This window comes from Nycticebus coucang, chromosome 8, assembly GCF_027406575.1.
Source record: "Nycticebus coucang isolate mNycCou1 chromosome 8, mNycCou1.pri, whole genome shotgun sequence".
NCBI classification, from domain to species: domain Eukaryota; kingdom Metazoa; phylum Chordata; class Mammalia; order Primates; family Lorisidae; genus Nycticebus; species Nycticebus coucang.
Window position 1 is genome coordinate 122,600,834 of NC_069787.1, and position 72,089 is coordinate 122,672,922.

At 41.0% G+C, this 72,089-nt stretch overlaps 1 protein-coding gene across 1 annotated transcript; it reads left to right on the forward strand.

The window, feature by feature from the left end:
- Nucleotides 1-14,198: 14,198 nt before the first annotated feature.
- On the forward strand, nucleotides 14,199-40,452 carry LOC128592068 (vomeronasal type-2 receptor 1-like). The gene is made up of 6 exons (XM_053599907.1): nucleotides 14,199-14,437; nucleotides 22,955-23,246; nucleotides 26,332-27,204; nucleotides 32,176-32,403; nucleotides 37,847-37,970; nucleotides 39,470-40,452. The coding sequence occupies exons 1-6, from the start codon at nucleotides 14,199-14,201 to the stop codon at nucleotides 40,450-40,452; spliced, it is 2,739 nt and encodes a 912-aa protein (XP_053455882.1).
- The last annotated feature ends 31,637 nt before the right edge of the window (nucleotides 40,453-72,089 follow it).

Consider the following 72,089-nt stretch of genomic DNA (forward strand, 5'->3'; position numbering starts at 1 on the left):
CAGCAGAAGATTGTTTAGTTTCCATGCCTGTGGGTGGGGTCGAGCATTTTTGTTAGAGTTGAGTTCCACCTTTAGTGCCTTATGGTCTGAGAAGATACAAGGTAAAATTTCAATTCTTTTGATTCTGTTGATATTTGTTTTGTGTCCCAGGATATGATCAATTTTGGAGAATGTTCCATGGGGTGATGAGAAGAATGTATACTCTTTATCTTCGGGATGGAGTGTTCTATATGTGTCTATCAAGCACAGTTGTTCTAGGGTCTCATTTAAATCTCTTATAGCCTTGTTTAATTTCTGTTTAGAGGATCTGTCCAGCTCTGTAAGAGGAGTGTTAAGGTCCCCTGTTATTATGGTATTATCAGATATCATATTGCTCAGACTGAGTAAGGTCTGTTTCAAGAATCTGGGAGCATTTAAATTGGGTGCATAAATATTTAGAATTGAAATGTCTTCTTGTTGTAGTTTTCCCTTGACCAATATAAAGTGACCATCTTTGTCTTTTTTTACTTTAGTTGCTTTAAATCCACATGTATCTGAAAACAAGATTGCAACTCCTCTTTTCTTCTGAATTCCATTTGCCTGAAAAATTGTCTTCCAACCCTTGACTCGGAGCTTTAATTTGTCTTTTGAAGCCAGGTGTGTTTCTTGCAGACAGCAAATGGATGGCTTGTGTTTTTTAATCCAGTAAACCAATCTATGTCTCTTCAGTGGGGAATTCAAGCCATTAACATTTATTGAGATAACTGATAAGTGTGGTAGTATTCTGTTCGTCTTATTTTGTGAGAGTCCATTGCTTAGTTTTATTTTTTGCATCAGTGTGGAGGTTTGGTTCTGTCCTTTAATTTCTGAGTTCTTACTTTGCTGCTGATCCATTGTGGTGGTCAGTGTGCAGAACACGTTGAAGTATTTCCTGTAGAGCTGGTCTTGTTGTGGCGAATTTGAATGATTTGATTTCTCCATCAATTTTGAAGCTTAGCTTAGCAGGGTACAGAATTCTGGGCTGGAAATTGTTCTGTTTAAGTAGATTAAAGGTAGATGACCATTGTCTTCTTGCTTGGAAAGTTTCATTAGAGAAGTCTGCGGTCACTCTGATGGATTTGCCCCTGTAGGTCAACTGGCGCTTACTCCTGGCAGCTTGCAGAATCTTTTCTTTTGTCTTGACTTTGGACAGGTTCATCACAATGTGTCTTGGAGAAGCTCAGATAGAGTTGAGGCGACCTGGGGTCCGATAGCCCTCTGAAAGCAGTGTGTGAGAATTTTTGGTGATATTTGGGAAATTTTCTTTTATAATATTCTCTAGTATGGCTTCCATTCCTCTGGGGCATTCTTCTTCCCCTTCTGGAATTCCTATAACTCGTATGTTGGAACGCTTCATAAAGTCCCATAATTCTGACAGGGAACGTTCTGCTTTCTCTCTCTTCTTTTCTGCCTCTTTTACTATCTGAGTTATCTCAAAAACTTTGTCTTCTACCTCTGAAATTCTTTCTTCTGCATGGTCTAACCTGTTGCTGATACTTTCCATTGCATCTTTAAGTTCCCTAATTGACTGTTTCAGTTCCTTCAGCTCTGCTATATCCTTTTTATATTCTTCATATCGTTCCTTTTTCTGAATTATTAAACATAGTTTATGGGCCAGGCACAGAGGCTCACACCTGTAATCCTAGCACTCTGAGAAGCCAAGGCTGTAGGATCACCTGAGCTGAGAAGTTTGAGAACAACCTGAACATGAGCAAGAACTCATCTCTATTTAAAAAAATAAATAAATAAATTATCTGGGTGTCATGGCAGGTACCCAGCTACTTGGGAGGCTAAGGCAGGAGGATTGCCAGAACCCAGGAGTTTGAGGTTGCTGTGAGCTAGGCTGATGCTACGGCATTCTAGCTTGGGCAACAGAGTGAGACTGTGTCTCATAATAATAGTTTATGGCTGGGTGCAGTAGTTCATGACTATAGTCCCAGCAATATAGGAGGTCAAGCCAGGAGAATTGGTTGAGATCAGGTTTTGAGACCAGCCTGGGCAACACAGCGAGACCCCATCTCTGCAAAAAATGTTTTTAAATTATCCAAGCATGGTAGCGCACACCTGTAAACCTAGCTATGTGGGAGGCTGAGGCTGGAGGATCGCTTGTGTCCAGGAGGTTGAGACTGCAACAAGCTAGGATCACACCTCTGTACTTCAGACTGGGCAACAGAGCAAGACCCTTTACTGGGGGTCCTAACTTTTAGGTCCTGTCATGGGTTCGACACAGAGTCCCATTGAATCCGACCTCTGAAAGGTTCTTCCTTACTTTTCTCTTTTCCATGTTTGTATCTTACTTCTGCACAGTGAGAACACACACCGTGCACATTACTCCTTTGATGCTTTGCCCCACTGAGTACGCCTGCCTCAGCCACTTCAAACTGTCTTCTCGCCACCTCCAAGACTTGCAATCCAACAGGGGCCCATGCCTGGCACCAACTTCTGTGATGGAGCTAACTGCCAAAATGGATATTTTATTTTTTATTTTAAATTTCAGATTAATATGAGAGTACAAATGATTATATTACCATGTTTGCATTTGTTAGGTAAGGTCCCTGTTGTAGTTGTGTCCCAGAAGGTGTGCCTATACCCTTACTTTGTGTCCATTAGTTGGGAACACACCAAGAAACTGATTTTATTTTATTTGATTTTTTTGAGACAGAGGGCCCAAGTGATTCTCTTGCCTCAGCCTCCCAAGTAGCTAGGACTACAGGGGCCTGCCACAATGCCCGGCTATTTATTTATTTATTTATTTTGTTGTTGTTGTTGTTATTGTTGTCATTGTTGTTTAGCAAGCCTGGGCCAGGTTCGAACCCACCAGCCTGGGTGCATTTGGCTGGTGCCCTAATCACTGAGCTACGGGTGCTGAGCCAGAAATTGATATTTAAAAAATAGTTATTAATGTACTTGCCTCTTAGTAATTAAAAAAAAGAACCCCAAATTCTGTGGTCCTTCTACCATTAGGGCCAGATTGTGAGGCTTTTTGTGCTATGGAAGGGAAGAAATATCTACCTGGAGAAAAGACGGTCAGAGAGTTGGTAAGAAGTAGACTATGACACAGGAGAGCATGTCCAGAAGGGAAGGGGAAAGTAAAGGGAAGTGCCGGTGCCGAGGGAGGGGGAATTGATAAAGACAGGAGGGCTGGATGAGAGTTTCCTGGCTCCCCATGTCCTTAGAGCTGAGCACGGGCTGGGTGCGGTTAAACACCCAAACAGGTATGGGGCTGTCAGAGAGTGTCCAGGTTAGAGAAACTGCAAGCAGTGGAGGGAAGCCCTGGGTTTGCTATGACACCTTACTCAACATGGGGCCGTTGCATGGGCTCAGTGATGTTGGAGAGAGGTGTTTCCATGGACGGGCCTAAAACAGTGCCTGTATTCTCCACAGCCTAGGCGATGGGGTACAGGAGAATCATAAGTAATTGCAGGCTGTATGATGGGGCAAAGGAGCACGGAAGCTGAGAGGACCGACAAACCAGAAGGAGACTGGAGTCATGGAAAGGAGGCCACAGAGTGCAGGCAGGTGGAGGAAGACGTGACTCTAGGTCTACAGTCTTGGTGGTGAGCATCAGCCTGGTAGCCACGACAATGGCCAAATAGGGGGAGGCCAGCAAGGACCAGCGGCCTTCCCCACCTTTTCATGAACTTCTCTAAAATTCAGAGGAACGGAGAAGTGGTTGGAGAGATTCCTTCAGGGAGAGAAATCGCCATGATGAAGAATCTAAATTTAAAATACATTAAATCTTTACCTTAAGAGAGCATTTAAAATAAAAATAGATGCTGTTACCTTTCTATGGCAGAATAAAGTGTTTTCCTCAACACCAGTTCACTCTACCTCAATGGCCATTGGCAGCCCTGGAGTCAGAGAGAGAGAAAAATTGTAGAAAATACAGTTGCATTAAGCGCGCATTGGAATAATAAATTATTTGCTACGTCATATGGGTATGTGACACAAATATTGGAAATCACTTCTGGCAAGTTGAGCAGTAACCTGCTTTCCCTAAAGCCAAATGAACTAATATCATGTTGTACACCTTAAAAAAATGTATAATTAAATAAAAAACACAAAAAGCCCTGACCTTTATGATTCCAAGGCCCTAGAGCCTCCCTTGAGCCTTGAGCAGATGTCAGTCAGAAATTTCTTGCATGTTTTCTTCTTAACTGGAAATCCCCCAGGAGTAGGGGACTCCTGGTAACAGGCCTTACCTTTTGTTCTTAGCGACAGATGAGCATATGGGATATTTGCACCCTGCGCAGGCAGGTCTCTAAATAGGAAAGTCATTCAAGCCACTAAGGAGTTTGTGACCTTGAGGATACTAAACTTCTCTGAGCTCCAGGCTCTCCATGTGTAAAGTATGTATATTAATAACATACATGTGCATACATGTCTATGTGTGCATGTACATAACATATGTGTATAGTAACAATAGTAAAGTAGTAAGTACCACATCTAGCTTTTGGAAGGGTTAATGAATGACAAGGTAAAACACTGTGGCATATAAGACATTTTTCTCATGGTTAATGCTGTTGTCGTTGCTCTCACTGTTGTTAATTGGTATATTTAGAGCTTGGAGTTGGGGATTGTAGAGGAATGGACACCATGCTTGCAAGGACAGTTAACTGATTTTTATCACAGTAAAAGGAAACGCTGAGAATAGGACAGTCTCCTGGCAAGCCTAGAGATGTTTTGGGACTTAGGGGCAGTCTCCCAAGTAGCTCAGTGTTCTGGAATGAGATACGATCAGTCACTTGTTAGTAAGCATGTTTTTTTTTTTTTTTGGTTGCAGCCGTCATTGTATGGCGGCCAGGCTGGATGCGAACCCACCAGCTCAGGTGTATGTGGCTGGCTCTTTAGCTGCTTGAGCCACGGGTGCCGAGCCAGTAAGCATGTGTAAAAACATTGATGCTTGGTACTTCTTCATGGGGGCTGTGGGGAAAGAACACGTGAGGAAAGAGCAGGTAGCAATCCGTAGGCATGCAGCCCTCGTGTGTCATTACCTTAACTCCCCACACCTGTTGTGTATAACCTTAATAAATAGCTGTTGTGGATGGGGCTCAGGGCTACCCTTCCCTTAAGGTTAGCTAGCCTCCTGCAAGCTTGTACTTCTAATCCGTGTCACGTCTGGTTCCTTTGTGCAGTGACCCAGACCAGGGCCATAGGGGTCGCGACAGGGCTACTGACATAGATAAATAATCTAAGCACATGCAAAGCTATGTGTCTAGTTTTATGAATGACTACCTCTCAATCTCTTAAAAATCTGAAATGTGTTACTCAACATTTTATTGCAAATGGCATTGTTTTCTAACTATTTTATTTAGTTTTGTTGATTCTTGCATGGCAGCAACTGTGTCTTGTGGCATATAAATCTAGTAGTAGAGGTTCTAACAGGACATATACAGTACATTCAAAAGCTATGAAATGCGAACTAGAGATTAGAAATACTGATTGTCATCCAATTTACAAGATGGAAATGTTCTTGAAAACATTACTGAGCAAATAGTATAGGAAAAGATGGGTGCATATAAATTAGAAATTAAGAAATCAAATAATCCACTCAAGCTCTTAAAAACTCCAAATCTTTTCCTTGTATTTGCTTATTGTTGCTTTCATTGTTTAAGTGTCTTTCTTTTTTTTTTTTTTTTTTTTTGCAGTTTTTGGCCAGGGCTGGGTTTGAACCTGCCACCTCCAGCATATGGGGCCGGCACCCTACTCCTTTGAGCCACAGGTGCCACTCTGTTTAAGTTTCTTTTATTGTCTTCTTTACTGTTACAAAAACAATAAACGTTTTGCTCACTGAAAATAAAATAATAAAAGGAATAACATAAAAAATTATCCACTCTCCTATCCACTTTAATCTCCTGGTAGATAGCTTTTCAGATAATTTTTAAATGTATTTAAGAAAAATCACAACATACCTACTCTTTTTAAACTGATCAGAATTTATTTATTTATTGCACTTTTTGGCCGGGGCTAGGTTTGAACCCACCACCTCTGGCATATGGGGCCTGCGCTCCACTCCTTTGAGCCACAGGCGCCACCCCATTAAACTGATCAGAATTTAAATAACCAGTTCCATTCTGTAGACGTTTGTTTCCAAATAGTGCCTTTTGTTGGCTAATAGGTTATTTCCAACTAATTGCTATTATAGTGCCTTTTGCTGTTGAAACAGATTACTACAAATTTAGTGACCCAAAACAGAACTCTTACAGTTCTGGGGCTCAGACGTCTGGAGCCTGCTTCACTGGGATAAAGTCAGAGAGGCAACAAAACTAGTTCCTTCTGGAGGCTTTGAGGGGAGAATCCAGTTACTCGTCTTTTCCAGTTTGGAGGGAGTGCTGGCGTCCCAGTCTCTGCTTTCATCACCGTGTCAGTTCTATTTCTTCTCCCTCTCTTTCCTTCTTACAAGGGTACTTGTGATTGTATCACTGGACCCACCTGGATAACCTATGATAATCTCCTCATAAAGTCTTTAAGTTAATCATATTTGCAAATTCCCATTTGCCATTTAATGTAACACAGTCCCAGGTTCCAGAGATTAAGACGTGGATATCTGGAGGGACCATTATTCAGCCTGCCACAACCATTATAAACAGGTATGAGCAACAACTGTTAGGTGGAAAATACTAGGAAAATAAAAAGAAGGGGAAGTTTTCCAATTCCTGAAAAATTTATAAAGAGTAATGGAAATGATTAAAGACATAACAGTAGTTGGTAAACCTGCCCAGGTTTCTAATACTGCTGGACATGGGGACCAGTGGTGCTCACAGTCAGAAATCTTTTTTTTTTTTTTTTTAGACAGAGTCTCAAGCTGTCACCCTGGGTAGAGTGATGTGGTATCATAGCTCACAGCAACCTCCAACTCCTGGGCTTAAGTGATTCTCTTGCCTCAGCCTCCCAAGTAGCTGGGACTACAGGTGCCTGCCACAATGTCCAGCTAATTTTTGGTTGTAGTTGTCATTGTTTGGCAGGCCCTGGCTGGATTCAAACCTGCCAGCTCTGGTGTATGTGGCTGGCGCCTTAGCCGCTTGAGCTACAGGCACCGAGCCACCAGTCGGAAATCTTGACTGATCTGGCTTCCATCAAATAACCTGGATTCCATCAGGGAAGTACAAAGAGAGGCGAGTCAGGTGAACTGGGGGGGTTGTGCATCTCAGGATGTGAGTCTCAGCAGAAGTGGAGAGTGAGCTGAGATCTGAAGGGAACAGTAAATCAGGGCTGGGGCACAGGGAGAAAGCCCCTGACACAGGAAGTGTGCTAAGTGTGTGAGTGGGAGGTCTGGGGATAAAAAGAACATTGTGTGTTTGAGGAGCTAACGGTGGGTTTGTGTGGCTCCTAGGGTATTTTGAGGTGGCAGTGGGAGGAGCGCTGAAAAAGAGAGGGAGCTACTTCCTTAATAGGGGCTGGATCTAGATGGACCTTATAAGACCTGTGGTGGATGGATGCAGAGCTCTTGAAAATGACCTGGGTCTTCTAATGCATGAACTTAGTCTTATTAACATGGCAGCACTCTCCAAACTGATCTAGAGATTCAACACAATCCATGTCAAAATCCCAGCTGGCTTACCTCTGCCAAAAACTGATGAGCTGGTTCTAAATTTCACACAGGCATGGGAGAGGGCTCAGAATCATTTAAATAATTTGGGAAAAGAAGAATAAAATTGGAAGACTTTTAATTTCCTGATGTTGAAACTCACAAACAAACCCAAATAATGAAGGCAGCACAACACTGGGATAAGGATAGACCTGGGGTGGGGGGTGGAGGTGAGATAATTCCTTACATCTGCAGTCCATTGATTGTCGTCAAGGGCACCACAATAATTCAATTGGGGAAAAAATAGCTTTTCCGACCAATGGTGCTGGGACAGTTGATTATTTATGAGAAAAAGAAAAGAACTTAGATGTTACCTTATATAGTACACAAAAATAAACTCAGAATAAACCATAAACCTAAATGTAACAGTTAAAATTTGAAAACATCTAGCTTTTTTGAGTCATGAGCCATTAGGGAGATGCAAATCAAAATCCCAATGAGATATCACTTTATAAACACCAGAATGGCTATAATTAAAAAGATAGTAACATGTGGCAGCAAGGATGTAGAGAAATTGGGACTTCCATACACTGCTATTGGGAGTGTATAAAGGTGCAGCCACTTCAGGAAATAGTTGGGCAGTTTCTCAAGATGTTAAACAGAGTGAGTTACTACGTAACCCAGCAATTCTACTCCTGTTTGTCTACCCAAGAGAAATGAGGATGTCCTTCCACACAGAGATTTATCCAAGAATAGCCAAAGAGTGGAGAAAACCCAAATGGCCATCACCTGATGAATGGAGAAATAAGATACGGTATATCCAGGTAGTGAAATATCGTTTGGCAATAAAAAGGAAGAGAGCATTGGCACATCCTTCAACATGAACAGACTTTGGAGACATTGCAGCCAGTAAAGATGACCACGTTTGAATAATTCTGTTTACATAAATGTCCAGAATAAGAAATCTTTAGCAACAGAAAAACAGATGAGTGGCTATCTAGGGCTAGGGGTAAGGGGCACAGAAGGGATCACTAATGGGTGTGAGTTTCTTTTTGGGGTGATGACAACATTCTAACATTAGTCCATGGTGATGGTTACAACTCTTTAACTATAAAACCCATTAAACTGTACATTTTAAATGGGTAAATTTTACAATGTACAGATTATCTTTTATTTTTGAGACAGAGTCTCAAGCTGTCACCCTGGGTAGAGTGCCGTAGCGTCATAGCTCACAGCAATCTCCAACTCTGGCTCAAGCGATCCTCTTTCTTCATTTTTTCTATTTTTAATAGAGACAGGGTCTTGCTTTTGCTCAGGCTGGTCTTGAACTCATGAACTCAAGCAATCCACCCGCTTTGGCCTCTCAGAGTGCTCGAATTACAGGCGTGAGCCATTGCACTCAACCCAGATTATATCTGAATAGAGATACTATAAAAATGAAGTACTAGTATACACTACAATATGGATAAGCCTCAAAATATTATGTTATGTGAAAAGAAAAAAAAAACAGACACAAAAACCACATACCGTATGGTTCCATTTAGATGGCATTGGTGCCTGTGGCTCAGCAGCTAGGGTGCCAGGCACATACATCAGCGCTGGCGGGTTCGAATCCAGCCCGGGCCTTCCAAACAACAACGACAACTACAACCAAAAAAAAAGCTGGGCGTTGTTGTGGGCGCCTGTAGTCCCAGCTACTCGGGGGCCTGAGGCAAGAGAATTGCTTGGGCCCAAGAGTTTGAGGTTGCTGTGAGCTGTGAGCTGTGATGCCACAGCACTCTGCCGAGGGCAACAAAGTGAGACTCTGTCTCCAAAAAGGGGCATGTCCAGAATGGGTAAATTTACGCAGACAGAAAGTAGATGAAGTGGTTGCCTAGGGCTTGGAGTGAGGAAGCCTTTTTGAGATGGTTGAAATGTCCTAAAATTAGATGGTGGTAATGGTTGCACAACTCTGTAAATATGCTACTATACAACAATATTGAGTTGTACCCTTCAAATGGGTCTGTATTGTGGTATGTAAATTGTATCTCCATAAAGCTATAAAAAATGTAAGAAGTAGTCTGAGGACATGGTCAACTTTGGAATGGATTAAAAGGGGGGCAATCTTGGAGGTAGGCAGGCATATTAAAACTCCCTCAGGTAAGAGTTAAAACTGGTTCGTTTTCTTTATTTCAAATCTTATTAAAAATAACGATGCTATTCTTTATAAGCCAGTGGTTGTGATAGTTTGCCAGCTTTAGTCAATTGCTTACCATCTTTACAATTTATGTTATGGCCACAGCACATCGCAGCCACAGAATGCGTGTTGCATCCAAGGAGAAAGAGGATGCTTTAGGTCCCTATGATAAGAGTTTCTGCTTACTGAGTCAGCTGATTTTGAGGCAGAGGATTAATGAGACTATCAAATCACTTTCCTGAAAACAGATGAAGCAGAAGAGGCAGTAACCTGGGGTTTTCTCCATTCAGCAAGGCACCCATTTGAAAAATTTTTGTCTTTCTCCTCTGCTGTAATCGAGGGCTTTCTCTATTTAGACACATAGGGGGCTCTTCTGTAACATGCGATTAGTACTGACCTGTTAAAAAAATCCCAAAGCTGACTTCTTAGACACCTCAAGACCCTTTCATCAATAACTTGAGTTTCATAATAACAAGAGTCTTATGAAAACTGATTTCTTGTTAGTTTTCCTGTCTTCTTATTATAAAGATACAGGCAAGCCCATGATGTCCTAACGCCCTCAAATTCAAACTACAGGTAGTAATCTTTAAACTATTGGAGACATACATTAAAAAAAACTACAGCTGACTCTTGAACAACAAGGGGGTTGGGGCACTGACTCTGCCCCAGGTGAAAATCCATGTATAGCTTTAACTCCTCCAAAACTTGCTGAGTGGCTGAGGAAGAGGAGGAAGAGCAAGGGGGCGGGGTCTTGTGGTGGCCGGGGTGGCAGAGATACAGGCAAACCTGTGTAAAGTCAAGTCATGCTGTTCAAACTCCATGTTGTTCAAAGGTTGACTGTAATATATGTCATGAAAGTAAAAACAACGATTTAAATATATATAACTAGGTGTCGTTTTCATTTCTTGCCTATTTAGGAAACCTTCCTGTAGGAGATAAGAAAACAAAGTTGATTGGTATATTTATTTATCTGCTGGTATGGTATGGCTATTACCTAGGATTCCATATTATTACAAAGGTAAAGGAATGACATAGGGAGATTTAAAAGCTGAATAGCATCTGACAAGTTGTGTCTGATGAATGACTGAGATCCAGCGTTGAGTTCACTGTGGTGGCTACAAGGCTCAGGCTTCTCAGAAGTACCCAGCAGTGTCCCTCCACAGTAGACCCAGGGTTTGAGCTTTTCCTGGAAACTATATAACAGCGTTTAAATACGCTCAGCCTTTGTTAATAAGATGGTTCTCAGAACCTGCAGGAGCTCAGGTGTTTTCCTTTGCTTAAAGGCAAAGACAAGTCTGGACGGGATATGTTATTGTTCTAGGAGGAGCCTGACTTTTGCTGGGGCCCTTAGAGAACGGCAAGGATCACCGCTAGGGGAGCCCACAGTCTCAGATCTAGGAATCTCTGTGGGCACTTGGGATTCAATACCCATGGCACATGCACCAACATTCATCTGGTGTCTTTTGCCTTGATGAGGGTTTTCGAAGTCAGAGTCCCGTGGAAATGGCAATTAGGTTAAAGTGTTATTGAAGAAATGGTCTCACCTTGATGCTTAGCAAAACAACTTGCTACTGCTTGCTCTGGGAGTGTATTATTAGCTATCATTGAACTTGAGCCTTGAAAAGGCTCACCCAGAACCAGAACATTGCTGATTCATTAGGACCCCTAGACTCAGAAAAAAAGCTGTTTAGTCTAAAGCCCCCTGTTTGTTGCTGAGGGGTCTGAGGTCCAAAGAGATGAAGAGAGAGCCAGATTTGGAGAATCTGGACCTTTAGTCTTGGCCTGTGTCCTTTCCCTACTAGAAGGCCCCCAGAAGGCTCTGGGCTTAGGTGTCTGTGTCTTAGCTAGCTGTGTGAGCTCACCCTTCTTCCTGGAAAGGCAAGGAAATCAAACCAGTCATGTAGGGCGTTATGAGGGCAAAATGAGGTGATATGTATCCACCATCGTGCACGGAATAAAAACCCTCTGATTCAGAGCATGGCTGTTGTTTTTCATTATTTCTGCCTCATCTCTGATGAATTCTGCTACATGTGGAGGATGTAACTGCTGTGGCTCTGGTAAAATAGGCTATCGTCCTGGGAATTTCAGAAACACTGGATACCAGATGCTTATGCACAAATCACAAGTCTCATCAACGTTGAAACTAGTTCCTGACCTAGAGGAAGAACAAGATACGGAAAAGCAATGTGTAAAATGTAAAATATCATAAATTTTCTGGCTTTTAAAAATTATTAATATAACATAAAATAATCTATTTTAATGATTTTTGATGGTACCTTGCACAGCTTTTTACCAACAGGCAAAGACATATCAGCTTTGGTGACAAACAGCCTTTTGTGCAGGGGTAGCCCTTGGCAACCAGAGGGATAATTGCTCAGAAACAGCTGCCTTCTGGTGAAAGAGGGAGATTGCAAACTAGGGAGGAATCGTTCCCAGTAGGTCTGCGAAAAGCCAGTAAGTGAACTCAAAAGCTCCAGAGGAGGATTCTCGGGCCACCAGTGAGGTGTGGGCTGTCTTGCAGAGTGTCATTCTGTTTGGACAAAGCTAAACTCTAAAGCACATCTGGGGATAGAGTCCTCTGGGAATCAGTCTTTTCTTGGACTTGTCAGCATCATTTTGAAAGCATCAGGGTGGAGCCTGTGAACCACTCTTTAGAAAACAGAGACTCATGAGGGCAGATGTCACGGAGTCAGGGCCCAGGGGTATGTCATCTGTTAGTTCACTTGTGAAGGCGGAAGTTGGCTATGGGAAGACTGAGGCATGGGCTGGCGACTTCACAAGTGAGGTAGTCATGGAGCCTCTCTTGGTCATACTCCAGGATCAGAAGGAGATGACACTTAGCCAATAAGTGGGAAATCCTTCAGGGGGGATGAGGCCCTTCATGTGGAAGGGGAGGGTGGGACCAGATGACTGGTGATGCTGTCATGTGGTAAATATGTGGGAGGTGTAACTGGGTTGTAGAGCACATGAGAAAATGTAGCAAAGAATAGATTTGAAAATTAAAATCACACGTAATCTAATATCAAAAATACTGCATGGTGTCAATTTAAACTGAAAATGACTATGGAAACATGAAAATGATTGCTTTGTTCAGGTAGTGGGAAAGGTGATTATTTTTCTTCTTTTTTCTTTGTTTTGACTTCTGATTTGCAGTGTTCCATTTAATGGAAATATGTAGGTGAGAGAGAGCTAATAGTATCGGTGCATTTTAGAAATTTAGAAAGCCATCTTACTTGCTGCTTTGTTCCCTTCACTTTCAGCATATTGTGCACTTTCCGTTGTGAGAAAGCAATTTTATAAATCATGATTTAAGTGGCTTCTTTATATTCCAAGTGAATAAATCATAAATGACTGAAAAATTCCCTAGTGTGTCTATTTAGTTTGTTCCATTTTTCGATAATATAAGTAAAACCGTACTCCGTCTCTTCGTGCGTATATCATGTTTTTGTAGATCTCTGTTGCTTCTTGGAGATAAGTACTTTGAAGTCAAAGCACGTGATAGAACAGCATACAGATTGTTCGTGCTCCTGATCTATATTGCTGGACTGTGTTCTACAAATATGAATCTGTACTCTGCAGGGGATGTTTATGAAGGGGTCGAGAGAAAGATTGGGGACTGGGGATCTGTGATGAGTTGTCCTGGAGAAATAGACTGGGGACAACTCTGAGAGGGGCTGAGCAAGAAAAGGGGGAGAGGGCATTCTCGGGAGGGAACATGCGTGTGGGGCCAGTGATAAAGGCCGCAGGGAGCTGAGGGCAACCCTGCATCTTAAAGTGCAGATGGAAGAAAATGAGGCCTATGAAAAATGTTCATTCAACTCTTATGGGGCTTTTCCTAAGGTAGCTCATTACCATCCTGGTCACTGATGAGGACATCGTAACACAGAAATTAAGTGGCTCTTCCGCCAATACACTTACACAAGTGGCAGTGTGCAGATTAAAAATGATGTCATCTATTCCAGATCCCAGCCATGGTGCTCTACTCAACTTTTTCTGTAGCCTGAAGGACAGAGGTTGGCCTGATGCCACCTTTTCAATACACAAAGCAGGGTGCCCTTCCTCATCTTCAGGGTAAGAGAAGCTCCCACAGGATGGCTGAAGAATGAATGAGACTGGCATATTAACAACAGGAACAGGACAGTTTCTATAAAATGAAATTACTTCTTATAACTCAAAACCCACTGTTATGCGTTAAATATTATTGCTAAACATAAAAGGGATTTTTATGAGTCTCTTTTCAAAAGCATTACTCAGCTCCTAGTCCAGATCCACAAATTGCAAGTGAGCGTGAGGCTCTGTGATTGACAGAGACATGACAATTACACAGCAAGTAGCAGCAAGCTGAGTCCCCAGTGACTAGGCACGCGCGCGCGCACACACACACACATACTCCCACCCTAACGCTCCATCTAGGTGCCTTGTTAAAACTAGTCTAATTTCAACACTCGTCATTTTCCCCAAACTCACCTTATTAAAATGGCCAGCCGAAATAAGTGCTTGGCTGTAGGATTTCTTACACTTTTATGGACTGTATTGGGTACTGAAGGCAAAGAAGAGGAAGAACAGGCCTGTCGGTTGCTGGGCAAGTTTGATTTGAATGGGTATGTAGATGCCAGCAACCATTCACTTGTTATTGGAGGAATGTTTCCTATTCACTCCAGGACCATCCCCACGAATGAGTCTATTTTGGAACCAGTATCAGCAAAATGCGAAGGGTAAGCCATTCTTCTTGTCTTCTTTTTACATGGATTGCAGGTGCTGGAGATGTGGCGGATGTCGGGGTCAGAGTCTGGACCTGGAGCCATGACCCTAGTCCTGATTCTGACACTACCTTTTTCACCCAGGATAGGTACTTCCTGTCAATAGGCCTCAGTTTCTCCAAGGTGGGCATTGCTTAGAAATAGGGAAAGCTTGGTCTCAAGTGGGTCCTTTCCCACTTCTGTATCTCAGACAGAAAAAAGGTGGGTTTTATGTGCTACAGAGCAGTGTTCTGCAGATGGTGGTTTGTGGGCCAGCAGCATCAGAAGCACCTAAGGACTTGGAAGGAATACAGAGACTTGGGCCGCATTGCACACCTGCTGAATCAGAATCACATTTTCACAAGATGTCCTGATGATTTATGTATACACTATGAAACTATGGTGTAGAATTAAGCAGTGTTGGCCGGGCACAGTGACTCACACCTATAATTCCAATATTGTGAGCAGCTGAGGTGGGTGGATTGCCTGAGCTCAAGAGTTCAAGACCAGCCTGAGCAGAAGTGAGACCCCATCTCTAAAAATAGAGATGTGTTGGGGGGGCAGCTGTAGTCTCAGCTACTTGGGAGGCTGAGATAGGAGTATGGCTTGAACCCAAGAGTTTGAGGTTGCTGTAAGCTGTGATGTTACAGCACTCTACTGAGGGTGACAAAGTGAGACTGTCTCAAAAAAAAAAAAAGATAAAATAAGAATTATGCCTTGTTACAGCTTTGCTGTTAATTGTAATAGACTAAATTCTCCTCGAGTGAAAATACGCAGCGTGGGAAGGGTAATTTATCTCTCATTTTCATGGAGCGATTCCTTTGGCTGCTAGAAAGCTCCTGCCTCTACTCTCCTACACCCAACTTATCAGGAAACCTGATCTGAATTTTCTAGTGATCCATTACAAGAAAGGCAAACGTGGGTTAGCTATCTCACACACGTGCATGCCTGCACACACAAACACACATACTCTTCAGATATGGAGAGAATGCCAGCAAGGAAGAGAAAGGAAAACCATTATCCACTATCCTATTACATAACAAAACAGCTCTTTTCACTTTCCTATATGCTTTCTCAGCCCTTTCTTCAAATGCACCCATAAATTTTGCATACTTGTGACCAAAGCACAAGCATCATTTTGTCTCGGGCATTTTGTGTTATGTAGTGAGCGTCTCCCTGATGCTGCAGAGTAATTATAATTGTAAATTCATGATGTAAAAAATTTAGCAACTTCTTTTTTTTTTTTTTTTTTGTAGAGACAGAGTCTCACTTTATGGCCCTCGGCAGAGTGCCGTGGCATCACACAGCTCACAGCAACCTCCAACTCCTGGGCTTAAGCGATTCTCTTGCCTCAGCCTCCCGAGTAGCTGGGACTACAGGCGCCCGCCACAATGCCCGGCTATTTTTTTGCTGCAGTTCCGCCGGGGCCGGTTTGAACCCGCCACCCTCCGTACATGGGGCCAGCGCCCTACCGACTGAGCCACAGGCGCCACCCAAATTTAGCAACTTCTTACGCCAGCAAATGGTTACTGATCATAGCTCTCGTCCTTTAATCATATTTTATGCTCCACGTTTGAGATCTCATTAAAGGGAGGGGTCATCTGTAATGCTGTTGGCAAAAGGAAAAGGTTGCAATCAGTCAGTAGTTATCTCTTTCCTGGACCTTCTGATTGTTTTCTATTCTTACAGTGAAGCCAAGGGGAGAAGAACCAGAAAGGCTTTTGCTTACAGCTGCTTTGTTACAGATTCACTTCATTACTTTTAACAGAAGTTTCCACTTCTTTAATCCTTAATAACATTAAAGGAATGCTTAGAGTTTGTCATAATATGGTGCACTAACGCATGGATTTCATGAACAGAATCACTTAATTTGTTCTCCACTATTAACTGGAACCTCTTTTAATTCCCTTCATAATCTTGTTTTTTTATTTTTAAATTTCAGATGAATACAAGGGTACAAATGATTAGGTTACATTGTTTGAGTTTGTTAGGTAGAGTCCAAGTTGTAGTTGAGCCCTTCACCCAGGAGGTGAGCCAAATACCCCCACACTGTCAGGTGAGAGCTTGCCTGCCTCCCTCCCTGCTCCTCTCTCTCCCTCCGTCCTTCCCCTCCCCCCACTTGATTTCGATTGTTTTTATCTTGTGTGGGTGTATAGTTGTTCATCTACCGGTTTTATATTAGTATGAACACACTGGATACTTACTTTTCCATTCTTGTGGTACTTTACTAAGGAGAAGATAAAATTTCTGAAGATTATTTTCCTAGCAAGGTTAAATGGAAAAGCCAACATACATATGGATATGCCCAGAATTATTTTCCCCTAAAATAATTTTGGCATATCCATTGTGGTTTGAACAATGGCGAGAAGTTTCATGTTGAAGATAATTCACTTACCTTGGGTTTGCCTAATCAATGCAATTAGGATTTGAATGGCGATAGCTTGGCTTTCCATTATGCATTTGGCATATATGCAGGTAAAAGAAAAGACAATGTGCTTTAAAAAAGAGGTTCATAGCAGATGCAAGACAGACTTAACCAACACGAATATGGAAAACTGATAATGGTCACAGTAGTGTGTCTTCTTGCGTGTGCCGGGGAGGGGTGGGGGAGCAGGGGAGAGCACTGGGGATCAGCGCCACTGCAAGTCCTCCAGTTCACGTGAGAGGAGCAGAGGTGGCTGCTCGTCATCCACCTCTGGGGATGGGAGAAGGAACAGAGGCATTCGGAATGACAGAGAAGTGTGGTGAATGCTAAGATTTGAGAAAGAGAAAGAGAAAAAAGCATTGGATGGGAGCAACAACAAAGTTTATCTTCTTCAGAGATGTGTAAGGAGTTGGCTCTGCTTTCTCTTGTATTTTGTGACTCCAAAAATGCAAGGGGAAAGGAAATGCAAGACTATCAGTTTGTCTCACAGGATGGGGACCAGGAACGGTTGTGGCTTCAGTACCCACCCAGAAGGGGGTGCCTGGGAGCAGGAAACAGGGAAAGAGTCAGCAGGGAGGCCAGAGAGCCAGCAGAGGGCCCGTGCACCAGAGCCCGCCTCGCACAGGTGCTGATGTTCAGCCTCTTCATGAGAGTACTTGGAAATAAGCAATAGCATGCTTCTATTTATCCAAACCAATTTGTCATTTGGTTTTCTTTGGGTTCAGATCATTAAGAAAAAAATAAATTGGATCTGCCTCTGCTTTTCTGGGGGTGAAACCCTTGGAAAGAGAATGAATGTTTCTTCAATGCTAAAATACAGACATCTAACTCTTAAAAACGATTGGTTGAAGATGTTATGCTCACATTTCGGGTGGGGGAAACTAAGGCTCAGAGAAGTTAAGTGGCTTGCACAAGGTCACACAGAATGTAGAAGACAGAGCTGGGGTTTTATTTTAGGCCCGGTGAATCAGCCAACATTTCTTTTTTTTGTTTGTCCGTTTGTTTTCCATTTTAAGAATATTTGCCAAACTAATAAATGCTTGTTGAAGAAAGGACTTTGGGATCCAATATATACAGGTAGCCACCAAATCATTATAGAACCTATAATATACTACATGCATTGTGAAGGTTCCCCTCAGAAAGGGCTAAGTGTGCAGTATTTCTTTTCTTTTATTTTGTTTTTTAGAGACAGAGTCTCATTTCGTTGCCCTCAGTAGAGTGCTGTGGTATCACAGCTCACAGCAACCTCCACCTCTTGGACTTAGGCAATTCTCATGCCTCAGCCTCCGGAGTAGCTGAGACTACAGGCGCCCCCCACAACGCCCAGCTATTTTTTTTTTGTTGTTGTTGCAGTTTGTCCGGGGCCGGGTTTGAACCCTCGGTGTATGGGGCTGGCACCCTACTCACTGAGCCACAGGTGCTGCCAAGTGTGCAGTATTTCCAAAATGTATTTGATTACAGAATTCTGTATTTGGGGAACTCTGCACAGCCCCACACCACTCAGGTATGGACGCTGGTTTGGTTGATGCATCTGCATGTGCAATGAGCTGTACCAAGGAGGTTGGCAGGAGAAGGAATAAGCAAGTGACCATGACACTTGAAGGGAGTGGGGCCAGGCACCATCAGGAAGCCGACAGGACTGAAGAGAAGCAGACAGGTGAGCAGATGAGGCGGGGGTTAGGCTGGGCCGAACGTCTCGGCAGGGCAGGTTCTACGGGGGATAGACTGAGATGAGGGGCTTTTCAGTTCTAAAATTTCCACTAAAAAAAACCTTCTATTTATTTTCTGAGACTTCTGTTTTCATATTTCAAGAGGGTTTGCCCTCGCTTCATGGAGCAGGGTTGCAATAGCTACTTTAAAGTCTGTGTTTGATCATTTCAATAGCCAAGTCATCTCCGGGTTGATGACTGTCTGAGGAAAGTCTGTTAATTGCCTTGTCTTTGAGAGTTGTTTCATGTAGTTTGAGGAATCAGAAAAGCCAGTTTCTTGTCCTGAATATGGATCAGTTATGCAAGGCATTCTGCTGGACTCCCAGCCTGACTTGATTGAAATCCAAATTACTCGTGTTTACTCTACACAAGGCTGAAACTCTTTCCCTGACATTTTGACCCATCCTAAATATACTTATGTGTTTTGGATTGGTAACATTCCCTATTTTTAAAGTGTTTGATATATATATCTTCAAAACTAGAACTGAATGATTCATTTTCACTGATAATGGTTAACAGTTCCCTCCTATCTCTACCCAACCTCAGTGTTCCAGACTTCTTAATACTCTTCCATTCATTGTAACTTTTTCTTTAGGTGGCAGAGTCCTCACAGAAGGCCTGGCCTGTGTGGTATCCAGAAGCCGAGCTGGGCCTAATCTGATGATAATTTCATTTGGGCACAATTAGCTTTTGTCTATAACTGATCTAGAAATTCAGCTTGCGGTTGGAGAAATCTCATTCTGAAACCCACAATTTTATTTATTTATTTATTTTTAATTTCAGCTTCCTTGTTCATTCTTCTTCGTTTGAAGTACTTTTTTTTTGTTTGTTCATTTTCTTCTTTTTTTTTTTGTTTAAATGTTCCTCCCCTGGCGATGCTCTTTCCCGTTGCCTCCCCAGAAGCTGGGATTACAGACGCCCACCACAACATCTGGCTGTTTTCTATGTTAGTAGAGACGGGGTCTTGCTCTGGCTCACTGCTGCTCATACTGGTCTCGAACCTCTGAGCTCAGGCAATCCACCTGCCTTGGCCTCCCACAGTGCTGGGACTACAGGCGTGAGCCACCACGCCCGGCCTGAAATCCACAATTTTAATAAGATACTAATTTTGGTTGGCTCTCAGCTAAAGTATATGGATGAAGAAAACTATCATTTTAAAAATATTTCTCAGCAGAGGAAGATAGTAAAATGCAATGAGGAAAGGAATACTTTAATTCCTGTTTCCATTGATCTAAATAAAGGTAGGATTTACAGAAATATTCTGAGAGAAAAAGGTATACATTATATAACAATATTGTGACTATAATAATGGAAAACAATGAATAAAAGAAAAATATCCCAAATCCCACCCTTCCTGTAATTATCCTGTGCTTATTTAAAAAATCCCCCTGTTAGTCATTTTATACTTTGTGTTAGGGTGGCGCAGTGATGATTTGAGGTAGTTGCTGAAATAATTGAAGAGAACAAGAACACATGAAGTTTTAGCAAGAAAGGAATTTGAGACAGAGTCTCAAGATGTTGCTCTGGGTAGAGTGCTGTGACATCACCACTCACAGCAACCTCAAACTTTTGGTCTCAAGCGATTCTCTTGCCTTAGCCTCCCAAGTAGCTGGGACCACAATGCCTGGCTGTTTTTCTTGTTGCAGTTGTTGTTGTTTTAGCTAGCCCAGGCTGGATTTGAACCTCCCAGCCTCGGTGTATGTGACCAGTGCCTTAACCACTGTGCTATGGGCGTTGCCATATAATTATAGTTTTATAATGATGAAAAAATGTTCCAGCAAGTCAATGTACCATAATTTATTACCACTGAGCATGTAAGTTCTTGCCAGCTTTTCAATACTGTAAATAATTCTGTAATGAACAGTTTGGGGCTTTAGCTTTTTCCTTTGGAAGGAACAGTGTACGTGTGGAGACATTTTCAGGGTCGAATTAGTGGTTTAGCATAGGTGAATATTTTTCTAGTTCTTGAAATGTATTGCTCTATTACTTTAAAAAGATATTGCTATATTTATTTCAAATATTTATACTGTCACTGGTATAAACTCGGAAACCAATTACCTTAGGATAGTAAAGGCCTTCTGTTCTGGCACCTCTGGTCCTCCAGTTTCTGGTCCTCCAGTTTCTGCTTTCATGGTGCCGCGGGCACTCCTGTGCTGTCTCCTCTAAACATGCTGAGCTTTCCTCTCCTTGAATGCTCCGTGTTTTCTTGGTCGCACATGCTCTGCCCTCTGCCTGCAGAATCCTTCCTCCATTCTTACGTCACCCCTCAAGTTTCAGCGTGGCTGTCCATTCCTCCAGGAAGGTCCCCTCCTTTGTACTTCATAGCTCCTATGTCTACCCAATCACTTTTTCTTTTTCTTTCTTTTTTTTTTTATCATTTTGTGCCATTGCTCTAGTCTACTTTTTCAGTTTCCTTGCCAGACATTGCTCTATCTTGCTCACGGCTGTATTCATAGCATCTAGCACCAGAGGAATCAATAACTACATATTCAGCGAAGAACAAAAACAAACAAAAAAACCCTATTAAAGAGACATGGAGGAAAATTCTAATCTCTCAACAGGGTTATTTGCTATTAGATATGATAGTCAAAAAAAAATTTATCCAGTAGTAGAAGACATAGTATTAGAGACTATAGCTATAAAAGATATTCAGAGAGAAAAGTCTCTGGCCACTTTTTTTTTTTTGTTAAAAAAATTTTTTTTAAACAGTATATTTATATTTATTTTTTTGTTGTTGCAGTTTAGCCAGGGCCAGGGCTTGAACCCACCACCCTTGGCATATGGGGCCGGTGCCCTACTCCCTGAGGCACAGACACTGCCCGCCACTTTCTTTTAATTAGGTTGAAGTTTGGATAAAACTGGGAAGAAAGAGTTTGGGAAAATAGTTTTTAATGGTGAAAAAATTGAAAAAAAAAAGTGGTGATAGACTGTAAGAGAAATAGTCCTCCTTTTTAATCATTAGGAAATGGAAAGGAGGGGCTTCTTGTTTATAATTATAGGTAAGAATAGTAGGGAAAAAGACATTTTCAATTAAAAATCTCTCAGTGTTGCTGGTGGGAATGCCCACTAATATGTCCCTTCTGGAAGGATGTTTGGAGAATACTTAGAGACCTAAAAATAGACCTGCCATTCGATCCTATAATTCCTTTACTAGGTTTATACCCAGAAGACCAAAAGTCATAATATAACAAAGACATCTGTACTAGAATGTTTATTGCAGCCCAATTCACAATTGCTAAGTCATGGAAGAAGCCCAAGTGCCCATCGACCCATGAATGGACTAGCAAATTGTGGTACGTGTATACCATGGAATACTATGCAGCCTTAAAGAAAGATGGAGACTTTACCTCTTTCATGTTTACATGGATGGAGCTGGAACATATTCTTCTTAGCAAAGTATCTCAGGAATGGAAGAAAAAGTATCCAATGTACTCAGCCCTACTATGAAACTAAATTATAGCTTTCATATGAAGATATACCCAACTATAGCACAAGACTATGGGGAAAGGACCAACGAAGGGGAAGGGAGGGGGGAGGTTTTGGTGGAGGGAGGGTAAGATGTGGTGGTGGGGCCACATCTATGGTGCATCTTAGAATGGGTACAGGCGATTGCACTAATGTACACAGCTATGATTTAACAATAAAAAAAGAAAAAATAAAATAAAATTAAAGGTTGCTGTGAGCCGTGTGACGCCACGGCACTCTACCCGAGGGCGGTACAGTGAGACTCTGTCTCTACAAAAAAAAAAAAAATAAAATAAAATAAAATTAAAAAATAAATAAAAATAAAAATTAAAAATCTCTCAGTGTTAATAGCCAAGCCATGTCAGAAAAATGTAATAGGAGTAAGTCATAGTACATATAAATTTTATGTACTGATATTATATATATTTTCACATATTTGCATAATTTTTATAATTACGCAATAGTTAATGTACAGAAGAAAGTAAGAGAAGGGCAGGAAGAGAGAGAGGAGCCTCGCAGGGCACTAGGGACTTCCAATGAAGAGGGGGAAATGTGTTGAGGGGTTATTGGGTGTGGTGGGGAGAATTGTGAACGTAAGAATATTTTTCTGAAAACATCAGCAGTTTGAGAAGACTATAACGTGTGAAAAGACATATAGATAGAAGAAGAAAACACTTAAAAAGAGTGTTTTCTCAGTCCAAGCCAATCAGCAATGACTATGATTCATACTTGAACTCTTCAAGTTTGTAACATCATTCATTAAAAATTAACATCCTCAGACAACTGAGGTGACCACTGATGTTTTGGCAAAATGCTGTAATCAACACTGATGAAAAACTGCTTTTCCCCCTCAAGGACCTACCTGTTAATTTACAAAAGCTATTTCTTCATCAGGTTTAACTTTCGAGGATTCCGCTGGATGAAAACCATGATCCACACAATCCAGGAGATCAATGAGAGGGAGGATATTTTGCCCAATGTCACTTTGGGCTATCAGATCTTCGACACCTGTTCTACGATCTCCAAATCGGTGGAAGCAGCTCTGGTATTCCTTACAGGGCAGGAAGAAAATAAGCCCAATTTTAGAAACAGCACTGGAGCAATCCTGGCAGGAGTTGTTGGAGCAGGCGGATCATCCTTATCCATTGCTGCTTCAAGGATTCTAGGATTGTACTATTTAGCTCAGGTATCTCAGCATACTGCACTGGGGTATTAAATTTTTTTTTATTACAATTTTTTTTTTTTTTTGCTTTCAATTTCAGCTGGCTTTCACTCTTCTTAGTTTGAAGGTTTTTTTAGTTTTCTCCCCCCCCCCATTCTTCCTTTAGCCATTTTCCTTTGCCTCCCAAATAGCTGGGATTACAGGTGCCTGCCACAACGCCCGGCCTTTTTTTTGGGTAGAGACGGGGTTTCACTCTGGCTCACTCCTGTTCATACTGGTCTTGAACCTCCAAGCTCAGGAAATCCACCTGCCTTGGCCTCGCACAGTGCTGGGACTACAGACGTGAGCCACCACGCTCGGCCTGGGTTCTAAATTATTAAAAAACACAAACTGGGGCTGCGCCTGTGGGTCAGTGAGCAGGGCGCCGGCCCCATATACCGAGGGTGGCAGGTTCAAACCCAGCCCCCGCCAAACTGCAACAAAAAAATAGCCGGGCGTTGTGGCGGGCGCCTGTAGTCCCAGCTACTAGGGAGGCTGAGGCAGGAGAATTGCCTAAGTCCAGGAGTTGGAGGTTGCTGTGAGCTGTGTGACGCCACAGCACTCTACTGAGGGCAATAAAGTGAAACTCTGTCTCTCCAAAAAAAAAAAAAAAAAACTGGGTCAGAGGGGGCTGAGGGATAAAAACCCAGCTACTGGGTACAGTGCACACTATTGGTGGGTACGCTGAAAGTTCTGACTTCAGCATGATACAATACATCCATGGAACAAAAAAAAAGTGTGTCCTCTAAATCTATTGAGATAAAAAATAAAATACTTTAAGTGCCCCCCACTACCACCCAAACTCTGTGGAAATTATAGCAAATAGTAGGGTGCCCAAGTGAGGCTGGTTAAGAGCAAAGACCAATGGGCTGGGTGAGGCTGCTGCCCCTACTTACTGTGTCCAGATGGGCCTTCGCTACTGTGAACCAATGCTCCTTAGAGGCAACGGAAGAGTCTTCCGTGTTCCTTGGCACCCTGCTTTACTTTTTGGCTTGAGGTTGTGACCCAGTGGCTTGCAGGCTGGCACCTTACTAGGCGCACTACTTTGAAGCGCTGTGTGAAGCACAGTGCAGGCAACTGGTAAACACTTGTTTGTTGATCCATAGACGGTAGAAGGAACTCATTTGTTTCTTGCCGATATTAATGCTTATTATTCATGAGCTTTTTTGTTCATAGGCTAGCGTACTGAAACGAGCCGGGGAATTTTGCAAGATGGCTTGAGTTTTGAAGATGCTAACTTTACAGATTATTTTAAATTGAGAGGCAGTGACACCTTTCAACATAAGAAGAGCTGGGTGGAGCCTGTGGCTCAAGGAGTAGGGCGCCAGCCCCATATGCCAGAGGTGGCCGGTTCAGACCCAGCCCTGGCCAGAACTGCTTAAAAAAAAAAAAAAAAAAAAAGAAGAGCTAATGTTAGAAAAAAAGGGATTATTAAGAAAATATAACTAGAGCTCTATGATTATCTCTAAGGATGGATTGTTAAAGTATCAATAGTCAGGACTTACTATGAATGATGATTAAGCTTATTTGTGTTACTGAAGCAATGGGTGAATTTGCAATAATTAAAAAATTATTTAAAGCTGCAGAGACAAAATATAGGGGAACAGGAAACTACAGATAACAGAATAAAGAGGAGGGGTTGGCTGACACAGCTGTCATCTTAGGTGTGGGCTTCCTGCAGCTCACATTGTTGCTTCTGTGAGCTCTCTCCTCCATCAAATATCACCTGTGGTCCCAGCACTGGTTTAAGACATCTAGATAGATTTTCTCATTTAAATCCTGTAGTAAATCTGCAAAGAAGATAAAAGAAATCTATGTGACAGATATTTCACATGTGTTAACTTACTTAATATATTGAGCAACCTTAAAATGTAGCTATAATTATCCTGATTTCATTCAGGGGGAAACTGAGGTTCAGAAGGTGTAAGAAACTTGTGTAAGATCTTCCACTGACTGATAAATTATGCAGCCAGAGTTAGAAATCAGATGTCTGCTTCTTAAACAAAATTCTTTCCTACAGATGGCTTCCATGATATTGCCGGCTGCATGCTTTCAAAGAAGAATTTTAACTTTATCCAATGGAATAAGGATAGGACATAGGGTAGAGGAAAGAGAAACTAGAAGTATTGTGGCACTGATGAAGAAATTGACAGCCGTGGAGCTATGAAATTATAATATAGGAGATGATGCATTAATACGATGAGAGGGTAATGGGATGGATAAGGGAGAAAGTTCTTAAGTATAGAGTGGTGAGGTAGAGGGTAAGCTTTGGCAGGATTGCACATAAGACAGGGAGGAATTTGTGGTCACCTGACCTCCATTCTTGGGTTCCTACTAATGGAAAATACATCAAAGATCACTGGCCAAATGGGAAAAAAGCACCTCTTCATTTATCTGGTCAAGGACCTATAAAATGAGGGCTTCTAGTAACTTTGTTGACGAACATGGCTTAGACCTGAAGTTGGAGTGGTGCTTTCTACCACCTTTCTCAATATGAGTTTTGGAACTTTCATACTCAGAACTCCTGGCAGTGCAAAACAAGGGAAGAAGAGAGGAGAGAAGGGCAGAAGGTAGTGGTGGGAGGGGGGAAAGGAGGGAGGGGGGCAGAGAGAGAGAGGGAAGAAAGAACTGGGCTTGCCAAATGGACTGTGACTGAGTCCATTCACTCCATCCTCTGTATAGATAAGAAGGTAAATTGAGTGAATGGCTGACTCACTCCCTTCGTCTCTGGGGCGCATAGAGTAAAGGGCAGATGGGTTTCTTTTCATGGCAGTCATCCCACCTGTGAAACGTACTGCACTGAACGTCATCGTGTTAATTATGAGCTTCTCCAAATCCCTTGGGATGGGGTGGGAAAGGGGGGATAGAGAAGCTCAAAGCATTCCCTCCAAAAGTCCCCACCTGCTGAGTAGGGGACAGGAGTAGAAATCACTTTGTCTATGGAAGGATGTGAGAATAAAGGGAGAAGAATGGTTAAGTTCCCTCCCTGTCCAATAAAAATATCCTGAAATTATGTAATGTGAAATTAGCTCTTTCTTTTTATTAACGGCATGAACATTTTCAATTGTAGGTGGGCTATGCCTCAACCTGTTCATTTCTTAGTGACAAATACCAGTTTCCTAGTTTTCTTCGTGTAATAGCCAGTGATACGATCCAGTCGGAAGCCATGGTAAAACTCATCCAACACTTCGGATGGGTCTGGATAGGTGTCATAGCAGCTGATGATGAGTATGGAAAATATGGAGTAAAAACTTTTAAGGAAAAAATAGAGAATGCTAACCTCTGCCTCGCATTCTCGGAAATCATCCCCAAAGTCTATTCCTATGAGAAAATGCAAAACGCTGTGGATGCTGTGAAGACCTCCACTGCCAGGGTCATTGTGCTTTATGCATCTGACATTGACCTCAGTCCTTTTGTGCTGGAAATGGTTTACCATAACATAACCAACAGGACGTGGATAGCAAGCGAAGCATGGGTCACCTCCACTCTTATTGCAAAGCCTGAATATTTCCCATATTTTGGTGGAAGTATTGGATTTGCAATACCAAGAACTGATATACCAGGATTACAAGAATTTCTTTACGATGTACATCCTAGCAAGGATCCAAGTGATATCCTGACCATCGAATTCTGGCAAACTGCTTTCAACTGTACTTGGCCCAACAGCAGCGTTCCATACAATAGTGACCACAGAGTGAATATGACTGGTAAAGAAGACAGATTATATGCCATGTCTGATAAATTCTGTACTGGAGAAGAGAAGTTGGAAGATCTTAAAAACACCTATCTGGATGTTTCTCAGCTAAGAATTACAAACAACGTTAAACAAGCTATATATTCGATCGCTTATGCTCTACATGATCTAAGTAGATGTGAAGAAGGTCGTGGGCCCTTTAAGCCAGGAAACACCTGTGCATATTTACCTGATTTTGATATTTGGCAGGTAAGGTGTTGTTTATTTTACTTCACTATATATTTTAGAATTCTAAGAATTCATGCTATTAAGACTGTTGATTTACCTTTATATGTAATGGACATCATTTCTTCACATGCCCATCTAAAATAAAGACTTACTTGCGTGGCCTACATGGGCATTTTAAAGTTCCCATCTGTTAACAAAGTAAGTATAAAATTTGTTGTGAATGATAGAAAATCTGTAAAATGGTGTCTTAAACAAGGTAAGTTTTTTCTTTCTTTTCATAAATGAAGTTTACAGATGAGCATTCTAGGACTGAAAGAATGTGTTAGGGATCATCATCTCCCTATGGTGTTTCACCATCTGCAGTGAGGGGTTCACCTCATAATCCTAGATGGCTACCAGGGCTTCAAACATCACATCCACATTCTAACCACCAGGAAGAAGAAAGAACAAGACATGTACACCCCTCCATTTAAGGATAATTTCTGGAAATTATGTGCAATTCTCCTTAGATCCCATTAGCCAAGATTTAGTCATGTGGTTACATCTGGCTGAAGAGGAGACTAGAAGATATAGTCTTCATGCAATATGGGAGGGGCCCCTCAGGGCATGTATGCAGGGAGGGGAAGATCATGGGGCCATCTTGGAGACTGGCTCCCACATCTCCTGTCTCAGGTCTGATCCCAGCAACTCATATTGGGACATAGTAGCCTGAATGGTCTCCCCAAGATGCACGCCTACAGAATATTCCTTTACTTATGTCCTTTAGGCCCTTCCCTCTTATGTATAAAGAATGGAGCACAAGTATCCCCAGTCTGGTACATCAGCCCTTCATGATTTAGGCTTGGTCAGCATCTCTGATTTTATCATGAGCCTCATCACTTTACTCTCCTGCAACTAGATTGCTTGTCATGCCTATCATAGTCCATGGTGCCTGGAGCCATCGCCATTTTTACTTTTATAATCATACAAATCACACATTGCATTTAATTTTGTGTCTTCTTAGTCTCCTCCAATCTGTGACAGCTCTTCTTTTTTTCCTTGCCTTTTGTGACCATTATACTTTTGTAAGAACTGGTCAGCTGTTTTTAGAATATTTTTCAATTTGGGTTTGTCTGATTTTTTTCCTCATGATTAAAGTAAGGCTATGAATTTTGGCAAGAATATTGTAGAATTGATGTTATGTTCTTTCCTATGCCTAATATCATGATATAATTATGTCTCATTATTGATGATAATAACTTTGGCCACTTAAATAGGGTCACTATGTTTTTCTCACTGTAAAGTTACTATGTTTTCCTTTGTAATTGATAAATATCTCCTGGAGAAATAATTTTAGGCTCTGGACATGTTCTATTTCTCATCATACTTTTTTTTTTAAGAGACAGAGTCTCACTTTGTTGCCCTCGGTACAGTCCTGTGGCATCTCAGCTCACAGCAACCTCCAGCTCTTGGGCTTCGGTGATTCTCTTGCCTCAGTCTCCCGAGTAGCTGGGACTACAGCTTATCCCGTTGTAGACTTGGTTTGAAAATATATATTTGGAAAACCTTTTTGATGTCGGGGTTTACACAGACATTTTAAAATTCCGCATGCTACCTGAACAGTAGGGACCTGTGTCCTACCGTTGAATAATGATGCACAGGTAGAATTAAGGGAAGGTTGTCATAGTGGTTCTCAACCTGTGGGTCACTACCCCTTTGCTCCATTTGTAACAACGTGGCAATTAGGAAGGTTGAGAACCACTGTGAGGATGGTCAGGGAGCGGATACCTTTGAAAATTTCCTTTCTTGGCTTTTCTGAAGATGAGAAAAAACTGCCCCTCCCCTCCATGGACTTGGCAATAAAAGTCATTCTGTTATGAGCTGTGATGTAGATTTCACTTTAATTGAGAAGAACAGACAGTAAAAGAGGGAGAGAATAAAAGGGTTGAGGTGGACTCATCCTCATGGTGGGTGGTGATTGTATTAATACTCACCTTGATATGCTCATTCACTAAAGGCTTTCAGGTATATTTCCTTAATCCCCATGGCAGAGATAGGGCAGGAACAAGTGTCTGCTTTTTACATACCAGAAAACTAATGCTTAGTTAGGGTATATGCCTTGCCCAACATCATGACACTTGATAGAGCCAAAATGTGACTCCAGATCTTCAGATACCATAACTTAGACTATTTCCACTAAGTGGTGTGGCCTTTCTGGTTTGTTGACAATTAGTGAATGGACTAGATCCATCATTTGGGAAACATAAGCCCAGCATGTGATGCTGACAAACATCAAGAACATAGGCTATACCCCTGTGTAGATTGTGATTACCTTCATACTAAAGAAAACATGTGTTCACCCCAGTGAAGGATGACTGGGAGAAGCAAGAGGAGGATCCCTGTCAATGTCTATAAAATCATCCTGTAGGTTTAGAACTAGACCCATCCCCTGCTGAACTCTTGGCTATGGCCTCTTCACACCCTTTCCCTGAACCACAAGAGATGGAGCTATAGAATGAAGAGACAGAGCCTTAGCACATGTTATTTTGTTGGCTTAGAATTTCCTTGCCCCAAGTATTTGTCAGGCAAATTTTTACTAATCTTTTAAAACCAGCTCTGATGGCCCTTCCTGGGAGGAAATCACTTCCAATTTTCCTGGCAATTTGCCGCTTCCTCACCTATGCCCTTTCAACACTCTTTCCACCACAGCAACATACATTGAATTTTACTGTAAGTACCTGTCTGGCCTTTCCACTAGACTGTAAGCTCTGCAAGGGCAGAGAATATCTCTTGTGCATCTTGTACTTTTAGCCCCTGATACCAGAGGAGGGAGTGTTGGGGGTAGGGAATTGTGCTGGTACCCCAAAATAGAAGAAATCTAGGAGGGAAAGGTTGGGCGAGGTGGCTTATACCTGTAATCCTAGCACTCTGGGAGGCCGAGGTGGGTGGATTGCTTGAGCTCAGGAGATGGAGACCAGCCTGAGCAAGAGTGAGATCCCATCTCTAAAAATAGCCGGTTGTTGTGGTGGGTGTCTGTAGTCCCAGGTACTTGGGAGGCTGAGGAAAGAGAATCACTTGAGGCCAGGAGTATGAGGCTGCTGTGAGCTGTGATGCTATGGCACTCTACCAAGGGCATTAAAGTGAGACTCTGTCTCAAAAAAAAAAAAATTTAGGAGAGAAGTAAAAAATATATTCTCCTCCCTCAATAATGGAGGTATTACTTTAATGGGTAACCATAATAATTAAAATATAATATAAAATTAAAATATGAAATTATTAACAAGATAGTTGACAATCTTTTGAGTGTGTATGAACCAGTTCTTTACCATCCAGTGTATATTTTACACTGATAACACGTGTCTATGGGGCCAACTACCTTTCAACTTTCAATGACCATGAGTCTTTAGTTTGTTGCATTAGACAGCAAAGGTGTAAAGGCGGAGGAAAAATTTCAATCCCATAACTTAGACAAGAGTTTGAAATTATTTCCTTATAAAAACTGTTTTCAAGACAATGAAGTTTGTTTTTACTATTTTTTACAATGTTTATTTTTATTTTTAATTTTAGATTAATGTGAGGGTACAAACAACTAGGTTACAATGTTTGCATTTGTTAGGTAGAGTCCCTCTTGGAGTTGTGTCCTGCACTCAAGAGATGTGCCATATACCCTACATTGTGCCCACTAAGTGAGAGCACACCAGTCCCTCTCTCTCCTCTTTTCTCCCCACTTCCTCATTTTTCCTCCCCACAACTTGAATCACAGGAAATTTTTCTCTTTTGTGGGCACATATTAGATTATTTACTGGCTTCATATTAGTATTGGGTACATTGGTGTGGTGGCTCACGCCTGTAATCCTAGCACTTGGGGGGCTGAGGTGGGTGGATTGCCTGAGCTCAAGAATTCCAGAGCAGCTTGAGCAAAATTGAGACTCCATTTCTACTAAAAATAGAAAAACTAGCTGGGCATAGTGACATATGCCTGTGGTTTCCAGCTACTCAGGAGGCTGAAGCAAGAGGAAGGCTTGAGCTCAAGAGTCTGAGGTTGCTGTGAACTATGAGAGCACAGCACTCCATGCAGGGTGACAGAATGAGACTCTGTCTCAAAAAAAAAAAAAAAATCAGTGAAATTCCAGAAGTATTTGAAGGTATAATTTGTCTTTTATTAAAACTAGACAATCAATTATTTTTGTAGAATAGAATATATATATATTATTTTTATTAAATCATAGCTGTGTACATTAATGCAATCATGGGGTACAATGTTCTGGTTTTAGATATTATTTGAAATATTTTCATCAAACTGGTTAACATAGTTTTCATCAAACCGGTTCACGGCATTTTCTTAGTTATTGTGTTAAGACATTTGTATTCTATACCTAGTAAATTTCACATGTATCTTTGTAAGATGCACTGTAGGTGTGGTTCCACCAATTACCCTCCTTCCATCCATCCTCCCCCCTCACCTCCCCTCCCTCTCTCCTTTCTCCTTCTTATGAAAGCTATAAATTGGTTTTGTAGTAGGGCTGAGAACATTGGATACTTTTTTTTCCATTCTTGAGATATATGAAAAAATGCTCATCATCCTTAATCATCAGGGAAATGCAAATCAAAACTACTTTGAGATACCATCTAACTCCAATAAGATTAGCCCACATCACAAAATCTCCAAACCAGAGATGTTGGCGTGGATGTGGAAAAAAGGGAACACTTCGACACTGCTGATGGGAATGCAAACTAATACGTTCCTTTTGGAAAGATGTTTGGAGAACACTAAAAATAGATCTGCCATTTGATCCTATAATTCTTCTAGTAGGTATATGTCCAGAAGACCAAAAATCACATTATAACAAAGATATTTATTTGTGCCAGAATGTTTATTGCAGCCCAATTCACAATTGCCAAGTCATGGAAGAAGCCCAAGTGAATGGATTAATAAATTGTGGTATATGTATAGACAATCAATTTTTAACAAATTGCTTTTTCCCCCTTGTTTTTTTTCTCCTTGCTTTCTAGCTGATGTACTATCTTCATTCACTTAAGTTCACAGCCCATGATGGAAGAAGAATAAACCTTGGTAAAAATGGAGATTTGACTGGTTACTATGATATCCTGAATTGGCAATTAGATGATAGTGGAAATATTGCCTTTGTAAAGGTTGGAGAATATGTATTCACAGATTCTATGTTTGAACTTGTGATCAGAAAAAACACCACAATATTTTGGAACACTGAATCATCAGAGGTTAGTTATTCTGATGTTATATTTTGTTCATTTATACAGAGGATTGTATTTCTGTGTTGTTTCAGGCATTGATGGAATATCAAACACCTCAAGTTGGCCATTCCAAAGCAGGTTTTGTGTGTACAATACATACTTTTTCAAAAGATAGATCCAGATCTTTTGTTTTTGAAACATTTTCTGGGATTATAATTTTAAATATTAGTTTTATTACTTTGTCAAGTACTCTGATCATACTCATGTTTGAACTCCTGTGTATTTCATTCCATTCATTTTCTCTGTGATCATTTTTGCCTTTACAAAAAATCTCATTTTCATTCCCTTAGTTGTTTTCTCACCTTTATTCAATGATGCTTATTAAGTTTTCATTCAAATGTATTTTCTTTGAGACCTTGTAAATTTTATCTTAATTTAGGAAAAATTTTTAATCTTTTCCCTTAGTTTCCTGTGTCAAATAAGCTTTGTTTCCATTTCTTCCAATATTACACCTACTTATGTTTTTAATTTAAAAATTTCTGGTTCAAGATAATTTTGCACATTTCCCATGTTTTCTGAGAATATTTAATTGTCTTTGAAATGCTATATTATAGAATAGTATTCTGTTTAGTGGTGCTGTGTGTGTGTGTGTGTGTATGTGTATGTGTGTGATTTTCTGTTTTCTTCCTATAGAGGATTTGTGTGGAGGCACAATTCTATTTTTGGTCATTTTTATGGGTAAGAATGCAGGTTTGGGGTGGCTCACACAGTTCCCATTTTAAGATTGTGGACTTCTGTTGGCATCGTGAAGTGCATATTTAAGGGAAGACCTTTTTTTGTGGTAAGGGAAAGCTTCATGTGTCTTTGATTTTACGGTTTACTCTTATTTCTGTAGGATACTTAATTTCTTCCCCTCTTTCCCCTTTTGCCATATCTCAAAAAGACACTTCTATGTCTCTCTATATGTACTGTGTCTTCTGACCCTGCTGGAGTGGTGCTTTTCTGAAAGTATCACTTTAAGCCCCACTTTTAAGCTTTCAAGTCTGTTCACATCTGTCACTACAAGGTTTTGGACCTGTTTTAATGTAAGATGGAACCTTCTCCTTCTAGATATGATTTTGTCTGCTCTGTATCAACCTCATGTTGTCTGCTCTCCCTTCCTCTTTTTTGCAGTTCTTTTTAGATTCCCCTCATTTTCCACACACCCAGGGTCAAGGAGAGAACTCTAGAAACAACCTTGCTGGAATTTAATGGTGATTTCTCTACTTACAAGTAATTCAAAGTTTATAGTATTCTGAGGCTCTTGGTAATGTTGAAGTCATGGGGCATGTTTGGTTTTATTTACTCCCCCTCTTTAAAAAAAATTATGTGGTAGGGTGGCACCTGTGGCTCAAAGGAGTAGGGCACCGGCCCCATGTACCAGAGGTGGCGGGTTCAAAACCGGCCCTGGACAAAAAACAAAAAAGTACCAAAAAAAAAAAATTGTGTGATATTTTTGGAGGATATGTGGAGGGATTTACAGTTTAACAGCTAGATTTACCGCGAGGCAATCAGAAACCTTCCTTTTCCCTTTTAATAGTAGTTGTAGAAGGATTTCATTTCTTCTTCCCTGTTTTTTCCCTCCTGAGCAAAGAATGGGAGGAAAAATTTACAAGTTCATAATATAATCTGAGGTAGGAAATATTAGTTATCAGTATGGTACAGTATGGGTGTACATACATGTTAATAAACTTTAATATATCATCCAAAAATACCATATTGGGACTTTATGGGAACAAGATGAGTTTCATAAACTTCAAAATTATTTTCAAATATTTTTCCTAAAATCACCCAGAGGGGTAGTGCAAAGTAAGATTTGAGAACTAGATGTGTTGGTTTTGTATGTAAAGTGTTTTTCCCAAATTTAAGAAAATCTGTTCTTTTCATTATTATCATTATTCATTATTTTTATTGTTAGTCATTGTTATTATTAATTATTGTTACATTTCCCCCCTCCTTTTTCTACAGCAACAGGAGGGCTGTTGATATACAGGACTGCAGCTCCAAACATTTTACAAGGGAAGTGGTTGGGGAGCTAGAGTCTGGATCCCCTGGGTATATAGTGTAAAGACAGCATCCAGCACTGTTGGGGGGAAAGTTAAACAGAAACCCCATCACTCATTTACCAGATAGCCAAACTTTTTACCCTTAATGAACTAAAGCAGAGCTATAGAGTTTTTGATAGTCTAGTTTAGAGTTTATTACAGGGTGACCTGTAGAGTTACAGTAGGTGCTAAGGTGGGGGAAAGGCAGTAGAGTGTCGTGGCATTGTAGCTGATAGTAACCTCAAACTCTTGGGCTTGAGCAATCCTCCTGCCTCAGACTGCTGAGTACTGAGGACTATAGATATGCACCACTATGCTTGGCTAGTTTTACTATTTTTAGTAGATATGGGGTCTAGCTCTTTCTTAGGCTGGTCTTGAACTCTTGAGCTCAAGCAACCCTTCTGCCTCAGCCTCCCAGAATGCTAGGATTATAGGCATGAGCCATTGTGCCCAGCCAGTAGATTTCTATTTTAATAATGTTTCAGTAGAGCATAGTAATTTTATTTTTCCTCTAAATATATTAAAATCAGGTTACATTTATATAATAAAATTGCTTCAAATGTAATTCACTATACATTTACTAAATGTGTACTATGTGTTTAACTCTGGGTTAAGTATGGCAACAAAACAAACAAACAAAAAAACCCTACTTCTCTCACCATACCAACAATCTGATTAATTAATTAACTGAGCAAATGGTTATTGAGCAAAATATTATAGGTTCCTAAGAAATGAGGATACATCAGTGTGCAAAACAGAACAAATCTCTGCCTAATGGAGCTAGAATTTCACTGGATAAACAAGATAGCAGAAAAATTAGATGATATCTTAAAGGGTGATAATGTTGAGGAGAAACAAACAGAGGTCTGAGGTAGGAAGTGCTGGTGGGACCGTGGCTTGGAAATTTCATAGAGTATGGTCACAGGAGGCTTCGCTGGGGTGACATTTGGACAAAAATTCAAAGAAAGCAAATCTATGAACTATCTAGGGGAAGAATATTTTCAGCAGAGGAAACAGCAATGGCTAATTCCTAAGGCAGGGCTCTGCTTGGCATTTTGGAGGAATAGTAAAGAGGTTGTCGTGGCTGGAAAGAGTGAAAGAGAGGGAGAGAGTAGGAAAGATGGTAAGAGAGGGGAGAGAGGGTCAGAGGTGGGGTCTGGTTGGCTATTGGAGGGCTTTTCCATAGTGAAAAGGGAAGCTCCATAAGTCCTGACAAGTTTTGACTCTTAGGTCTGACTTAGCGGTTTAAGGGATCATTCTGTCTGCCATATTGCAGATTGACTGAAAGAATGAAGTGGGGAGAATGGGTGGAGGAGCAAGAGGAGAACCAAAGAAATTATTAGAAGAGCAAAAAATCATCCAAAATAATGAAGGTTGCTTGGACTAAGGTAGCTGTGATGGAAGTGGCAAAAAGTTGTTATATTCTGAATATCCCAAGACTGTGGATTTACTGACAGGTTGGACCTGGAAGTGTCTTTCATCAAACAATTACAGAACAATATAAAAAGTGATTTAAGTCATAATGGTAAACTGAGTCTGGTGGTTGAGGAGAAAATGAGCCTGAGTGAAAGAGAGGGTACATACAGGTAAGTAATAGAATATAAGCTTGGAGATGATGGAAGAATAATGGTTTTGGGGACAGAAATGAGGGATTTCAGAGGAGCAAGAGGGTTGATTAGGATAGTTTCAGACATGCTGAATTGGAGGTGATGATGGAATCCAAAAGTAGGGAAGTTGAATGTTTAGAACATGGAATTAGGTGGAGGTCAGGTGGGAAAGGGAGCAAGTGGGGAGAGGGGAGAAGAAAGGGGGGTGGGAGGTCATGGTGTATGGCACACCTCTTGGGAGCAGGACACAATTACAAGAGGGACTTTATCTAGCAAATGCAATCAGTGTAACATAATTCTTTGTACCCTCAATGAACACTAAACAATAATAATAATAAAGATCTGGGAGTGATTCTGTAGAGATGCTGATAAAAGACAAAAATGAATGATGTGTGGGGGTACCAAGGCCCAAACCCAAGAAAAAGCCTAGGGCCATAAGGAAGGTGGAGGAAACAGAACAAAATAAATAAAAGGACCCAATGGGAAGCCAAGAGGCTTGCATTTCAAGAAGAGGGTGATGAAGAGGGCTGAGTATTGAAGAAAGGCCAAGGAAAAGGGGGCTAAAAGAAAAGCTATCCTACATGGCAAGGCGAGTTTTAGTGAGCTTTAATTTAAAATTATTTGGTGAAGGTTAGAAGCTGAGTCACAGAGATTGAGAAGAGAAGGGATTCTGAGACATGGAACAGAAAGGCATCAACTCATTGTTCATGATGATTTTCAAAATTAGGTCTGTTGGGTTGGGAGAGAGGAAGTCCAGTTCCTTCTCTGTTGATTTTATTGTTTATCTGTTGGACTTGGAGAATGCCTTATATTCACTGCTTCCTGTAATACTTATTATAGGAACCTAATGCCTTCCTGTCACTCCTTTCTATAATAGCTGTTCCTCAAAGTGCATTTAAAATATGACTTGGCAGGTATAGATAAAAATAATTCATAAGAAGCTTATCTATTGTGTATACATACTTCTGTAATGTTTCATACCATAATTTAGCTCAGAGATCTCTGATATTTTCTATGTTACCTACTTTGGATTTACCCTGAAAACTCAACACATGAAAATTCTGATTTCTAAAATAAATATAAATGTGATTATTCACTTTCCAAAATGAAATCTTTGTTAAATGGAAAAACATTTTATATTCATTTTAAACAAGAAACTCTCCAAGAGTTTCTTGAACCCTCTCAAGATTAAGAGAAAAAATGATTTGTAAACATTGCACTTACTTTGGGTTTCAGGGTGCAAATCTGTATAGTGTAAGAGGAGGCCTGTGTTTACTACTGATTGGTAAACTTATTTAACAAGAAAATATTCTAGTTTGACTACTTTGGATAGTCCTTTTTGCCCTCCCAACTTTTCTGATAGAATAGGTCTTTCATTTTCTTTTCTAGCGACCCTCTGTGACACGTCTTTGACTTTAAGGTTATGGTGGGATGGCTTTGCTGAGAAAAAATAATTTTTAGGCTCTCAAGATGATTCTTTGGGTCACAGCGTTTTTCACAAGCTGTGAAATTGTCCTATTCCCAGAGTCCCATGGGTATGATGCTTGGTTTTGATCATCAAGGTTAGAAAGAGGTAGATTTGTGTTAACTTGGCATCTCTAGAATCAACCACAAGACTGTATTTAGCAAAGTTTGTCTGTTAGCATATTTTCCCCTAGGTATGCTGAGTTTCCTAGGATATCACAGAGTTTCCATAGAAATTCAAATGGGATCTTTTTCAGCCTCACAAGCAGTAGAGACCCAGAGTTTTGTCACCCCTGTTGTATTTGTCTTGGCTAGCTTCCGCATTCAGTGTGTACTGATGTGTGTCTTCCCGGGACCCGGAAGGGCATTCGTCAGGGAGAACCAATATGCTGCTTCGACTGTATCCCATGTGCTGATGGACACGTGTCACAGAAACCAGGTATGGATAGTTATTTTTTTTTAACTGATATTTAAATGCAATTAAACAAGCATTGGCAAAGAGGGCCTCAGACACCTTCTTTAACAATAGGTGTGAATATCTCTTAACAAAAATCATTATAATCCATCAAATTATTAGATGTTCTGTGCATATGAAAAGAGTCCATAATACTGTGTTTCAGTTATAAAGCTTCATACAGTTGGGGAAATACAACCTTGAAGCTAATAGAGGAAAATACAAAATAAAATATATGAAATGCAAAATATGAATAATTGGATTCATGAGAAAGTATTTAAAAATTATTCCAGTTTCTGAAATAGAGTCAACGTTAGTTATGCCCAGAATTGAAAAAAAGGTGATTTGAAGTTCTCTGTTTTACTGACTCATCTGTAATTCAGAACTGTAAGATCTGGAATTCCATCCCTACCTACCATTGGCTTAAGGTCATAAATAACTCTGAATTTGTAGGACAGATGAGTTCTGTAACCCCTATTCCATGCATTCTTCATGACGGCCTGTTAAATTGCTGCTCTTTATGCTGAGAATTTTAGTTGGGCCCAGTGTGCTTAGTTTTGGGAAGCATATTGGAACAGGCTTATTTTTATCTCTACCTTCTGTTGGAGATACAAATGGTATCTGTTTTTTGTCAAATGGCCCTCAATAGCAATTCATTTTAAAAAGAGAATTTTAAAAACGTTAACATTTTCCCAAAATGGAAAATAAGCACCATGGAACGTGAACAACTCCCTGGGCCCTGAGTGGCCTGGTCTCTGTGCAGAGTTACATTTGGAGAAGACCAAGTCAGCAGTCAGAAGTGATTGGAAGGGAATTGTAAGCATTAAAGAGATACATTTCATAATCTTCTACCAAATAGTTTTTTCTTACATTCCAATATTCTCTTAGAGTTTCAACCAGCTAAATGCCCCCTACTTTTCTCAGCCCCAGGTAACATGCTGGTTGTTTTTATTTCCCTTGTTATCTTCCCTTTTTCTCTACCTGTTCCTCAAATCTCCATGTGGAGGGTGAGGAGGAGAAAAGCTGAGTGAGCAAAGGCAAAATTCTCTTCCATGGGTGGGATATTAAACAAAAGACTAAACACACTTGCATTTTAACCAACCTCATCCCCATCAGAATTCTCTTGATTGTTTTGCCTCACTAGCTTTAATTGTCTCATATGTTTTTTTCTCATTCATGAATTGTTCTTAAGCTGGTGAGGATACTTACCTCTTTTCTCCATTAAATTACTAGAGTCGAAAGAAAGAAGCATGTTACTGGGAAAGGCCAATGCAGAAAAGTCTGAGACTGAGAAGGGAGACTGATTTCCAAAATTTAAAACAATTCTCAATCTGTAATTATTATTGGCACACCCAAGGCCATTTTATATTCCTTTGAGATGGGATGTATGTTCTATATAAAGGGATTTTCTACAACTGCTCTGTGGTATGGTAGAGAGGGACAATTGGATTCCCTTGTAACCAATTCCTGTTCTTTTTCACTAGGTCAAAGAGAGTGTAAACCATGTGGTGAAGACTACTGGTCCAATGCGCAAAGGAGTGAGTGTGTGCTGAAAGAGGTGGAATTCCTCACTTATGACGAGCCCCTGGGATTCACGCTTGTCATTCTGTCCGTCTTTGGGGCGCTTGCAGTCTTGGCAGTGACGGTTGTGTATGTGATGTACAGGCACACTCCCCTGGTGAACGCCAACGACCGGGAGCTGAGCTTTCTCATTCAGGCGTCTCTGATCGTCATACTGCTGTCGTCCATGTTTTTCATTGGCAAGCCACATGCCTGGACCTGCATGGCCCGCCACATCACTCTGGCCCTGGGCTTTTCTCTTTGCCTGTCCTGCATTCTTGGGAAGACCATTTCCCTGTTTTTAGCTTACAGAATTTCCAGATCCAAAACCCAACTCACATCCATACACCCCCTGTCTCGGAAAATCATTGTGCTAATCTCTGTTCTAGTCGAGGTTGGCATGTGCACAGCCTATTTGGTATTGGAGCCCCCAAGAGTGTACAAGAACATGGAATCTCAAAATGTAAAGATAATTCTGGAATGTAATGAAGGGTCCATAGAGTTTTTGTGCTCCATCTTTGGGATTGACACCTTCCTATCCTTGCTATGCTTTCTTACAGCCTTTGTGGCTCGCCAGTTGCCAGATAATTACTATGAAGGGAAATGCATCACCTTTGGGCTGCTGGTCTTTTTCATTGTCTGGGTCTCTTTTGTCCCTGCCTACTTGAGCACCAAGGGCAAGTTCAAGGTGGCTGTGGAAATATTTGCAATCTTGGCATCTAGCTATGGTCTGTTGGGTTGTATATTTGCTCCCAAGTGCTTCATTATTTTGCTGAGGCCAAAGAGGAACACTGATGAAATTGTTGGTGGAAGAATCTCCATGACAGATAAGAGTATCCAACTGACTTCAGCTTCTGTGAGCAGTGAGATTAACACTACCATGGTATCAACTGTTCTGGCCGATTAGAGTTGTGAGTTAGCAGGTGTCCTAACTGCACTCCGTTGCAGTGGCAAAGGGGTTCAACATTCCCTTTCAGGTTCCTCTCACAGCAGCTGCCTGACACTTTCCTGTAACTGAAGATCTGGATTCTGGTGGTGTAGCCTGAGCGGGCATATGAAATCTTTTAGCATGAACTGGAATTCCTTTTACTACTGAAATCGTAAACTGTTTCATTCAAATATTTCAAAACGTTTTGGTATAAGGGGTACCTAGTAGAGTGTATGCTAGGTACAAGTTATGTAAAATGATAGATAAAAAATGTGGCTCTTGAATATATTTTTTTTCTTATATCCTGAGTGTCCGTTCTGGAAATTTACGTTAGACAAAATTGCCTGGTGGAGACCAAGAGAGACATACTGTTCTATGTCCTGTTAATGCCTCTCTGAAATATCTTTTCTCTAACTGAGGTAAGAACTACAGCTCATATGCTTTCCTTGGACTGGGGGTTTGGGTGAGAATATATGTTTCAAAGAGCTCCGTGACATACAGATATTATGGAAGGAATTGAGATGTCAACAAAACTCAGTTTCTTCTTGAATACATGTGGGAATAGATGGGTTTCTGCCAGAGAGGAGGCAGGGTCTATCTGCCACATATTTTTCTGGAGGAGAATAAGTAAAAGTGTCTGAGTTTTAAAACATTCCTCTGCTTGCAAAATAAAAACAAAGGAATTAGGATGTTGCCATAGCAGTTATTAAGTAGATTATGTAGTAAAGGCAATGAAGGCAAAAAAAAAAAAAAAAGCAGATGTTTACCTAGAACAAGAATTAGAGTTCAGGACTTTAAATTAAATGATAGCTTTTTGTCCTCTGATTATGTAAAGTTAACTGGAATTTAAGTCCTGTCTATAAATGTTATAAAAATATTTCTAATCTCCTTTTGGATAGGAAACTTTGAAAATGACCTATACGTATTTACTTGTATATTAATTAATATGTGGAAAGATAGAATTTGTAGAAATGCTGATAAACCAAAAATGCATATGTATACTTGACTCTAGAGGTCCAACAGGATCAGAAAAAGCTCTCTCTTCAAGAGAACTTGATATAAACAAAATTAAAAAAAGAGAACTTGATAATATTTGTGAATCTCAATTCACCAAGCTGGGCAGAGTTCATGCAAGTTTGTGAGAGCAGAAAGGGAAACTGAGGTACTAGTTTAGCAAGACAAGTCAGTTGGGAACTTAATCCTGACTTTAAAAATTTTTTTATTTTTTCATTTTTAAAATTTTTACTTTTTTTCCCAACCCTCCCCTCTCGTTTATTGACTTTTAAAGAATGATTGTGCTAGAGCAGACAAAAGGAATGAACTTCCTATAATTTAAATAAGTTTCAAGGTTCAGCAAAGCTCAAAAGTGCTCACGTTTGTTGGAGGGCCCCTGGTATTTTAGGACTTTCTGGGCCAGTGTCCGTTCAGCCATCTGACACTTCGACAGGGCTTTGGACCACAGCACTTAGAATGTTAGGGGAGAGTGTACATAACAGCGTGGAGAATGGAGAAAGTGTTTTCTCTGGCCCTTCATTCTACCCAGGGAGGTACTTTGGAAAGAGAAGATAGTCTGGTAAAGTACAGAGCAGTAGAAAAATGGGAATAAGCAAGTTAATTTCTTATTCAGTTATACATACAATCCGAGTATTCTCAATGATCCACCTTGAGATTTTTAAACAAAAGCTGAAAGATGGCTCATATTTGGTGACTTGTTTTACTTTTATTTCAAAATAATTTAAATCGCAGTGTAATCTACTTAGTTTCTGAGATGTTGGTTATTGAACAATTCCAGAAGTCCATGTGAGTAATATTAAAGACTTCATTATCTGGGCGGCGCATGTTACTCAAAGGAGTAGGTCACTGGCCCCATATACGGGAGGTGGTGGGTTCAAACCTGGCCCTGGCCAAAAAAGAAAAAGACTCCATTGTCCCTTTGCATACCACATGGCTCAGTGACACTGTCTTATTAAATTTGCATTCTACGAAATTATTTTTTTTTTCTTTTTTTTTTTGTAGAGACAGAGTCTCACTTTATCGCCCTCGGTAGAGTGCCGTGGCATCACACGGCTCACAGCAACCTCCAACTCCTGGGCTGAAGCGATTCTCTAGCCTCAGCCTCCCGAGTAGCTGGAACTACAGGTGCCCGCCACAACGCCCAGCCATTTTTTGGTTTGCAGTTCAGCCGGGGCCGGGTTTGAACCTTCCACTCTCGGTATATGGGGCCGGCACCTTACAAACTGAGACACGGGCGCCGCCTGAAATTATTTTTCTGATCAGCAGTATGTTTGGGAAATTAAAGAAAATAAATGATATAAAGAAAATATTAACTGACTTTGCATGCTTAATGTTAATGTTTGCTTATACAGCTTTATTATTTTAGGATACAACTTCCATCTAAAATCATCTGAAGTTAATCACTTGTTGATTTGGTATACATGCATCATTACATAAATAGTGTGTGACTGTCACAGGGTGATGGTTTAATATATAGGATTGCCTTATTATTTGTAATTTATTATTTAAGTATTAAAATATTTTTCATACATTGAAAAGTATTTTCTCTTTGGATAAATGTGTCATTAAAAAATTATTCCCAGTGAAAACTTACCCTGAAATCTCTATAAGCATGGTAAGCACTAGCTTCACTTGCATTTTTCCTTGTAACAGAATCTCATCTAGCAATCACTGCAACACTCCCTGCTGGGAGCAAGATTTGCCGTAACTATGTACTGGGCCTTAGGGAAAGGCTCAGAATTACTTTCAGGATGTTGCATCAAAATTATGTGATTGCTGGCTTAGGGAGTAGCATGAAGACTAATTGCTTGAAACTAGAAAAAGTGAAAAACAATACTTGACCTAGGACTAATGTACCAACATGCAGACTGAGCTCTTTTGCTAAAGGAAATATTTATTAGGGCTGTCCAAACCCATATATACCATAGGGTATTAAGTCAAAGAGAACTCCTGATAGAAGATGAAGATATCAGAAAGGGTGAGATATTCCAACTGCAATATAAATGTTTATTTTATTTTAATTTATTGAGATAGAGTCTCACTTTGTTGCCCTCTGTAGAGTGCTGTAGCATCATAGCTCACAGCAACCTCAAACTCTTGGGCTCAAGTGATTCTCTTGTCTCAGCCTCCCTAGTACCTGGGACTTACAGGTACCCGCCATAACACCTAGTTATTATTATTATTTTTTTGATGTTGTTGTTTAGCAGGCTCGGGCCGGTTATGAACCCACCAGCCCCAATGCATGTGGCCAGTGCCCTAACCACTGAGCTATGGGTACCCAACCATAAATATTTTTAAAACACACCTCTGATCTCATCTTTTCCCAGCTCATCAACCACTCGTGGCTCTCCACCATCTATTGTGGGGGGTTGTCTGCCTTAGCTTGACGTTCAAGAGCCTCCAAACTATATCTTTTCTATCATTCTTTCTTTCTTTTTTTTTTTTTTTTGACACAGAGTCTTACTTTGTCACCCTTGGTAGAGTGCTGTGGTTGAGTGTTGCAGCTCACAGCAACCTCAAACTCTTGGGCACAAGCAATCCTCTTGACTTAGCCTCCGGAGAGGCTGGGACTATAAGTGCTTACCACGATGCCCGGCTATTTTTAGAAATGGGGTCTTACTTTTGCTCAGGTTGGTCTCAAATTCCTGAGCTCAGGCAATCCACCTGCCTCAGCCTCCCCGAGTGCTGGGATTACAGGCAGGAGCCACTGCCCAGCCTTAAACTGTTTTCTGTTGTCACCTGCCCACATTCTTTTAACATAATCCAATACTCTAGTTTCTCTTCAGATTGTATTTATCTTTTGCCTTTTATCCCAATCCTGCTGCACCCCTGCAATTCCAGGAACCCACCTCCTGTCTTCTGGATTTCACATTGGTCAGACTGTACCCTTCTTTCTATTATGCTGTAATGGTATCCCCCTCCTTCCATCCATACAGCCATCTGTACAGCCATCCATCCATCCATTTCTTCCTCCCCCCCAAGGGACTGACACACAAAAAACTCAGAGTTAGGCACAGAAGATGTACAAAGATGAAGCGTTGTCTTCCAACTCCAGGTACCCGCCATCTTTTGGGGTGATAGCTAACAAACCAAAAATTACCCTATGATAGAGCTGTGATTGTAGAAGCACAGAGGAAAGGCAGAGGGAGCTAGGGTCAAGGAAGGCTTCCTGGGTGTGGTGACACTTGAACAAATTCTTGACGGACAAGGAGGAATTGGCCATGAAAGATGAACTAAAGCATGCACTCTACCCATCCCAGCACTTGGAGTGTAAAGGAAGTGCCAGCTTCTCTTGCATTTTAAAAAATGAAGTCTTGCAGGACTTTATCTGTGCCTTTTTTTTTTTTTTATGTCATTAGTCATTTTTTGCTTTGTACTCAGGTTATCTGCTTTCATGTTCTGCCTCTTATAAATTATTTTGTGAAAGAACTTGAAATCTATCTATTATGAAAGGTAGCCTTTTCATATAGAATGTATCAAACAGCTAATTGGTGCTCAATTTTTGTTTTTTTTAGTGGATGATGAATAAAGTTATCAAAATAGCCACTGATTCATTTAGCAAGGCACAGGGGCAATGTTTCAATGTAAGATGAGGAGGAAGGCTTGGGGCCTGGAGGACAGCAGGGGTGGAGGAAGGTGGAAAGAGGCTATTTTCAAACTAGAGGGGGCCAGTGTGAGAGTAACAGGTGGTTCCACTGAGGAAGGGGAACACAGTGTGGGACCAAAAAGAAGGCCCTTTGAGATGGAAGTGGGGAGTCTTTTTTTTTTTGAGACATAGCCTGAACCTGTCACCCTGGGTAGAGTATGGTGACATCACAGCTCACAGCAACCTCCAACTCCTATGCTTAAGTGATTCTCTTGCCTCAACCTGCCATGTAGCTGGGACTACAGACACCCGCCACAACACCCAGCTATTTTTTGGTTGTAGTTGTCATTGTTGTTTTGGCAGGCCCAGGCTGGATTCGAACCTACCAGTTCTGGTGTTTGTGGCTGGTGCCTTAGCCGCTTGAGCTTGACTCCCGGAAGTGGGGAGTCTTAAAAAGAATTGTTCCATGATTTTGGAATTTTTCCAATTTTTCTTTGACTGCTTTCCAAAAGTGTTTTCTACACCTTGTATTCACATTTTCTTTTCTTTTTTTTTTTTTTCTCCCTAGGTGGTAATAGGGAGAAATACCTATTTTTTTTGTTGTTAAATCATAGCTGGTACATTAGTGCAATCAAGAGGTACAATGTGCTGGTTTCATATACAATCTGAAATATTCTCATCAAACTGTTCAATGTAGACTTCATGGCATTTTCTTAGTTATTGTATGTAGACATTTGTATTCTGCATTTAGTAGGTTTCCCCTGTACCCATTCTAAGATGCACCGTAGGTGTGGCTCCACCCATTACCCTCCCGCCACCCTGACCTCCCACCTCCCTTCCCCTTTCTTGGCCCTTTCCTCATAGTCTTGTGCTATAGTTGGGTTATGCCTTCATGTGAAAGCTATAATTTAGCTTCATACTAGGGCTGAGTACATTGGATACTTTTTCTTCCATTCTTGAGATACTTTGCTAAGAAGAATATGCTCCATCCATGTAAACATGAAAGAGATAAAGTCTCCATCTTTCTTTAAGGCTGCATAATATTCCATAGTATACATGTACCACAATTTGCTAGTCCATTCGTGGGTCGATGAGCACTTGGGCTTCTTCCATAACTTAGCAATTATGAATTGGGCTGCAATAAACATTCTAGTACAGATGTCTTTGTTATATTGTGATTTTTGGTCTTCTGGGTATAAATATAGTAAAGGAATTATAGGATTGAATGACAGGTCTATTTTTAGATCTCTAAGTATTCTCCAAATATCCTTCCAAAAGAATGTATAGTGTGCATTCCCACCAGCAGTGTAGAAGTGTGCCCTTTTCTCCACATCCACGCCAACATCTCTGGTTTTGGGATTTTGTTATGTGGGCTACTCTTACTGAGGTTAGGTGATATCTCAAAGTAGTTTTGATTAGCATTTCTCTGATGATTAAGGATGATGAGCTTTTTTTAATCTGTCTGTAGATTGTGCATCTGTCTTCTTTAGAGAAGTTTCTCTTCAAGTCCTTTGCCCACCCTGAGATGGGATCACTTGTTCTTTTCTTGCTAATACGTTTGAGTTCTCTGTGGATTCTGGTTATTAAACCTTTATCAGAGGTATAACCTGCAAATATTTTCTCCCATTCTGAGGGCTGTCTGCTTGCTTTACTTACTGTGTTCTTGGCTGTGCAGAAGCTTTTTAGTTTGATCAGGTCCCAGTAATGTATTTTTGATACTGCTCCAATTGCCTGGGGAGTCCTCCTCATAAAATATTCACCCAGGCCCGATTCCTTCAAGAGTTTTCCCTGCACTTTCTTCAAGTATTTTTATAGTTTCATGTCTTAAGTAAATCTTTTATCCAGTGAGAGTCTATCTTAGTTAATGGTGAAAGGTGTGGGTCCAGTTTCAGTCTTTTACAGATCACCAGCCACTTTACCCAGCACCATTTGTTAAATAGGGAATCTTTTCCCCACTGAATGTTTTTAATAGCTTGTCAAAGATCAAATAACAGTAAGTAGCTGGATTCATCTCTTGGTTCTCTATTCTGTTCCAGACATCTAATTCTCTGTTTTTGTGCCAGTGCCATGCTGTTTTGATCACTATCGATTTACAGTACAGTCTCAGGTCTGGTAGCGTGATTCCTCCAGCTTTGTTTTTATCACTGAATAATGTTTTGGCTATTCGTGTTTTTTTCTGATTCCATATAAAATGAAGTATTATTTTTTCAAGATCTTTAAAATATGACAATGGAGCTTTAATAGGAATGGCATTAAAATTATATATTGCTTTGTGTAGTATAGACATTTTAACAATGTTGATTCTTCCCAGCCATGAGCATGGTATGTTTTTCCATTTGCTAACATCTTCAGCTATTTCCTTTCTTAAAGTTTCATAGTTCTCTTTGTAGAGATCTTTCATGTCTTTTGTTAGGTATACTACCAAATATTTGATCTTCTTTGGCACTACTGTGAAAGGAATAGAGTCTTTGACTGTTTTTTCAGCTAGGCTATTGTTGGTATATATAAAGGCTACAGATTTATGGGTGTTGATTTTGTAGCCTGAGACATTGCTATATTCCTTGATCACTTCTAAAAGTTTTGTAGTAGAATGCCTAGTGTTTTCCAGATATACGATCATATCATCTGCGAAGAGTGAAAGTTTGATCTCTTCTGGCCCTATGTGGATACCCTTGATCACCTTTTCTTCCCTAATTGCAATGGCTAAAACTTCCATTACAATGTTGAAGAGCAATGGAGACAGTGGGCAACCTTGCCTGCTTCCTGATCTACGTGGAAATGATTTCAATTTAACTCCATTCAATACGATATTGGCTGTGGGTTTGCTGTAGATGGCCTCTATTAGTTTAAGAAATGTCTCTTCTATAGCAATTTTCTTAAGTAATTTTCTTCTTAAGCAATTTTCTTCTGATCATGAAGGGATGATAGATATTATCAAAACCTTTTTCTGCATCAATTGAGAGAATTGTATCATCTTTATTTTTTAGTTTGTTTATGTGTTGAATTACATTTATAGATTTGTGTATATTGATCCAGCCTTGAGAGCCTGGGATAAATCCCACTTGGTCATGGTGTATAATTTTTTTGATGTGTTGTTGAATTCTGTTCGTGAGGATCTCATTGAGTATTTTTGCATCAATATTCATTAGTGATATTGGTCTAAAATTTTCTTTTCTTGTTGGGTTTTTCCCTGTTTTAGGGATCAAGGTGATGTTTGCTTCTTAGAATGTGTTGGGTAGTATTCCTTCTTTTTTTATATTTTGGAAGAGGTTTAGTAATATACATACTAGTTCTTCTTTAAAGGTTTGGTAGAATTCTGATGTAAAGCCCTCTGGTTCTGGGCTTTTCTTTTTAGGGAGATTTTGTATAGTTGTTGCTATTTTGGAACTTGATATAGGCCTGTTCAACATTTTTACTTCGTTCTGTCTAAGTCTTGGTTGGTGGTGTACTTCCAAGTATAGGTCAATTTCCTTCAGATTTTTGTATTTCTGAGAGTAAAGTTTCTTGTAATATTCGTTAAGGATTTTTTGAATTTCTGAGGGGTCTGTTGTTATTTCATCTTTACCATTTCTGATTGATGAAATTAGAGATTTTACTCTTTTTTTCCTGGTTGGGTTGGCCAAAGGTTTATCTATTTTATGGATCTTTTAAAAAAACCAACTTTTGGATTTTTTGATGTGTTGTATAATTCTATTTTTTTGATGTCAAAAGTTTATTTATTTATTTTTCAATTATTAAATCATAGCTGTGTACATTAATGTGATCATACGGCACCATACACTGGTTTTATAAACAGTTTGACACATTATCGTCACACTGGTTAATATAGCCTTCCTGGCATTTTCTTAGTTATTGCGTTAGACATTTATATTCTACATTTACTAAGTTTCACATATTTCTTTTTTTTTTTTTTTTTTTTTTGTAGAGACAGAGTCTCACTGTACCGCCTTCGGGTAGAGTGCCGTGGCGTCACACGGCTCACAGCAACCTCCAGCTCTTGGGCTTCCGCGATTCTCCTGCCTCAGCCTCCCGAGCAGCTGGGACTACAGGCGCCCGCCACAACACCCGGCTATTTTTCGGTTGCAGTTTGGCCGGGGCTGGGTCCGAACCCGCCACCCTTGGCATATGGGGCCGGCGCCCTACTCACTGAGCCACAGGCGCCGCCCCACATATTTCTTTTTAAGAGGCACTGCAGGTATAATCCCACCAATCACCCTCCATCCGCCCATCCTCCCCCTCCCTTCTCTCCCTCTCCCCTTTCCCCTATTCTTAGGTTATAACTGGGTTATAGCTTTCATGTGAAAGCCATAAATTAGTTTTATGGTAGGGCTGAGTACATTGGATACTTTTTCTTCCATTCTGGAGATGCTTTACTAAGAAGAATATGTTCCAGCTCTATCCGTGTAAACATGAAAGAGGTAAAGTCTCCATCTTTCTTTAAGGCTGTGTAATATTCCATGGATTCTTTTGTTTTCAATTTCATATAATTCTGCTCTGATTTTGGTTATTTCTTTTCTTCTGCTGGGTTTGGGGTTGGAATGTTCTTCCTTCTCCTGTTGCTTGAGATGTCCCATTAAGTTATTAACTTCCTGTCTTTCCGTTTTCTTGAGGAAGGCTTGCAGTGCTAGAAATTTCCCTTTTAGGGGACGGAGGGAGGGGGGTGGGGCCTTGGTGTGTGTCACACTTTATGGGGGCAAGACATGATAGCAAGAGGGACTTTGCCTAACAATTGCAATCAGTGTAACCTGGCTTATTATACCCTCAATGAATCCCCAATAATAAACAAAAAAAATAATTTTCCCTCTTAGAACTGCCTTTGCAGTGTCCCAGAGGTTCTGATAATTTGTGTCTTCATTGTTATTTTGTTCCAAAAATTTGGTGATTTCCTTCTTAATCTCATCTATAATCCATCTATCCTTCAGCATAAGGTTATTTAGCTTACATGTTTTTGTATGGGTATGCATATTCCTGTTGTTATTGAGTTCAACTTTTATTTCATGATGGTCTGAGAAGATGCAAGGAATAATTTCTATTTTTTAAAATTTTCTGAGGTTAGATTTGTGGCTTAGGTGTGGCTGATTTTGGAGTATGTTCCGTGGGCTTATGAGAAGAATGTGTATTCACTTTTGTTGGGATGAAATGTTAAATCCAGATATTGAATGGTTAAGTTTAGATCTAAAATTTCTTTGCTTAGCTTCTTTTTGGAGTATCTAGTACTGCTAAAGGCATGTTAAAATCTCCAACTACTATGGAACTGGAGGAAATCAAGTTGCTCATGTCTGTTAGAGTTTCTCTTATAAATTGAGGTGCATTCTGGTTGGGTGCATAAATGTTAATAATTGAAATCTCATCATATTGAGTATTACCTTTAACAAATATGAAGTGTCCATCCTTATTCTTCCTTATTTTGGTTTAAAGCCTCTTGCATCTGTGGATAGGGTTGCAGTGCCTGCTTTTTTCTGCTTTCCATTTGCCTGGAGTATAGATGACCATCCCTTCACCTTGAGTCTATATTTGCCTTTTAAAGTAAGATGAGATTCTTGTATGTAGCAGATATCTGGCTTGAGTTTTTGTCTCCAGTCATCCACCCTGTGCCGCTTTAGAGGACAATTTCAACCATTCGCATTAATTGAGAATATTGATAAGCCTTTTGAGAGTCCAGTGGACATTTTTAATCCTTTTGAGACTGTGGAAGTTGGAATTTGATCAAAATTTTCTTTGATCAAAATTACGTTTGTGGTGGAGGATTACGCTGCTCTTTATGGAGGATAGGTCTGAGAATATCCTGGAGAGCTGGTTTAGTTATAGCAGATTTCTTCAACATGTGAATGTCATTAAATTATTTAATTTCTCCATCATAAATGAAACTCAGTCTGGCTGGGTACAGGATCCTGGGTTGAAAGTTATTTTGTTTTAGGAGATTAAAAGTCGATGACCATCCTTTTCTAGCTTGAAAGGTTTCAGCAGAGAGATCTGCAGTTATTTTAATATTCTTCCCCTTGTAGGTGATGGTTTTCTTTCATCTGGCTGCTTTCAGAATTTTCTGCTTCATGTTAACTTTAGTGAAATTCATTATAATGTGTCTGGGGGATGTCTTATTTGGGTTGAGTCTTGCTGGAAATCTGAAACTGTCTGCTATCTGAATTTCAGAATCTTTTGGCATGTGTGGATAGTTCTCCTGCATTATCTCATGGAGAAGAGACTCTGTGCCTTGTGAAGCCACTTCATCACTTTCAGGGATCCCTATAAGACGAATATTGGTTTTCTTTCAATTAACCCAGAGCTCTCTGAGTGAGTGATCTGTTTTTGCCCTCCATTTCTCTTCCTCTTTGAGAGTTTGGGAGTGTTTGAAAGCTTTGTCTTCAATGTCAGAAATCCTTTCTTCTGCTTGCTCTGTTCTGTTACTGAGGGATTCTACTGTGTTTCTCAGATCTTTGAGGGCTGCAACTTCTTGTCTCAATGCATCAAGATCTTTGGTCATTTGGTTTTTGAATTAGTTGAATTCTTGAGACATCTTTTGGGTTACTGCTTGGAATTCTAATTCGATCTTATTTGCTATCCGGATTCTGAATTCAATTTCTGACATCTCAGCTTTGTGTTTGTGTTGGGATCTTGTGCTGTGTCTGCCCCATTGTTCCTTGGGGGAGTTGATCTACTCTGATTATTGATATTGCCAGAGTTTTTCCATTGATTTCGCCTCATGATTGTTTTTTTACTGTTGCCTCTGGGCACACTCAGAGTTGGGGAGGTGTCTCTCCAAGATTAGACCCCAGCAGGATCACTCTATTGTTGCTGGATCTTTGTAGGGAGTTACCCTGTGTAGTTCCTTTGGGGCTGCCCTAGCCAGGGAGTTCTGATTGTGGGAGCAGCTCTGGAGTGTGGCACACTTGGATCCCGCAACAGGGTGGGGGGTGGTGCACAGGGTTCTGGGAGTGCCTGGCACCTGCCTCTTCTGACTGTGGCAGAGAAAGCCCAAGGCTCCAGCAGTCTCTGGCCAGGAGAAGGGCTCCGTGCAGAGGCAGGGAGGGCACTGGAGGGCGCACAGCTACCGAAGTCCCTGGCCAGATGAGCGGGCGGGTGTGGAGACAGGGAGAGTATGGGAGGGAGGACGCGGGGTTGCGTGCCTCCTGGAGTTCCTGGTAGGGTGTGCAGATGTGTGGCTTGTGGGTCATAGCATTGCTCGCAGGGAAGTCCAGGTGGCTGCAGGATGCCAGTCGCAGGTCGCAGCACCAGTCACACGAAGGTCCGGGTGGCTGCTGTTTGTGGCACCAGTTGTATGGACGTCTGGGCAGGCATGGGTTGTGGGGCACAGGGTGCGAATCCGCATGGCTGCCGGTGGAGATTCTGGTTGGGGGGCTCAGTGTGGCACCCAGAGTCTGTTGCTGGGGGTGGGGCGTGGACTGGCAGACTGGATGTATTCACATTTGCAAAGAAGAAATAGGAAACATTTTCTTATGTCCCTCCATCTCACAATTTCTTCCCTTTTGAGCTGCCTTTGTAAATAGCCACTGTTTGGAACATAAGAATAAGAATTTATAATCTCAAGGTAGAAGAATTATTAATAATTTGTATCAAAAACCTCTGTGAAATTCACTTATTTACATTTTTTGAGAATTATTAATTTCTCCTGATAACATTTTGAAAGCCAACCAATTTGGTTATAAAAGGCATAGTGTGAAAATCTAAATAGATCAGAGGTATATTAGGGTAGTTTAACTTTGAGAATGAGTAATGCCTACATCTTAGAGGCATTAACAGAAGGACAAGTTGATGCTGAGGCTGGTGCAGGTGTCACTGGAAAGGCTGCCCTCTTGGAGGGCCCTCCTCTAGGCAAGGATTCAGGAATGCTGCTTACTGTGTTCCATGTGCCCTTCTCTGCCCTACCCCTTCTCTGCCCTACCCTCTCTGCCTATGACCTCTAGGGACTGCATCATAGTAAACTCCCTTACCTGAAGCTTCCTGTGGGTTTTTCCAATGGGAGGCACCAATGGGAGACTGATGTGAGAGGAGACATCAACTCTTAACTGGTTCAGCCTTGGCTCGTTTCTCTACCTGTGGCCACTCTCCCATGGCTAAGCTCTCACTAGGTGTCACGTGTGACCTCTCCTCCACATCCTTCAGACTTGAGTAAGATGACAACTTCCTATTGCTCCTAGCCCCAAGTGCTTTACCATCCTTTGTTAGATCCTTTAACTTTGCCCACTCAGGGCGGCAATCCCTTCTTTAAACTGTCTTCTATTTTGAGTATGCCTGCTGTGTCATGCTGCCATCCAAATTCTTTTCATTTTTTGATGCTTCCATATTCAATGCATGCCACACCAGGTTCCTGCAAAGGGGAAGAGGGTCTACGGGGGCAGGTGGATCAGGTACTCAGTCCTCAGGGCCCACGAGTGACACAGATCATCTCTGCTCACATCCTATTGGCTAGAAGTTGCCACATGGTGCCTATGAAAGGCAGGAGAGCTGGGAAATGTGGGCCTCAGTGGGGAAGCCATATTGTCAGCAGTTCTACATAATGGAAATGGAACATGAATCTTTAGTGATCACCTAGTCATCTTCATCACACCAGAGAACAAAATCAGATGGCCTAAAATAGACAGAGGTATCCATAGAAAGTTTCAAAGAATGTACATAAAAAATGAGCACATAAGGAAGCGTGTAGAGTATTTTGGAAAGACGGCAATAGTTGTGTAGTTTTTGAACCTACCTGAACTCTTCTTCCCCAGTAGAGTGACCAGAATAGCAAGGTCAAAACTCCATGGAAGATATTTACAACACAACAAGGTGACCCAAAGTCCCCGAGTACACCGAAATACTACCAGGTGGGAGCAAACCATGAACAGCTGCAGGATCCGTGTGGTATAAGACATGATGTGGGAGGAAGTGGGAAGAAGATAGAGGTAGGTACTCCTGACAGCAGTGAGAGCTGCCAGCAGGTGTGATGGATGCTCAGTGGGCCTCTGGGCACAGCTGCAGAAACTTAGAGCATACTTGGCAGGTTTCTGTTGGTGGGTGAAATGTAAGGAAGTAGACTTTGGGAAGATCTGATGGTAGCTTGTCCTAGGTCTGGGCCCTATGAGTTCTTAAAACCAAGCCTCTACTGGGGAGGAAATGCTGAGAGTAGGATCCATGTTGGGCAGGAGCCAATAGGGGTTAAAGACGGTTCAATCCCAACTGATCAAAGTAACCTTTACAGATTTAAACCTGCGCTGCCTTCCTATTGCAGCCTGTCAGAGAGCTAGACGTGAATAAGAACAAAAGTGTTAGATGCTTTAGGGTCATAGTTTATTAATTATCATTTTGCTAATGAGATGAGGCAATGGCAAAGATGATCTCAAATTACACATAAGATATCCCTGTCACATGACTGACTTTATCAATAAACATTCCAGAAGTATTTAGTGTATTTTGTTGCAAAATGACACATGGTATGTGGTTTCCCAATTTCCCAACAATGCATCATCACTCAAAACATTTTGGAATGCCTTTTAAGAATGCCTTTGGAGTGTGGATTACCTTTAATTTTAGAATGACTGGGTTACCTTTTTGTATTACAATATTTTATTGAACATTAAAAGAAAAATGTAGGAAAAAATGAGACATAAAAGAATAAGAAATTGAGGATATAGCTCAGCTCCAGTTGGTTGATTCGGGTGAGTTCTAGAAGTTCGCAAGTTGCACAGAGGTGTGGGTTTTGGGAGTACTCAGTACACATTTGACCTTTAGTTAGCAAATGGCTATTTTAAATTTATTTTAAAATTAGGCCCACTTAGCCACTCTACTCATCACAAAGGATTGGCTTTCCTAAGTTCACATTTCTCCATATCCAGCACACTGCAATTTCTAGCCCTGGGGACTTGGAGAGCACATGAGGGGTTTACCCAGCCTGGGCATGGACATGAAATCCAGAGGGGGCAACTGGGGGGAGGTGACATCTAAGTTGAGACCCAAATGAATAGTAGTAAGTTAGACCAGGGGTGAGCATGGACACCAATCTAGGGAGAGGGAACAATAGACACAAAGGTTCAAGGTGGTTGAGACAAATTTGGTTATTTTTAATTCCCAAGACAAAGCCACACTCTTGTCGAGTTAGCATTGGCCATGGGTGTCATCCTTAGTAAACTTGGACTAATAAAAGGAAAGAAAAAAAGTAATAAAGGGTTAAGGCAAAATGAAAATGCAATGTCAATTATTGGCAATATCCACTCTATAGACCCTATGACTCAGCAAATTCACTTCCACTGAACTACATCTGTCTGCATACCAAAAAGAGGAATACAAGAAGATTTATATAACATTAATTACAATTACCCAAATAACTACTGAAATGTCCATCAACAGGAGAATGGATAAATAAGTTGAGATATACTCACTCAGTGGAATACTATACAGGAATAAGAAGGAATGGGCTGTTTTGTATAGAAAAAACTGCTGGGTGTGGTAAGCTCCAAAGTTGGGAAGTCACTGGGAGTTTGGCAGTGGTTGCATGCACCTCAGCAAAAGATCTTGATGCTGATCTTGGACCAGAAATAGCTCTTCACACTCTGGGGCAAATTGGACACTGTCAGATCAGACTTGACGGGTGACGGCTGCACCTTTGAAGTAAGTGTTCAGAAAAAAAGGAACATATCAGAAACCCACAACTTAAACACCTAACATCGCTTCCCCAAATCATCCTATTATATTCTATTAGCTTTTACTGTCCTTTGAAATACTGATTAATAAGAGAATCACTTGAGTTGGTAAAGTAGGAAAGGATTTCTACACTAATAAATGCAGCTGAAAAACATGATGCAAAAGCTTCCTGCCTCTCCTTTTCCATTTAAAAATTTAGATCTGTGAGTAAACACAGACCTGTTTTTCTCTTTTCTGTCTTTATTTTGTTTGGTGATTCTTTTACAAGTACTACCGCAGAAGACAAGCATGTTTGAGGAGGTGTCCACAGAATGAAAATGCTCCTATTCTTTAAAAAGTGACTGGCTAACATAGCAACCACTGCTTGGTACACATGTGCGTAAGAGAGAAAGACCCAGTCTCTTGGAGTCATTTATAGATAGGGTGGTATGCAAAGAAATCAGAGTTACGTGGGTTTTCCCTTCCTCCCAAACACCTACATTGATTTTGCCCTTTCTCTTTAAAGCTCCTCTCCAGGGTGCCTTGCTCTTTGGGCTGGAATACCTTGATTTATAGGTCAGCACAAAGGATTCTTAAGGCACCTCACAGATCATTTACTATTTATGAATGTTCTCCACACTGGCCTTTGACTTATCAACTTGAGTTTAAAAGTAAATCTTCCCACACTTCAGTGGACTCACCGACTTTCTCAGCAAGTGCCTTGAGTGTGGAAGACAAAGACACGGTGATTTACTTTGGTGCCCTGGTCTCAGAACTGGATGGAAACAGCAGAGCAAAGTGACCAACAGCAAAACTTCAGAGAAACATGGTTTGAGGTCAAGGGTGTGCCTCCTTGCTGTGTAATCCAAGGCACGTTCCTTTATGTCTCTAAGCACAGGCCTGGCCCATGGTCACCATTCAGTGACCACTAGCTAGTCACACTAGTTACTGTAACAGAGACATTGTCAGCTATCCATATTGTCATTACCCAGTTGCCTCTGATGGCAGTTTATCATGGACTGGGGATTTTAAACTCCAGCAAGGCAGCGAGCCCTCCTTTATTTCCTCTGACTATTGTACTTCTGGGCCCCATGATTCCTGAAATCAGAAATCTGGGAATCATCATTAACATTCCTTTTCCTTCCATGGTCACCTCTGGCCTTCTTCTGAGCCTCACCTAGAGCACACACACTGACAGCCAATCACCCACCAATCCCTGTTGATGCCGACCTCAACCCGGCTCCCAGGGCAGGCTTTTCCTCATTCACTCAAACCACCAGCAACCCTTGGCCCCAGCATTGCTGTCTCTCTTACCCTGCCTCTTTCTAGAACACTCATCTCTCCCTATTAAACATATTACACATTTATTTTCTCCCTCCGCACTGCTTACTGAGGTGTTCCCATTGCCAGGAACAGTGCTTGGAGAATATCAGATGCACTTAAACGGTATCTGCTGCAGAAAGGAACGGGTGCAGCGCCAGCAAATGAATGGAAGGACAAATGCCCAGTCGATCACCTTCTCTGCATGATAGACCGTCTCTTTATGGTCCACCTGTCTTCTGAAGGAGGAGTCATCTTTCTAATATTCATACCTAATTTTGCCACTTTGTGGCTAAATTCCCTAGCTGGGCTTAAATGCCCTTGACCCCTCTGCCTTTGTTCCTGGTTTATCTTTCTTTCCTGATACTCTCCTCTGACCCTTTGTGGCCTCCCTTCCCTCCAGCTGGATCATTTACCATTTCCTGAACTCATCTTTTCTGAGAAAAGGTGGCTCCTCCTCCCTAGAATATTCCTCCTTTCTTTGTTCCTCTTTGCCAGCTACCTTCCTCCAGCCCTTATAGACTAGTCCACATCACCTCCCAATCGAAGCTCTCTGATCAGCCTCTCTGTGCCCAGCTGGCATGAGGCTCCTTTCTCAGTGCTGCCCACAGCACTCACCAGCTTGTGCTGTGATGGCCTTTGGGAGGGAGTGCCTTGTGCTCAGGGGGCTCTGTGTTGTTCCTCTCTGCACTTCTTATCCCTAGTAGACAGCCTGACACATGAACAGCACTGGAGACTGCCTTTGGAATACAATCGCACCGTATCAAATGGCTACTGAACCCGGAGGCTGGTGTTTCAGGTCAACATGATCAAGGTACAAAGGGAGCTACCCAGAGTTTTTGCCCATTTTAAAAGTTTCTAAACCGTACTGGCATAAAGTGTATTTTATTTTATTATGATTTTTTTCAGAACAAAGATAAAGTTTAGAGCACTTCCAAAGAGAGTTGAAAGTGGGTCCCTCCCACAGAGGAGAAAAGTTGAGAGAGACCATAAGGTGGTATTTTATTTTTAATTTTTTTTCACAGATGTGAAATAGAATACATATTTATTTATTTATTTGCAGTTTTTGGCCAGGGCCGGGTTTGAACCTGCCACCTCCAGTATATGGGGCCGGCGCCCTACTCCTTTGAGCCACAGGCACCACCCAATACATCTTTATTTTTATTTATTTTATTTTTTTTAAATTTCAGGGTAAGAGTACAAACAGGTTACAATGTTTGCATTTGTTAGGCAGAGTCCCTCTTGTAGCTGTGTCCTACACCCAAGAGGTGTGCCATGTACCCCTACATTGTGCCCACATAGGTTATATTTTGGTCCGTGGTTGGGGCTATAGAGGATCTTCTTCAAACATGGCCCTGCTTGCTATTAGATGCCATGCTAAAGGGTAGTTTAGACACTACCACAGAATCTGAGATGACTTCCTCTGGAGAAACAGTCTCTAGACTATGGACAAAGCCATCGTCATCCATGAAGGACAACAGAGTGTGTTGCCAGCTTAGAATCTTCTGTTCACTGGCCCAGGCTGTCTCAGATAAAGCTGGCTTAACATAAACCTTTACAAACCACCAGGATGAAAGTGGAGTGTCTACCCATTATGGATCACGACCACATTCCCGGGCTCTACTGAAAGCCTCCATGCACGAACCTTGTACCTCCCCCTATACCTTTGATTAATTGTTGGCATGGAATTTTCATGAAATGTTGCAGCATTGAGAATGCACCAAACAAGTCATGTCCTTCTCTCCTTTCTGGTGTATAACAAATTTAAAGCATGAGTCAAAGAGTAGAAAATGGGAGGCCAAAATGCCATCTCTATTATGATAAACTCTGAGTTGAGGCTGTAAGTTATTGTGAGAATCACATAGGTTTCCTTAATCTGATCCCAAGAATTAAGTAGCTTTATCCATCCAGTCGCAGGCAATGTGGGACCTGGCCAGGCCTCCCCATAATGAAGAACTGAACAAGCAAGAAAGATGGAAAGCAAGGGGGAGCTCACAGGCCCTGTGGGCGGCTCACTCCTGAAGGAAATGATGGATTAGGCAGAGGGGAGTGGAGAGCGACCAAGGGTGTGAAGCTTTTTCAGTACAGAAGTGTTCCTACCTGCACCATGCACATAATAATGGCTAAAGTAATTTTTGTGATTTGCTCAATAAAATCTATCTTGGGTGTTGCTGTTGCACGTTAGTGTTTTGTTCCCTTTGAGCTTCCATAGTTTCCTGCTGTACAGGAGTATGTCTGGATAAACATGGTGATTTTGCAATACTAAGGAGAAGATTGGATGACTCACTATGGATGCTTGTCTTGAATTCTAATGATGGTCACATAAAATGTCTGCTATAGTTCTTAAATATTGTAATGCTAACTCTCACAACACAAACTGAAGATGTTTCTAAGCCTTAAGGCATGGAAACAGTAATAGTGATCTTTTTTTCCATGACCATTTTGTACTCTTTATTTTCAACTTCAAAGGAAGTGAAATAGTCAAAAGCATAAGTTGACTCACTTTATTTTCCAACTGTAACCTCCTGTCAGCTTCTAATTTGAAGCCCAGTAATGATGGATACATTGCTTTGACCTTGACACATTAATGTTGCATTTTAGAAGCGGAGTAACGTGGGCCCATGTGATGTTTGTTAGAGTTAGATGCTTGATCACTTAATAATGTCATGGTCCCTATCCTATCACTATACAGTATCGAGTGGCCTGCAGAACTGGAGGCTGACGTTTTGGGTCAGCGTAACCAAGCTACAGAGGGAAGGCATAAGCATGGCTGACTTTTCAGAGAGTCCTGGGATCCGTGATATAAAAATGTGCCAGTTGACAAGTTTATCTATCCCAGCTCCCTCCAAAAGCACAGGGGAATGAAAAAATGGGAAATACCCTGCATCTCTATTTGCCTGTCTATGGAGAGTAGCCATTTCCCTGGCAGAGTGGGATATAAAATTGGGGCTTGAGCCAAGTAGCTCATAAGGTTTCTTTTTATCTGTTAATGGTGAGAGTTAGGATTCTATTGGTCAGTTTGAAAAATCATCAAATACTCGCTAATTTCTTGATATGACCTAGCTGTGAAATCTATTGCCAGTAAGAGGAAAGGAAAATGGGGAGATGAGGGAGGGCCATAGAAAAAGGAAAATGTGGTCTCATCTTAAGGGCTTTGCATTCGCGCTAGGGAAACTGGTGCGTACAGCCATTTGAAGAATATCAAAAATTTGGTCAGTAAAAAAGATAGTTTAAGGGCATATAAAATACCGTAGTCAGATGACACTGTCTCTGGGACTTTTATCCTTCCTGTGTCTCAATTTCCTCATTTGTTATAAGTGTCTGTCTTATGGAATTAAGAGAGGGTTATATAAGGTAATGCTTACAATGTGCTTAGCACGTGGCTGGCCCATAATAATACTTCTGTGGATCTTGGCTTACAAGAATGCCGCTACTAAATTCTGGGCTTACAGCATTAGCTCCTTGTAAAGTAATGTGCCTAGATCATGTTTTCTGAGGTCCCTGAAGAAAATTTGTATTAAATTAGCATTTACTGTTACAGCCTTTTGTACAGGGCTGCCATGGCAAACATTTACTTTCCCCTAAACCAGAATTTTGCTTTATCCATCATATGACTCTTCTTCTATAAACACCTAAGTGATACATCTTTCCAACTCTAAAATGAAATGAGAAGAGGATGTGAAAAGAAAACTCACAAAATAAAAATAAAAAATACAGGACAAAATAAAGATCCTCAGCATCTTTATCAAAGAAATGAAAACATCAATGATGCATTATTTTCATGAATCCCATTGTAAGATTATAATGGTAAATATCACTACAAAAGGCAGAAATGGGCTTTGTCATACTGATTTAGGTAAATATTGGTTCAAACTTTCTGGAAAGAACGTTGGTGATATCAAAAGTCTAAGGTTTTTCTTGATTCTTATAGAATAATTTTACTTATGGGAAATTTATCCTTAGGAAATAATTATGAAAGAACTTATCCTCAGAATTGTTTTTATTTACTGTTTCTTCCCCCCCTTTTGGGTTTATCTTTAAACCTTGACAATAGGAAAATGGTTAAATAAATTATGGTATAGAAATATAGTGAAATGCTGTACAGCTACTTTCAGAAATATTTAATAGAGAAATGCTTTCTTAATGTAGTATTACATAAAAAAGAGTAGGGCGACTGAGATTTCATCAAAAGTTTACACTGAAAATAATATTCATAATTATCATGATTCCAATGGTGTGGGAAAATATTCATAGTATAGCATGTAGTTAAGAAAAAAAGGATTACAATTGTACAATGTTACAGTACAATTATAATTTTATATAAAAGTATATTCCTAGATGATAGTTGAACTATACACATCATATGTGAACAATGGTTGTTTCTGGAAGCTAGGATAATGTATAATTTTAATTTTACTTATTCGTGTTTTCCTATGTTTACAGATTTTTCTTGTAAAATTTCATTTTAATTATACAAGCGACAACAGACATGTATTTGCTATAATGAAATATTCAAGCACTATACAAGTACAGAGTAAAAAGTGAAAGTCCGTCTTCCATCACAGTTTCCTCCAGTGCCCCCAGTGTTGATACCTTTCTTAAGGGATCTTTTAGTTATGGTTTTGGGATATCGTTCCAGAGTTCTTTCTGTGGGGTTCAACACCTCTGTGCCCCATTTTCTGCACCATCTCACAAGTGGCAGGTCACACAGAATGGCTGCTTTCAGCCCCTTTCCCAAGGCTCTTCTGTCTGCAGTGCTCTGGGGATCCAGGGCTCCTCTGAGAGGCTCTCCGTGCCCTGGGGCTGCAGCAGGAAGCAGCAGCTCCGGGGAGCCTCCGCCCTCGCCACCTTCCCTGCCCTCCCCTTCACTGACTCTAACCGCAGCTGGTATCTGCCTGCTCCTTCTTTTCCTGCCCTTGCAGTCAGAAATACTTCCAACACTTCCTTAGGCAGGATCAACTTCTGAATTTTCTTTAACTTTGGATTCTGAAAGCTTTATGCTCAGTTGGCTGAGCCTTGCTTTAAAAGGGACTTTTTAGGATAATGGCATTCATTCTCCATAAATCTTGGCTTTTCTGGCTTCTTTCTTCCTTCCCGTCTGTCCCTCCCTTTCTCCTCTCTCTCCCCTCCCTCCCTTCCTTTCTCTCTCTCTCTGCTGTAGACTAAAACATCTTTATTTATAAGTCCTCTGCTTGACGCTGACTTCTTTCATTTGGTATTTTTTGCTAAAATGATCCTCCACTTCTAGCTGAACTGGGAGAAGGTCGGTGAAAGATGAGCACGTTGACATATTTCGAAAAAAATATTTTATCTTCATGAAGGTAGAGAATCGAAAAGGTTATACTGCACATGCAGATTTTTTAAGGTAAGGTTCATTGAGGTCTAATTTACAGATAATAAGATTCACCCTTTTTAGGTGTGTAGTTGATGAGCTTGGTCAAAGGCACGTAGCCGTCACCAAGACATAGAACCTTTCATTGCCCCAAACATCTCCTCTGTGCCACTTCGTTGGCAACCTCTTCCCCTCTGGCAACCATTGCTGTGATCTCTAGTTTTGCTATTTCTAGAATGTTACATAAATGACAGTATGCCATTTTTTGAATCTGGCCTCTTTCACTTCTCACAGTTCTTCTGAGGTTTATCTGGGGCGTGCAGCAGTAGCTCTATCTTTCATCACCAGTCTTGTTCTACATTTTGGACGTACAACATACTGTTTATCACTCACCAGCTAATGGACGTTTGGGTTTCTTCCAGTTTTGGGTGATTTGGGATAAAGCTAATTCTTTCTGTAGACGTATATTCATGTCTCCCAAGTATCTAAAAGTGGGGTTGCTAGGTAGTATAGGTAAGTGGTTCACTTACATAAAACTTTTAAAGTGTTCTCCCATAGTGACAGTCTCATTTTGCATTATTACCAACACCACATGAAAGTTTCAAGGACTCTATGTCTGTCTGCACTACCACTTAGTAGTGTCAGTTTTTTTCCTTTTACTTTCCTTTAAAAAAAATCTGAGGAAAGGGCCCCAAGGGGCAGACTAAGTAGAAGCAGCCTGCACATCTGCTCTCGTGGAGGGATTGAGGAGCGTGGATGTCCACCTTCGGATCGTCTGAGAGAGGGCATTGTGAGTCTAAAGAGAGGCAGCAGAAGGCACCTGAAGTGAAGGGGAAGAAAGAGAGGTGACCCCCTCTGCAGTTTGAGGTACACAGGGAAGACGAGTGCACACATGGGGAAGGCACAGGGGAGAGAATTGAGGGCCCCACGCTCTCCTCCATGATTATTGCTATCCAACCTGCTAGAGAGACCCTCCACTTAGAGGGACACAGGACCAACATGGGGGAGCGATCTGGAGACCCTGCAGTGGCGTTGCTCCGGTGAGGGGGTGCAGGAGTGACCCCCTGGCTGTGACCCCTGAGCACTGCGGCCAACACCATTTTAAAACCCTAGACCCAGAGTTCTGCCGCTACCTAGGGACCAGATCCACTGCTGCCAGTTCCCCATCACCCCTGCCAGTGCAGCTGGGGGAAAGAGCAGGAAGGCTGGGCAGTTTTGTGAGTGGAGGACCAGGGCAGTCTACAGCCACTCTGCTGTATCACTGAGGGACGACTTACACTAGTTAGCTTAACAGGAAGGACTTAATATAGAGAATTGCTAACTAGATACTGAAATGTACTCAGAGAAAGTCAGTACTAGTAAAGGAAGAAAGTGCAGAAAGCAACTGCCACGCAGGGGACAGGTTGGAATTGTTACGGTGTAGAAGGATCGGAAAGAGCAGAGAGGACCAACTGTCCGTTCTGTTTGGGTTCTAAAGATAGTGTGAAGAATCATAGTGAAAAGTCCTTAAACCATGTACAGTTGACGTGGAAAGGAACGAGTTCTTGAAAGGAATGGGACTGTTGTGTTTATAATGTCTCACATTCTGGAGATAACCACAGTCTTCTGAGTTTTCCACCAGGGCAGGGGCCGCTGTCGATCTTTTTGCAGACTCCTCCCCACTCCTCCCAACCTGTGTTGGCACTGAGCCACCTTTTCTTTTCTACCTATTCTGTCTCCTTAGGTATTTTCTTCCTGTTCTGTGGCTTTAAATACTATCTTCTTACCCACAACTCCCAAATCTGCATCTTGAAGCTCAGATCACTCCAGAGAATTCCAGTCACATGTATCCATCTACCTACTTGACAATTCCGCTTGGATGTGCAAAGGGCATCTAAACTTCCTCATGGTCAGAGCCATACTCTCGACTTCCATCTTCTCCAATCTTCCCCCATCACTTTTCTATCCCAGTAAACTAACCCAGTTGTCCAAACCAAAAACATGTGTTCTTCTTGTTCATCCACAACTGACCCATCAGAAAGTCTTGTCTGTGATGCTTCCCAAACACACCTGAATCCAGTCCCATCTCTCCTTAATTGCCACCGCCTGTGTCCAAGCCACTACACCCTCTAGTCTGGACCTTCACAGTAATCTTATATTAGTGTCTTTGCTCCCTAAATGTCCCCAGTAGTCTACTTCCCATGCAGTAGCCTGACAGCTCTTGGTCTAATCAAGCTTTCTTCTTCTTCTTCTTCTTTCTTCTTTCTTCTTCTTCTCCCTAGGCACAGCTATTTTTTTGTTGTAGTTGTCATTATTGTTTGACAGGCCTGGGTGTCTCGAACCTGCCAGCCTCAGTGCATGTGGCCACCACAGCAACCCCTGTGCTACAGGCACCGAGCCAGTTCCCTGCTTCTTCTTCTTCTTTTTTTTTTTTTTCAGTTCCCTGCTTCTTAAAACCCTCTCGTGACTTGTCACCACTCAAGAGTCAGATCCAAACTTTTTCCACAGCTTAAAAAGCCCTCATGAGCTGGCCTTTGCTCAACTCCTCCTCTCCTTCAGACAATTCTCTAGTCCACTCTTGGCCTTTAAATGTGACAACTGTATTCTTGCTTCTATGCCTTTGCATTTGCTTTTCCTGTACCTAGATGCATTTTCTGCAGGTTTTCCCCTAAAAAACGATCTCATCTTTTAGGTTTTAAGTCAAATGTCATCCCCTCAGGGTGATGGTGCTTAACACTTCAGGTTACAATCCTTTCCCACTCCAAGAGTTTTCCGATACACCTCCCTGCTATTCCCTTCATAGCAGGCGTAGTCTCTGAAATGATGCCGTTTACTTATGTATATTCTTATTTTTCGCCCGTCTTCCCCTTACCAGAGCGTGAAGCACATAGGAGGGCAAGATGTTGCCTGTCCGATTCACGACTGTATCTCCAGCACCTACAACAGTATCTGGCGTATAGAAGGTGCCTAATAAATATTTGATCAATGGATGAATTAATGAATTTAGACAGACCAGGAAATTGGTAGATTTCAAATGTCAAAAAAGGCCCTCTCCCCCCCAAATCTAGACAATACATCTATCTTTGGGGCTTTGTATTAATCATACTAAAGCAGGCATTAATTATTCTATTTTCAGATGAGAAAACGAGGGCTCAAAAGATTTAGTAACTTAAATGACATACCCAACTTTACCAATTTTATGGACAATAGAATTGGGATTCAAACTCTAGTCCTTCTCTTCTTAAACCTGACGTCTATTCCCTCTGCCCTATGATTGTGATGTAAGGACCAAGGAGAGAGTCACTGATAAATATATGTATTTTCATATCATAAAATGTATAAATTAAGAGTGTTGTATATAATTATGAGGATTAAACATTTATTAGAAATAGTGTTACTATAATTTTCATGTATCTAATGAAAACTCAGACACTGCTGATAAAGGATACTTTATAAACTTGGTGAGAACTATCAGTAGCATGCATTCCAGGGAGTCGGGAGACACAGGTTCTATTTCTGGCTATGAGACTAATTAGCTCCATGACCTTGGGTGTGCCCCAGGACCTTGTTGTGTTCCATTTCTCTGGTCTGTAAAGTGAAGGAGCCAGTTTCTGTAACTTCTGACTCAAGTACTGTCTCTCTCTCTCTCTCTCTCTCACAAACACACAGTATAGCATTGTAATTTGGTAATTCTATGTATGGTATAAAAATGAACTAATTCATCCCTTCCAGACAATGGGAACCATCTAATTAGAAGTCAGACAATAAAGAAATGAAAGCAAAGAACAACTATTCTTCTAGTAAAATGTTAATATTGCCACACATAAAAACTCATTATTTATGGTATGTGTCCTATTAAATAAAAAGGATTTGCAGAAACATTAAGTAATATAACACTCTTTTTCTTTTTAAAGCTTGAGATAGCTAGCTTGAGACTAAACTTATTTCTGAAGGTCTATTGTGTAGAAACTATTTTTCACTTTGAAAATTCAAATAGAAAGAGGGACAGAGGGAGGGGGGTGGGGCCTTGGTGTGTGTCACACTTTATGGGGGCAAGACATGATTGCAAGAGGGACTTTACCTAACAATTGCAATCAGTGTAACCTGGCTTATTGTACCCTCAATGAATCCCCAACAATAAAAAAAAAAAGAAAGAAAATTCAAATAAACAATTATGTTTTCTTTTCTGTTATTGGCATAATGGAAGGACCTATTGGGAGGTTAATCCAGTTGGGTGAATTAGGTAAGGCTTCCTATTTATTTGTCCTTGAATTTAGTTCTAAAAGGAAGCAGTAGAATTCTTGATTAAATTCCTTCCTCTTTGTGGCTTTGTAATCTAGCTATTATTTAGGGGAAGCTTCAGAAAGAGAGAGAGAGAAAAAAAAACGCAGTCAATTAATTACAGAGAATAGTTTACACCACAAATTAAATTCTATAAATCTCTGTCTACCAGTTGAGTGTCTGGGGGACCCTCGACATTCTTACAGATTTAGGGCTCACCAAACCTGGCACTGCTATAGTACACAGGCTTTGAAGATGCTGCCTCCCTTGTCCCATGGGTGCACTTCCCCCTCCTATCTGCAAGGGAGACTGTGGAAGAAGGAAGTGCAGGATTTCAGTAGTAAGAGCCCTGCACTGGACTCAGAAGTCCTGAGTTCCAATTCTAGCTTTGCCAGGAATTTCCTGTTACTTTAGGGAAGTGTCATCTTTCTCTTGGCCTTCCTTACACATCAGAAGAAAGATTAGAGCAAAACACCCCTGAGGCCCTTTCTGAGTCTATTAGTCTATGACTCTAGAGCTGAATTTTGGGGGCATTCATGGTCCAAAGGAGACTGGATAAAGGTTGGGGGCCAGTTGAAGAAGTTGCCTTAGCAGAGTGCTATTATGAGTGAGCCATTCTTGAAACTTGAAAGCCTGAGAGCCCACTATGATGGGACCTCCCCCCCGCCCCCAGCCCAAGGGCTGTGCCCAGAGCCCCACTTGCAGATCGGCCTATGGGGCAGGGCTACTTTTGGCTGGCTTTGTGCTCCAGATAGATAAAACTGTCTGGGATGATTCTGAGACCTACCTAGGTTATTCTAGAGGAGCCAGGAGAGAATTTTAATCTGATACAGGCCGTTCGACTAATTGGCTTTGTGGAGCTTATTCTGGAAGTGCAAAACAAGAAGCAGTTCTCCTGGGAGGAGAGGTACTATTTGCTGAAGTGGTTCTATTTAATAACGTGAGATCACCTGGGACGGAGACTCATATGAGATGTTATTTGTTCTCTCTCTACAATCAAAGTGTCACATTCTTCTAGGTCAAAGCTGTGTCTTTCTTTCCCACCTGATTTTAACACTGATAACATCTATTTTAGTCATGTCCAAGAGTCCTACCTATCGAGGAGAGAAGAAAAAGGACTATGCTCTGAACTCCTTAGGTTACATTTTCTAATTGCATTTTTCTGGGGGAGATGATGCAGTAAAACTAAGTTCCATATAATGTTCCAATTTATCTGTGATTTTTAATGCATTTATTATAGAATAGATAGTCATATTAAAGAGTTGCAGACCTGGAGGCCCTTCAGAGACTAATCTGTGGGGTGCTGGAACATTGGCTTTTCAAAACCAACAGTCCAGGCCCGTAGCATCTGCTGATTTCTGTGGTGTAAATACTTTCACAATGGCCAGTTTTAGGGCATCAATGTGACATCACTAAATGTGGAGTTGGGAGGAGAAGCACAGAACTGGCTCTTGTGATCTGGTAAGAGCTGGTTTTAGCACACCCCTGATCATTCTCAGTCAGTGGATGTAGTTGCCGAGAAAGGCAGACATGATGTGGACTTATTAATGGAGGATCATAAAGGACTGATAGGACTTAGGGAGGGGCAGTTTCTAGGAAGAGGACTTCAGGGAAATATGAGATCTGAGTACAATCAAATGAAAGCTGAAGACAGAGCAAACACGAGTGCTGGGCCTAAATCTGTTAAATATCAACTTAGGCAAGTATTATAGACAGATGAATGGAACCAAACTGTTGAGAAACAGATGTCAGTAAACATCATATATAAGATAGGATGAGGGTGATGTCCATTAAACTATAAAAATACTAGAAGAGAGTACAGGGAAAACCCTTGAAGAAATTGGTCTGGGCAAGTATGAGGAGCACCCCCTGGGCAATTGAAGCAGCTTCAAAAATACACTACTGGGACCTGATGAAACTAAAAAGCTTCTGCACAGCCAAGAACACAATAAGTAAATCAAGCACACAGCCCTCAGAATGGGAGAAGAGATTTGCAGGTTATGTCTCTGACAAAGGTTTAACAACAAGAATCCACAGAGAATTCAAACATATAAGCAAGAAAATAACAAGCGATTCTATTGCAGGCTGGGCAAGGGACTTGAAGAGAAACTTCTCTGAAGAAGACAGGCGCATGGCCTACAGACATATGAAAAAATGCTCGTCATCTTTAATCATCAGAGAAATGCAAATCAAAACTACTTGGAGATACTATGTAACTCCACTAAGATTAGCCCATATCACAAAATCCCAAGACCAGAGATGTTGGCGTGTATGTGGAGAAAAGGGAATACTTCTACACTGCTGGTGGGAATGCAAATTAATACATTCCTTTTGGAAAGATGTTTGGAGAACACTTAGAGATCTAAAAATAGATCTGCCATTCAATCCTATAATTCCTCTACTAGGCATATACCCAGAAGACCAAAAATCACATCATAACAAAGATATTTGTACCAGAATGTTTATTGAAGCCCTATTCATAATTGCTAAGTCATGGAAAAAGCCCAAGTGCCCATAGATCCACAAATGGATTAATAAATTGTGGTATATGTACACCATGGAATATTATGCAGCCTTAAAGAAAGATGGAGACTTTACCTCTTTCATGTTTACATGGATGGAGCTGGAACATATTCTTTTTAGTAAAGTATCTCAAGAATGGAAGAAAAAGTATCCAATGTACTCAGCCCTACTATGAAACTAATTTATGGCTTTCACATGAAAGCTATAACCCAGTTATAACGTAAGAATAGGCAGAAGCAGGAAAGGGAGGTGAGGGAGGGGGGAGGTGGGCGGAGGGAGGGTGATTGGTGGGATTACACCTGTGGTGCATCTTACAAGGGTATATGTGAAACTTAGTAAATGTAGAATGTAAATGTAATACAATAGCTAAGAAAATGCCAGGAAGGCTATGTTAACCATAGTTAACTATGTTAACTATGTTTGAAGATGTGTCAAACGGTCTATAAAACCAGTGTATGGTGCCCCAATAATTGCATTAATGTACACAGCTATGATTTAATAATAATAAAAAAACAACAATGTTTTATACATATAGTTCTGACAATTAATTTTGCAAACTTGCCACCATGTGCTTACATTGGCAGCACACTGTACAAACAATCAGTAAGCTTTCATAACCTTCGTATATCAATATCTCACTGCTGTCTTTGTGTTGATGTGTGGTAGTGTGTTGCTGAGTGGTGTTCATTATTGTTGTGTGTTTTTGTGTGCTGACATGAGAATATTGGAGCTGGAATTAGAGAAATGAATAATTTCTTAAATTTCTTGTTAAATTTGATAAGAGTGGAAGTAAAATCAGGGATCTGTTGGTCCATGTTTATGGGGATAATGCCATGAAAAAAACAGTGGTATCCAAACATGTTAAACATTTTTCCGAGGGGAGAGAAAGCATCACTGATGAAGAGAGGTCAGGGCAGCCAGTAATGAGCAGAACTGATGAAAACATTGCAAAATTTGTTGACTTGTGCATCAAATTCGTCATCTGACTGTAAGAAGCATAGCAAACCAAGTAAAGACCAATAGAGAAACAGTTAGGAAAATCTTAACTGAAAATCTTGGCCAAGAACTCATGACTCTTGCATCATAACAATGCACCAGCTCACATAGCACTATCTGTGAGGAAGTTTTTAGCCAGTAAACAAATAATGTATTGAAACTCACTCTCTACTTACCTGATCTGGCACCCATTGATTCCTTTCTTTACCCAAAGATAAAGGAAATATTAAAAGGAAGACATTTTCATCATATTCAGGACATCAAGGGTAATGATATGACAGCTTTGATCACCATTCCAGGAAAAGAGTTCTAAAAGTGCTTTGATTCTGGACTATGCACTGGCACGGGTGCATAGCTTCCCAGGGGCAGTACTTTGAAGAAGATTATAGTGATTTTCAGCGATGAGGTATGTAGTACTTTTTCTAGGTTGAGTTTGCAAGCTTAATTGTCAGACCTCATGTATTATATTTTATATACTAACTGTATTTCTTTATATTTTATATATTTTCTTATCATTGTGTAACATTAATTATAATAATTGATCATTAATGTGGCTCACAAGTTCCTGTTTTCTCTGAGAGTAGAAAACTTAATCAGGCTAATTCTAGGTAACATGATCATTTTCATATAAACTCAGTCTGCTTTATTTATCTTTCTTTCCTCTTTCCAGCATACTGGGCCCATCTAGTTTCTCTGATGGGACAGACATGGCCAAGGCCTGGGGGCAGAGTCTCAGATCTGAAGTCATCCTCTGTCCAGCTGGCTCCAGAAAAGTGTAGCTTGCACTGCTGGGCTGGCCAGTTGGCTCATCTGACTTCGCAGCATCTGCTCCAGAACTGTCTCTGCTAAGGAGTCTGTGCTCTGTCCTCTCAGCCACAGGGACTGCTGCATGAGTGGAGCTCTCTCTCTCCTGACTTGGGCCAGCCTTGGTGCAGCTGGCCCCTGACTTAACTGCCCATTCTACAGCCCCTGCTACAGGCTGGCCTTGCTCCCAGCAGCACCAAGTCCTTAGCAGCCTCACTAGGCTTTGATTACTCTCATATGTCTCCCAGAAGCCAGTGGAAGGCATTCAAATCTCTTTTCTATTCCGTCAAGAGCATTTATGAATGCTGCCATTTCTACTCTTCTGTGGTTGCCCATGTGGCCTTGGGCACTGCAAGCCTGAATCCTTGGAGAGTTTGCCCTTTACAGACTTATGTGAGTTTCTATCTCTGTACTCTTGTGATGGCTTGTGTGCTCCTCCCAGTCCAGAGAGGATTCTTATTTCCACCTTTATCAGATTTCTCCTGTGTTTCTCTGCTCTCTGGTGCATGGTTTAAGACCTCCGCCCCATGTCTTCCAGCCTTGCTCTTTGGAACACAAAGCTTTTTACTCGAAATGTGCATATCTTAAAAATCTCATCAGCTCATGGCACATACTCCAAAATAGATCACATTCTAGGGTACAAATCAAACCTCAGCAAAATTAAAGGAACAGAAATTATACCATGTCTCTTCTCAGGCCACAAAACCGTAATGGTGATGCTCAACTCCAACAAAATTGTTCATCCCCACACAAAGTCTTGGAAACTAAACAACCTTATACTGAATGATAGTTGGGTCCAGGAAGAGATTAAAGAAGAATTTGTTAATTTCCTCAAACACAGCAACGATGAAGACACAAGTTACCAAAACCTCTGGGATATAGCAAAAGCTGTCCTGAGAGGAAAATTTATTCTGCTAGATGCCTACCATTGAAAAACAGAAAGTGAACACATCAGCCCACTCACAAATTATTGGAAAAAGAAGAACAATCTAAGTCAGAGATTAATGAAATTGAAAATAAAAAAGATTATTCAAACAATTAAAGTTGGTTTTTTGAAAAAGTAAATAAAATAGATAAACCCTTGATCAGACTTACTAGAAAGAGAAAAGTAAAATCTAATAACCCCAATCAGGAATGATAAAGGAGAAATAACAACAGATACTTCAG

What these genes read in the sequence shown, in the direction of transcription:
- LOC128592068 (XM_053599907.1), top strand. Translation starts at nt 14,199, where the DNA reads ATGGCCAGCCGAAATAAGTGCTTGGCTGTAGGATTTCTTACACTTTTA. An exon ending in GGAACACTGAATCATCAGAG is followed by an intron (nt 32,404 to 37,846) that starts GTTAGTTATTCT and finishes TGTCTTGGCTAG; the next exon opens with CTTCCGCATTCAGTGTGTAC. An exon ending in ACACGTGTCACAGAAACCAG is followed by an intron (nt 37,971 to 39,469) that starts GTATGGATAGTT and finishes CTTTTTCACTAG; the next exon opens with GTCAAAGAGAGTGTAAACCA.